Source organism: Podarcis vaucheri, assembly GCF_965113315.1.
Source record: "Podarcis vaucheri genome assembly, chromosome: 9".
NCBI classification, from domain to species: Eukaryota; Metazoa; Chordata; class Lepidosauria; order Squamata; family Lacertidae; genus Podarcis; species Podarcis vaucheri.
In genome coordinates, this window is record NC_138767.1 from 41,073,944 (window position 1) to 41,146,032 (window position 72,089).

Genomic DNA, 72,089 nt, shown 5'->3' on the forward strand with positions numbered 1-72,089 from the left:
GAAATATCCATTTCTGTGGGTGTCTTGAATAGCTTCTGAAGCCACTTGCCATGCCGGCAAATCCTTGATATATTTCATTATAATTATTGCATAATCTAAAGAATCAAACTCATTTTTTAAATATCTCAGCAATCCAAAATAAACCTCTGTTTTTATAGATGATCTTTGTCCAGGATGTATTTACCTTTAATCCAACATCTTTATTCTGTCTCCCCCACTCCCAGGAAGTTTTAGTAATCTTTCAGTATTCCTGTAACAAAGAACTACATTGTTGTGCTAATGCAGAATAGTAATTGTGCTCTTTCTGCTGTAAGCTTTTTCTTTTCCAAGACTTGCTTGTGATCTTATTATCCTATGTCTGTTATGCACAGTTGAGTAAAACCCCTGCTAATATGCCTTTTTTTGCCCAGCATGATTTTAATTTCACCATATGCCTCAAAACCACTTCTTGGACCTTGTAGTCTATAATTCATCATGTATTGAAGCTGATTTTTTAGATCTAACAAGTTACAGGATAAGGATCCTACTTCAGGTCTGTTAACTGGTTCCTGGTTACCATCAGTTTAGTAACTTGGCTCTGTGTACCTTTAGACACTGAAAAAAGCCCACTGTTGTGCATCTTTGCACAACAACACTGTTGTGTGGTGTTGTTGTTGTTTTGTAAAAAAAATTATAAAAATATTTATATACCTCTATTCATAAACATCAGACTAGGTTAGAACAATAGTGCAAAAAACCTATACAATAAAAACCATATTAAAAAAGCTAAAATCAGGAATCTGCTAACTACTGTGGAAAGATATCTTAAGTTTTCAGTATTTTATCCTAGTAGCTCATACTTGTGGAAGGAAGCACCATGTGCTAGTATAGTAAAATGTTTTTCCCCAAAGTATCAAGGGGAAGAAACTGCTTTGATAAACTTACATTTTCCCCTCTAATAAAATATTGTATGTGTGTAGTGTAGTAAACTCTGCCACTGAGTTGCAACCTAGCATATAGCAGACTTGATTTACAGATTGTGTTTTCATCTTTAAGTTAACGTAAATTGCTTTGCCCTTGCTTTAATGATAAAATTAAATGATAAAATTGGACACTAATAAAGAGAAGTATCACCATTCAATAGAATCATAGAAATGTAGAGTTGGAATGGACCACGAGGGTCATCTAGTCCAACCCCTTGCAATGCAGAAATATTTTTTGCCCAACATGGGGCTTGAATCCACAACTCTCAGATTAAGTGTCTGATGCTCTACTGACTGAGCTATCCCAATAGCTTTCTTCAAAAGAAAGGAGAAAGCATACAAGAAAAACTCTGTAGTGGTATTGTCAATCACTTAGAGACAGTCATAGCAAACATTTGCTATATGCTATATGCAGGGGGAAATGATCTAAAGTATGGCTTGCATGTTTCTAAACATCTAGTAGACATGCACCTGGATGTCCTGATTGCCACAACTGCATAGTTATGTGTCACACCATAATACTTACTATGGCACCAAAAACCTGCTGCATCAAGCATGAATGGGCCCTTATTCAGTTCACTTAGTCTCACAACAGCCATATAGATAATTACTACTCCCATTTTATGAAACTCAAAAACTGAGGCTAGGAGTGAGGTTCTTAGGTGACTTGTCCTAAGGTTATTCAACAAGTCTCATGCTCATCTAAGGTTTAAACCTGTTCTGTGTAGTTCCAAGTCCAGTACTATTGACCACAGTGTTAGTTTTCCTTGCCTGGTTTTTTTGTGTTTTTTTTTAAGTTGTACCTTTCACGCATCTTTAAAACGTGGTTCATTGGATGTATCTGAAACCTATCTAGCCATTATACGGTGACACAAGAAAGGGCATTTTCTGTAGCAGTGGAATTCCTTCTCTGTGGAACCTAGTTTGTCCTTCTCAGTGACAACTTCCCGGTATCATCCCAGGATCCACTGAAGACACAACTGGTCACTTGGGTTTGCGGGTAATGATAGCGATATTGAGCCTCAAAGTTAGTCTTTTTTTATTGCTGTGTTATGGAAATTGTTTTGGCTGATGGATATAGTTTAATACTCTTAATTGTTTTTAGAACCGGTTGTTTTATGTGTGTTTTGTCTATAAACCACCCTGGGATCCCATGGGAGGAAAGGCAGTTTAGAAATTAAGAATATGTGCCCTTTTTCTGCCATAACTGTGTCTGATATCCCATCTGCATGTTACGAAAATGAAAACATTTAGCAACTTTTGTATGTTTCTCTACACACGTTTAGGGAATGCAAGTAGGGTAATTGGTTGCTAAAATTTCTGTTCTTAGCAACTGCCTGGTTTTGCTTCCTTTCTACCAATTCTGCTACATTTGTTTTCTTGTGGGTTTTCCATTCACCTTTTTCTGTTCACTGTTTTCAAATGTTGTAGTGTTCCTGTAATGCAGTTGTGCTGTTTACCACATCCCTGGTTAAGCCCTCTTCCTTATCTGATTCTTTTGCTTCATCATTTGAATTAGATACGGTTTCACCGAAGCATTGGTAAAGACTGAGAATAAAGTAGTTGTTGTTTTAAAAAAAGAGAATGAATTTACACTTTAGGATGATTCAGATTTCAAAACCATAAAAGACTAAATTTAAAAATATGTATTTGCTTCCAATGCCGTCTTTACTTGCTGGATGACGGCAGTACAATTATATGGTTGTTGTCCCGGCTTTTAAAGTTCCCATTAAAGTCGTATGAGGCAATCTGGACATACAGGTTTGCCTATGTAAATTCTTAGCTTTGCACATATGTTGAGTTTAAGGTACACATCTTCCTCTCCACATTGGATCATTTATTTTACTGACTTTGCAGTAGCAGTCTAAGCATTGAAGTGTGTCCATGGAATTATTATTTTTTAAATCCAGTGCTGCTGAATTTCATTACGTAGTTTTGCTAACAGGTGGTTGGACTGTTGGGCTGCTCTCTTGTGGATCCTTGGTTCATCCAATATCCAGAATTTGGTCTTCAACAATTATATTAATCTTACAAAATGGTTAATACTCTTAGTGTGTGGGTTTTAAGATTAAGACCATGGCTTCTGCAATAAACTGCCTATTACATTTAGAATGAAAAATACACTAGGCATTTCTAACTAGTTTATTATTTTAAATGCTCTTGTGCCCACCAGTAAAGGGTTAGGTTGTCTAGCATGACAGAAGCGGCCTTCTCCGTGGAGGCACCACAGTTACAGAACTCTCTTCTGAATAATTGAAGTATACTGGACCCCACTATAGTGCAGGCTCTCTTTTCAATTCTCCCCTTCCCCAAGCGTACAAATTGGGTGGCTAACCTGTGGCCCTCCAGACGTTGTGATACTCCAACTTCCACCAGCACTCAGCTAGCATGCCCAATGGTAGGGAATGATGGGAGTTGTAGTCCAGCAACATCTGTAGCACCACAAATTAACCACCTCAGTGTACATGGTTTATGTCAGTGTTTCCCAAACGTTTTTGGGCAACGGCACACCTGTTTACTGAAAAAAAATCTCGTGGCACACCACCATTAAAGCCCCGCCCCGTGACGTCAGCGCGCAGCGTCACGCCGGGAGGGACGCACAAAAGTGAAAGTTTTTTCCCTCCCCCTTGCCGGGGAACCTCCAAGCTTTGGGCAGGCAGGCAGGCAGAGCTGGGAAGGGGGTTTCCAGGGGACACGGCAGCTCCTCGAAAGGCTTCTCTCAGCTGCGCTCAATCCTCCTCGGAGAGGATTTCCCCTCCGGTCCCATGCCTTCGTTTGGGGCATCGCTCCGGCTGCTCCCTCTCCCGCCGCGCAGGAGCGATGCCTCTCTCTGGCTCTCCCTCCGCGCAGGCTGAGGGAGGGAGGGAGGTGCGCGTGTGACCCGTCTTTGCTGGGAGACCAAACCCAGCGAGGCAGAGTCGCGCGGAGGCGCCCAGGCAGCGCTGCCGGCTGCGAGGAGGAGCGCCAGGCAGCAGCAGGAGGCGCGGCCTCTCCTCGCCGCCGCCGCCCCGCCTCTCGCCGCCCGACTCGCCCGCCTCCCTCCAGGCATCTCGCGGCACACGAGGCAACGTCTCACGGCACACTCGTGTGCCGCGGAACACCGGTTGGGAAACACTGGTTTATGTGATTCAGGGAAGCTTTCGCATATATAGCAATGTGTACCATTCTGATGTGTCTTAAACAGTACATCTTGTGTACATTACCTTGCGAGACCATGGCTCTGAAAAGTGCCATATAAATACTTTGAATGAATTAAAAATTAGTCCATTGTACAGAGTCTCTGTATTACATTTGGACAGTTTATTAGCATTTCCTTTTATTGCCATGGGGATAGAGGGGTAAGATCATTTTCTTTGTATACTTTGTTACATTTCAATTAAATAGCTAGTTTTAATCTTTATAATGGTAACTGGCTACACAATTAGGTGTTTTTTAATCTGTTTTGTAATAGAGAGCCATTTTCTAAGGCAGGAAAAATGGCATTTGGTTAAATAGACGTTTCAGGTCCTGCTATGTATGTGGGCAGTGGTTCGGAAAGTCAGTGTGTGACTATGGCTGTGTACAGACTTCTCCTTTAAAATCTGAATTTTAAAAATGAGGATTTTAGTTGGTAAACACCTGACTCCAGAAAGTTGACAGTTCACAAGATCTCATATTAATTTCTCAGAGTTTAAAAACTGTGGCTTCCTATATGTACATAACTTTCATAGGAAGCCTTGACTTCTGCACTCAGTTCAGGATAATTCTAAACTTGCTGTTCCATACAAATGTTACTCTGAACAAGGTGAAATGACTAAATTGCTAAACAATTCCAATGCAATTAAATAAATGTTGGGCGCATTGTTCTATTATTATTAGTCATCGAGTTCCCATGGCAAGCTTTTGTGGAGAGTCTTGCATTCTTAAGGATAACAATGTTAGATATGCAATATGTAAAGCGTGCCTTCCTACTGTAGCTTGGCATCCATACTCGTGATATTAATGATATGAAAGAAATGTAAATGATAAGCAGTGATGATGAAGTGATGAGTCCAAGGTCTACAATTAACTTTTTGTTTTTAATGCAGTTATAACAAGGTTTTAAGTGTTGGTATGATGAGTTTGAGAAGACTATCTCAATATTTTTTCCATTAAGCTAGTGTAGATCTACTTATCATAAAAGTTGCTATTAAGCGTTCGGATTACCTTTGTGTTGCATTTAAAACAAGGAAGCTGCATTTCAAGTGGAAATACGAAATAAAAGTGTTAGACAGTATCAAATTTTCACTCATTAGGTAAATGGAGATCTGTCTTAATTTTTGAAGTACAGGCTATAGCAATACAGTAAGAAGAAGAAGAAGAGGAGGAGGAGGAAGAAATTATTTCTACCCCGCCCATATGGCTGGGTTTCCCCAGCCACTCTGGGTGGCTTTCAACAGAACATTAAAAACAGAATAAAACTTAAAACATTAAAAACTTCTCTAAACAGGATTGCCTTGGATGTCTTCTAAAAGTCGGATAGTTGTTTATTCTCTTGACATCTGATGGGAGGGCATGCCACAGGGCAAGTGCCACTACCGAGAAGGCCCTCTGCCTGGTTCCCTGCAACTTTGCTTCTTGCAGTGAGGGAACCGCCAGAAAGCCCTCGAAGCTGGACCTCAGTGTCTGGGCTGGGGTGATGGGGTGGAGACGCTCCTTCAGGTATCCTGGGCCGAGGCCAAGGCTAAAATAAATTTTATATTTACTCAGTTAATGGAATGAATAATACTTGTCCTTTTGCGAAGCTGTATATGTAATTAACATCCCATATTAGCTCAGTGGTAGAGCATCTGCCTTGAATGTAAGAGGTCCCTGGTGCAATCTCTGACATCTCCAGGTAGGGCTGGAAGAGCATCCCTGCCTGAAACTCTGGAGAGCAGTTGCTAGTCAGTGTAGACCAGGCACCCCTACACTCAGCCCTCCAGATGTTTTGGGACTACAATTCCCATAATCCCTGACCACTGGTCCTGTGTTAGCTAGGGATGGTGGGAGTTGTAGTCCCAAAACATCTGGAGGGCCAAGTTTGGGGGTGCCTGCTGTAGACAGTACTGAACTAGATGGACCAATGGTCTGATTCAGTGTAAGGTAGTTTCCTATGTTTCTGAAAAATAAGTAACAATGTCCTAACACTGGTTGCATAATAAACTTATTTGAGTATCCCTGTGGATTGTCATGGCTGTCTCCTTCATTAAGGTGCCGCCTTCATTTGTAGGGTCTTGATTTCATTGCTCAATTTTACTGCCAAAGAGGCAAGGTCCTTTGGTGTTTCAACAGCACATTGACCCATTAGGAATGGAACTACTTCAGTAAAATCATGGACATCTCTCATGTGCATGACCTCCTCCTTTGGATCATAGTATGTACACTCAAAGACTAGGCTAGCAAGCCTTGGGCATGAAGGTTTAAAGCAATGGTCCTTGCCTCTGTTGTTTACAAACATGGCACTGAGGTGTCTCCTAGAGCCCAAGAGCCATAGGGTGGGGCTACTAATTGGTGTGTCTGGATTGGTCATCCTATTTGCACACAGCCTACAAATTGATGCTTCAACCATGCTACTCAGCATATCCAGTCTAATTTTGTTTCTCTCTGCTATTATTTTGTTGCAGGTTTCTGAGAAATGACTGATTTCCTGCATTCCCCGTCGCTGATGGTAAATTAACAGTTCTGGTGTGCAGATAATAAGTTGCTGCTGTGTGTTTGGTGCTCCATGCACATCTGAGGAAGTAAGTCTCTCTCTCTCTCATAGAGAGAGAGGCTGTAAAATGCACGTTATGAATTGTGTCTCTTTGGTCAATGACAAAGAAAATGGAGCTATTTCAGTTGAAGCTGGATTAATGATTGGAGATACGACAGAACCAGAAGAACAACTGCCTCCAGCACCACCACTGCCACCACCTCTACCATGTCCACCTGCAGAAGCTGGATTTTCTTCACTAGAAGTGGTGCCACCTCCTCCACCCCCTCCACCTCTAGCACTGAGCAGAGCTCCACTGCCACAGCTGGTAAATGGGCATGGCCACCAGAGCAAGAAAAAGAGACTACGTAGCTTCTTCTGGAAAACTATACCTGAAGAACAAGTCCGTGGCAAAAACAATATCTGGACTATTGGTGCTAAACAGAATTATCAGATTGACACAAAGACAGTGGAGGAGTTCTTTGGCCAGCAAGAAGAGACGCCACCCCGAGGTTCCAAAACCAAAACTTTAAGGAGGTCCTTTAAAGATACTAAACAAGAGGTAAGTGTGAGTGTACTTCCTCTTCGTTAAAGAAAACCTTATGTGTTGGAAGTTGCTATGGAACTTCTTGCCTTTGTTTCTTTCCCTTGCCCACTGTTCTTGTGCTGTAGCCTTATTCCTATCAGGAAAAATGTTTGTTTATTAAATCTGTACACTACTCTTTATCTGTAGCTAGAGCCTAAATTTGTGTGTCGCTCAAAATTGATGGTTGAAGGTGTCTGTAGATCAAGATGTAATGAGATGGGGTTAATGTATTTGTAATTTGACATTGCCTGAAGTATTTAAGGATCGTTGGGACTTTGTATATTAGTGTGTGGTTCAGATACATCTGCTCTCATGAAAAGGGCAAGCCCCTATCTCTCATGAAAAACTTGGACAGTGTCTCAGAACTTGTGCTGTCCAGAATTCCCACTAGTTTTTTATTTGTTAGAGCTTGAGTGGACTCTATGCTTTACTAACCAACCCAGTATTTGTTACCAGAACACACTCTCTTTACCGGATAAAGGCTTGCCTGAAATGCAGCTCCTGCTCCTCAAAGTCCCAACAGTCCAGAGCTGGAGTGCGCTGAGGTTCTTTGTTCCTTGGCGCCTCCACCATTCGAGCTCCAAGCTTCCAGCGTTGGAAGGGAGAGATGAACTGTTTTGCTGTGCCTCTGTGCAAACAGGTGCTCAGAGCTGGAAGGAAGAGGTAGAAGCTGGTTCTGCCTCTATGCCTGACTCGTGTTTAGGAGCCCTCATGCCTCCACCTCTTCATCCCAGCTGCCAGAGCTGAAGGTGGGAGGTAGAGGCTTGTAATGGATCTATGATAGCACCCAGTAAATCAAGAGTGGCCCTACCATTGGGCATAGTGAAGTGACACCTCAGGCGGCACATGTTGGAATGGTGGTATTGCAGGAAGCTCCCCCGGCTGTTTCTCCAAAGTCTCCCCCCTAGCCATTCCTGTCTGTTGGTGGGTGGAGACTCTTTTTTTGCAACTTGGTCTGTCCTGCCCCCTCTCCTGCCAAAAAAACCCCACACTATCCTGCTGTCTCAGGTGCAGTGGAGGATATAATATTGCCACTAGTGATGAAGTAAGATTCCAGCACCAGTCTATAGTTAGTTTCTCTGCTGGGAAGGGGTGCTTTACCCATCTTGATTCATTTAATTTTTTTAATTTGAGGCAGTGTAAAATAGATAAACTAAAGCAGGTTTGTTTTATTGCATTATTTTGCGTGTAGCATTTGCATTGTTTGACACAGAATACGTGAGAGTGGTGGAATTTTTTTTTAATGCATGGCTCTGTAGTCTGCAGCTCACTTCTTTTCTTCTGACTTTGAGGCAGTGGAGGTGACCCTAGTACCTGGAGCAACGAACCTTCCTGAGTCAGTCTGGGCACACATGTTTCTGGTGTGCTTAAGGTCTTTGTCTTGGCTACTTGTTACATCTGTTTGCACATAATTCATTTCTTCATTCAGGAAAATTGAGGTTGCTTAGTGAATGCACACTAAGGAAGTCAGATTATCCTCCACCAGGGCCAGGGCCTTCTCAGTGATGGCTCCGACCTGGTGGAATGCTCTGTCCCATGAAACAAGGGCCCTGCAGGATTTAACTTCCTTCTGCAGGGCCTGTAAAACAAAGCTATTCCACCTGGCTTTCAATCTGAACTTAGCCTGATCTTTCATTCCCCTTCCTTCCTTCCCTCCCCCTCCCCTTTTTATGAAGATTACCCGCTCTGGGATCTCACAGCTAATTCTCCCCTGGTCTCCTCGCTGGCCCAAATAGGACTAATTTAGCCAGCTAGCCCTGGTGATCATCTAATGTTTATTGGATGGCTTTCCCCCCTAAATTGATTTTTGAATTCTGAATTTATTGTTATTCACATTTTATATTGTATTTTATGCTGTTTTTTGTTGCATCAATTAAGTGTTTTGAATTTGTTGTTAGCCGCCCTGAGCCCAGTTTTCTGAACTGGGAAGGGCGGGCTATAAATATATTATTATTATTATTATTATTATTATTATTATTATTATTATTATTATTTGATCTGTACTAATGAGCTGGTGAATATTAAAGGGATAAGGAGGTTGGGCCACTAGCTATGTACAGTGGAAAGAAGTAAAAGCAGTCTAAAACCTGGAGGTTGGGCACTGCATGCATGGAGGGCTTCCATCAGCAAAGAAATATTTGTGTCAGAAGTGGCTTTCTTTTCAGGAAATGCTGTATACAAAATGGTGCATGGTGCCATTACCCTCATAAAGTTAGTTGTTTGGATTGTAGCCAGAAGAGTTGGTAGGCAGCACATTTGCTGCTATGCATCCTAAACTGTGTTCGGGTGTTAGGGTTGCAATCCTAAGCACACACATTAGTGAGTCAGCTCCTTTGAGCTCCGTGGACTTGCAATCCTAAGCATGTTTACTGAAAAGCATCACATGATAGGAACATGTTAGCTCTTCTTGAAAAATTACAAACCGATTTAACTTTTATCTCGTGGCAAATGCCTCTAAAATAACTTATGGGAGATTATTACAAATGTATAAGGAAGACTAAATCCATAAAACAACACTGCATTTTTGTGGAAATATCCTTGTGTAAATATTTTATCAAATTATGTGTTCCCGAAAAAAATAATTTGATACCTTGTGTATATCATAAGCAGTTCCCCTGCTTATTTATCATTCATGAGTGTATGTTCTATAAACTGATCATTCTCTTTTTATAATATGCTAATATGTTTGGGCTGTGCCTTTTGAAGCTTTTGCCTCTTAGCATTACTGTTGTGTTGAAAATGCAATCTAGACAGACTTTTGGAAAGCTGCTAATGTTAGGTTTTGCTAGGTTGGGTGTCTGTGTGGGGACGTCATCATGTGGTTTGCGAAAAATGTCTAAGATAGTGTGCAAGCACAATTAGAAGAAAATAATGATGCAGTCTCTGGTAGAAATTCGCAGAAAAGACAAGTTCATGCATATAGAACTGAACAAGAACCACCTGATAATTCTAGGAGCACATTTAGAAAAATCTGCTTGGAAGCATCTTTCTGTCTGACTACAGATTGTTACAAGTTGGTAAAGGAGTTTGTATACTATGACTAAACACATACACATATTTGGTAAGATTGAAAGGGAGGGTAGCAAAGTGGGTGTATATACTTAAGTGTGTTAATCATAGCTGTGTGTACATTTGAAAAGTTACTTCAAGTTCTTGTCCACCTCTTGCAGAGAGGTTGCTACCTGTAGTTTTTTTTGTTGATTTTAATAGCTGACCTCAAACCACTTTATTCCAGAGTGGTTCTATAAATGTTTAATGGTGTTGTCACACAGAAAATAGTTTGAGGTCTCAAAACAAGTTATTTCATTGCCATGGAAAAGCAATATATACATAAAAGGTAAACGTAAATGACCCCTGGATGGTTAAGTCCAGTCAAGGCGACTCTGGGGTTGCGGCACTCATCTCGCTTTCAGGCCGAGGGAGCCAGCGTTTGTCCACAGACAGCTTTCCAGGTCATGTGGCCAGCATGACTAAACCACTTCTGGTGCAACGGAACACCATGACGGAAGCCAGAGCGCACAGAAATGCCATTTTACCTTCCCGCCACAGCAGTACCTATTTATATGCTTGCAATAGTGTGCTTTTGAACTGCTAGCTTGACAGAAGCTGGGACAGAGCAACAGGAGCTCATCTAGTTGTGCAGATGTGAACTGCTGACCTTCAAGTTGGCAAGCCCAAGAGGCTCAGTGGTTTAGACCAGAAAACATACTGCACGTAAGCAAAATGTGATGATCTGAAGGAATTTAAATATTTTGCGTGAAACTGTTGGGTTAGATTAAACCCCTGCCAAGTAAAAATCTGCAGTGAAGACCAGGTTGTTCTATGGCAAAGGATGCAAAGTTGACCCATGGCACAGTTTAGCTTGCCCATCACTGTGTATCTGTAATATTTAACCAAACTATGGATTTGTATGAGTGCAGACAGAGGCTGGGGTAAAGACAGGTGTACCATTAATACTAGGGCTCCGGACTAATCCCGAATCGGACCAAACTGGATTGATCCAGGATTTGCCATGGAGCAGGCTGAGGCAGTCTCTTGAATGCCCTGGGTTGAGGCCACCTGGAGTGATCGGGGGCTGTCATAGCAGGAGGGGCAGTTGGGCAATTGGGCATGCTTCTACCCCCCAACTACATGTTCAAATAAAGTTTAAAACCCTGATTAAACATGTGGTTTGGAGGGGGATCATATATTTAATTAGGATGCATCGTAGGCATACTAACCTCCAGACACTGGTATACAATTATGATGGTAAACTAAAAGTCATTCCATGCTGTCTTCAGCATGTGGTGCAGGCATGTGTATGCCTGGTTCAGTGTGACTGGAAAGCAGCAGAAATTGATCGGAAGCTTTTGATTCCCACTATTACGATCCTGAGAACAGGCCCCTAGAGAGCAGTTGAACAGCTGAACCACAAATGACTGAATGCTTTACAGCAGGCATAGACAAACTATGCCTGCTTTCCAGTGTTGCCGTGATGAAAAAACATGGATCTGAGGCATATCTCCATATAATCCCTCATAATTTTTACAAGAGATTCCACCTATTAAACAGTAGGCCACCCAGTATATGAGTTCTGTGATTTGGTGATGGGTTTTCTTGTCAGCCTATGTGAAAATCATGAAGATCCATGTGGATCTGTGCCTTGGATTGATGTCTTTGTGGCAAGCACTGGATCTGAATATATATTTTTTTCTCTGCAATCCACCGACATAAACTTAATTTTGCTGGTGTTTTGGGGAAATCACACAAATTCAAAACAATCCAATTTAATTCCTCTGCATCTGATTTTTATCCATATCTGGTGAAAATTGAAGAATGTGTGCACACACAACCACATATTGTGTATTTCTGTTTTGGACAAGTGACAAGGTAGGGAGAGGGGAAAGGATGAACCAGAGGGACTGAGGTGCTATGACACCTTTTCAAAATTCCAGGTGTGATCATGGGGTCCAAAACAATGGTGACCCCGGCGAGAAAGGAATATACAAGTCTTTGTTGATGCCCCAATATTATTTCTTTATCTGTCTTGTGATTTTTATCTATAGCTCTAGAGCAAGGGTTATCAACCTGGTCCCTACCACCCACTAGTGGGCGTTTCAGGATTCTAGGTGGGCAGTAGGAGGTTCTACGGCACAAGCCGAATCCTTCTTTCATTGAGCGCTGGTGGGCGGTAAGGGAATTTTACCATCAAGAAAGATGCATTAGTGGGCGGTAAGTATAAAAAGGTTGACTACCCCTGCTCTAGAGGGTTTTTGTTTGATTTCAGACTTGTTCATAAAGATGAATCCAAAACAGGCATGCAAGGGTCGAAGTGCTGTGAAATCTACTCAGTGGCGTAGCGTGGGGGGTGCCAGGGGTGCCAGCCGCACCGGGCACAACATTTGGGGGGGGGCGTTTGGCTGGCCCTCCTCGAGGAAGCAGGAACCCCACTGTCCTCGGACCTCCTCTGAAGGCTGGCGGTGGGGCGGAGAGACCTCCTCCCGCTGCCAGCCTTCGCAAGGATGCTCCGAAGCCTGGCGGTGGGGCGGAGAGACCTTCTCCCCGCGCCAGCCTTCGGGTGGCTGTCCTGAAGACTTGTGGTGGGAGCAGTGGCATAGCGTGGGGGGTGCAGGGGGGCCTGCTGCACCTGGCGCAACATCTGGGGGGGCACGGAAGAGACTGGAGTGAAAAAATCCACAGGTTAGGGGGCGCAAATTACTTGCCTTGCCCCGGGTGCTGAGAACCCACGCTACGCCACTGAATCTACTTTTTCAAATTGTGGAAAAAGCAGTTTAAAAGTGAATTGCCAAATGACAATTATTGGACTATCATCTTGTGCCAGGTGAAAGAAATGGGAAGTTTTTACTCAATAAGAGTATAATAGTAAATTATTCCCATGCAGATGAGGAAAACTGAGTGCTCTTCAAATATAAGTAGAATATAGGTGTATACATACATATACACCCTGTGTATGTGTATGTGTATATGTACATATACACACACACTGTCCTAATGAATGGAGTGTAGTGTAGTGCTGAATGTGGATATTACTTTACATTGCTAGTGAGGAAGAAGGATATTGGTCAAAAGGGTTAGGGAAGGGGAGATGATTGGAAGAGAAGACATCTTGGAATTTCATTTCAAAATGCAGTGGTACCTTGAGTTACAAACGCCTCAGGTTACAAATACTTCAGGTTACAAACTCCACTAACCTCGAAGAGTTACCTCGAGTTGAGAACTTTGCCCCAGGATGAGAACAGAAATCATGTGCCGGCAACGCAGCGGCAGCAAGAGGCCCCATTAGCGAAAGCTCGCCTCTAGTTAAGAACAGTTTCAGGTTAAGAACGGACCTCCAGAACGAATTAAGTTCATAACTAGAGGTACCACTGTGTTTCTCTTGTGCAGATGACAAACTTAAGAGATTTAAAAAAATTAATGTGTGTTGGGGTAAATTATAATTCCACGTTTTTCCTATCTAGAAGAATACATAACTTTTATGCCGAATTGAAAAATCTATGTAGACTAAAGATGTTTGGGCTTGAAATAGCAGAATCTGGTTTTCTGTCTATAGATCCTTCCTTCAAAAGTCACTTTTTTCTACATTCAAATAACTCAGTTATTAGACTCCCCTGTTCTCTCGTACATTCATAAAATATGGGATAAAAGTGGGATTCACTTAATGACTCTTGAAGAATATCAGGAGATATGACGCTTAATAAATCTATGAGCAGCTGGTTATCCAAAAAGAATGGAAATGGAACACCTCAGATAAAAGATGGTGGTGAAAGAGCCTTTGAGCTCCATTTCAAGGCTGAGAAACATGATGAAAATTGTAGCTTGAGCTTTCAGTCCAATGCACGTGTCTTGCAAGTTTGGCTTCAAAGGCAGGGAAAGAACTAGTGTATTCACTTTCAGGTTGAATCAAGTTACAATCTGTTTAACATCTTTAATAGAAATGAGCTATCAACATTGCAGTGAGTGTAATTTTAGTTTATATCAAGTGCTTAATCTTGGTCATCTGTATGACTAAACTTTATATATGACTTCAGGTCAGGAGGCATGAGGTTGCAAAGATGCTCAAGTCTCAGGACTGTAGAGTAATGAAAATGTGGAAATATGCTGGCATGCCTTTTAAGTAAATGCAGAGCCAAGCCCCAGAATGAGGTGATGGTTGTCAGGAATGCCAAACAGGATTTAGGAGTGATAAAAATGTGGCATTTACATGTAAAAGCACAGATGATAATTGCCATGTGCTGAGCAACACTTTAACAGGTTTTAACTTTTGTCCTTGCTTGTCTTCCTGGATTTTTGAGCACTTCCAAAGGGTGGGTGCTTATTAGTTCCTGAGGCTTCCTGCTAAATACAGTACTTGTTTGAAACATCTGAGGGCAAGTGTTCAAGAAAGCATGTTGCATCAATCCGTAAGCAAAAGGGAGAAATTTGTTGGTAGAGTGTGGAAAAATTAATGCTTGTTGAACAGAGAGAGCTCTTTTCACCTTGCCTGTTGCATCTTCTTCAGTATCTGACTGCACAGCTCACTAAGAGGGTCTGATAGGTAGATGTTTGCAAAAGAGAGAATGTGCCTCAAGTTAGTACCCACCCAAGGAGATGGTGTACTTTTATCTCATGTGGTAACTTCAAAATTGATAGTATGATATGACTCCCCTGGGGCTTATGTTTGCTCCTCCCTTTAACATAGTGATCTGGTATCTTTTAACACATCTTATAAAAATTATAAAGGATTCCCTTGCATCTAAATATGGGTTTACCAGTTAGCCAATGAAATTGCTGTTCTGGGGTCAATGAAAGTACATTCAGGAAAACATTTGAGAACAGATTAGATAGTAGATACAGCTTCTGTAATGACAGTTCAGGCCGTACTATATGCATACGTTTTCACTTAATCATGTACTCCTTGCTTTGGCAAATATTCAGAAGGGGTTGTTCTTTGTATAAGACTGGACTTGCACTAGAAACATCTAATTAAAAAAAAAACTTAGTATTAATGTTTTAGTTATAAACAGCATATTGTAACAAGCGGGGACTATTGTAATGTTTGTACATTCTCAGATAAACACCAACAGTAATTTATCAGGAAACTTAGGGTCTTGTTATCAATAGTTATGGTGTTCAAAATTAGCAAGGTGCCAGGTACATTTTGTACCCGACTATTGCCCACTTGCAACTAAGTGAAGATACCTGGGCGCCAGAATAGTGCCTGACATCTCCACCATCTGGAAGTACGTGCCCGGGGATCAATGGATCTTGGCTATTTTCACTGCTTACTAAGAGTCAGAAACAGTGCAACTTAGCCTGTAACTACTTTCCAGACCATAGAGTCGTTTGGAGGAGAATTCTGATGTCACTTCTGTTTTCAGTCAACATTATAGCATTGGAATGACTAACTGATAACTCTGACTTTGCATGAGTCAAACAACTGTATTTTGTGAGTAAAGGTAAAGTGACCCCTGACCATTAGGTCTAGTCGCGGACGACTCTGGGGTTGCGGTGCTCATCTTGCTTTATTGGCTGAGGGAGCCGGTGTACAGCTTCCGTGTCATGTGGCCAGCATGACCAAGCCGCTTGTGGCGAACCAGAGCAGCACACGGAAATGCTGTTCACCTTCCCGCCGGAGCGGTACCTATTTATCTACTTGCACTTTGTGCTTTTGAACTGCTAGGTTGGCAGGAGCAGGGACCGAGCAATGGGAGCTCACCCCATCGCGGGGATTTGAGTACTACCACACAAAAACCACAATTCACATTTTCACCCCTGCTTCAGGGAATTGAACAATACGGTATATTTTTAGTTTTATATTAGCAAGTGTGGTATGCTATGCTATCCTAACAGGAATTTAACTGAGGGCTGCTAGACTAATCACTGTGTATGATGGAGCTATTCTTGTACAAAGACATTATGCTTTTGGGTATCTGCCTTTGCTGGCCGACAGGTGACAGTTGTCATAAAGCAGTTTTCTGCTGCTAATGAACTGCATGGGGGTTAATAGCAGCAATGAAAGCCTAGTTACCAATGTAACACTTTTACCTAATAACATAAGGTGGCATCATTCCAGGTAATTGTTTCTGGCTATTTAATATTCCAATGTGGAATGTGGTGAAGTACTGTGTCTGGAGTGTGCAAAATGGAAGCCACACACTTATTTGGGCTTTTAGCATTTCAAGACTAGCCACAGATTCAAATGGGTAGGCAGGTATATCAAAAGGAGTCAAGAAAACTTTAGAGGGTTAAGATAGTCTTCAGGTTTCATTTGTATTGCATCTCCCTCCCCCGCCCCCCAGGGTCCTACTCGAGTGTAGGACAGGCTCCGGACAACATTTTCACCTTTGTTTCTTATCATTCATTTGTGCATGTGCAACTATGCACAGCAATGTTGGTTAACCCCTGACTGGGCTACAACTCAGGGTCGTTTGCAGGAGCCGATATAGTAATTATAGTATTATAGTATTAGTGCTAAGGTAAAATGAATTTTAGTTAGCATGAATGTGAAAACCGTGGATCCAATCTATATTTGTTTTTTGTCAGATGGATATTAAACAAATAGCATCATAAAGATGCAATGCTATTTTAAAAAAGCTTAAAGTGTATTATTTATGTTCTAAGGCAGCAGTACTTAAAGTCAGCTTCATTTTGTAGAGGTGATGATGTTTGATGTGTAACAGTATGAACTGTTAACAGTATTGTGCTGGATACATGCATTGTAAAGTTTGTATAGGAAAAAAAGAGAAGTAATTTTTGGTTTACAGATAGTTGGCTCTAATGGCAACTTCTTTCATGGTGCATGAATGTTTACACAGTATTTGGGATTATCTGCATATCACAGAAGAATTATCCTTGCATTTGCTATAGGATAGAACTTTCTTCTGCTTTTCCATGCCAGGAAATGTAAGGAAAGTAATCCAGCATTATTAAAACATTCTGTTTGAACAAGCCTTTTAATGCATCACTCTCTTTTTTTCAGATTAATATTTTGGATGCCAAAAGAAGTATGAATATTGGGATCTTTCTTAAGCAGTTTAAAAAGTAAGATGTTACATGACTATTGCAACTGTCAGACATGGTGATAAAAATATGGTAGAAAATGAGAAATTCCTCCCCATAAGTAATATAGCTACAAGCCAAATCTAAATAAAAAATGGGGTACAAATGCATAAACTTTACTTGTACTGTATTTTCCTTATACATGTGCTAATATTACTGTAAAGTTGAGCAGTCTATAGTTAAATACTTCATTTTCAGTTGAGCTCAGTGTTTCTCTTCAAGGATTCAAACCCATTATAGTTTGAAGATTAATGTTTTATTTATCTAAAGTCATTTCTTTTATGTGTGAAAAAGGCTAAGAGTAAGAATTGTGGGTTTCATTGGCATTAATGCATTATTGTTCTAGACAGTTCTATTCATTTCAGTGGAACCTGCAATGAGGACACATAGGAATACCATGCATGGCCACTGAAAGTTGTATAGCAATGAAGCTGTCATAGCATATGAAGCAAAAACAGCTTGGTTGTGTTCTTGAACATGCAAGAAATCTAATGTTCTATCTTATGGAAATGCAAACTTCCTAGATCAAACTGTATGTCTTTCTTATATTTCCCCACCAAGATCAGTTGAATCCATAATTGAAGATCTCCACTCAGGAAGAAGTGATCTCTATGGTTCTGAAATACTACGTGAACTCATCAAGTTATTGCCAGAAACAGAAGAGGTAAGAGGAGGATTGTGTTGAAAAACTTCTGTAAATTGAACAGGGACTATTAGCTACATGTTCTTGAAGATGAGAAAGATATGTCTTTTTTTTGTTGGGGGGGGTATTCTAACTGACCAAGATAGTGAGTCAGATCCAGACTTGATCCTGTATGGATGGAAGGGTATCTTCCATTGGTTCTGGGAGCTAAGATCCCGCAAAAGTTTCTTATTCCATCTGCAGCCCAAGTACCACCTCAAACAATGTTCTAGGGGGTCCCCAAAATTCCCAGGGGCAGTTTTTAAGGGAGCACTGGTGGCTGTGGAGAATAGGAGGGGTGATAGATAGATAGATAGATAGATAGATAGATAGATAAATAAATAAATAAATAATTCGCCCTGCCCCCTTTCTTCAGCAGTGGTGGAACTCTGCTGAACTCAGGTCAGGATTAAACCAAAAATATAATGCTTATCCTGTGACTTGCTGACTAATGTCACAAAACCTGACATTACAGCAGCCTTGAAGCAATGTTAAATTTGAGCAAATGTTGTTTAGGAGGATGCTAAAGCTATATCTTGTAAAGGTGGTGTTATGGAACCATCAGTATACATTAGGGATCTTAATTACTCCTTTCCTGTTGTGCTCTTGAGCATTTTTTTGAAAACATTTTTTGTTACGTATTCAGTCTTGCTTAGTGGAAGGATTGTATAAGTGATGAAACAGTGCTGATGGACAAGAAAAGACAACCCTAAGGAGTAGGAAGGCAGTGGCCAGTAACAGAATAGGCCAGGAAAATCTTTCTGGGGGGAAACTGGATTGTGTGGAGGAACTAAAAGGAAGAATGGAAATTTGAAGCGCAGTAATAGAGAAGTTGTTCCAGGCATAAGAGCAGCATGGTTGAGAGAAGGTGTTCTATGTGCTAACAAAAAGAGAGAGAAAATAAATAGATTGTTGGGGACTGGAGAGTAAAAAAGTCCATGTAACTATAAGAACAGAAGTTTGTAGATATTGAGTATTTCATGGAAAACCAACTCTGACATCCAGGACCACCACAGAATGTTCATGTGGAATTGCTCCTTGGAACCTTCATACAGAATCTCTTTTCATATGGAGGACTATGTCATATACTTCCCTGAATATATAAACTGGCTTGCAGATGTTATCACTAAAGGGAAAGGTGGCTTTAGCAGAGACCAGTGTTGAGGCCCAGGATGACCCAGTCATGAAAGAGTGTCCCAACAGTAGATACAAACAGGGGAAAATGACTTCTTTTAGATATGCGGGGGGGGGGGGGAGGAACCAGAAGTTGTAAGACATCTCCTCCTCTAGCTTGTGTATAAGAAGAGAAGGAAGGAACAAAGATGAACACATGGCAAAAGTTGCATATTTAGGAACAAAGGGAAATAGGTTTCTCTAATGGTGGTTCCAAAGGAATAGGATCTGTGTATGTGTTTGGGGGGGGGTTGGGGGGGAGGGAAGGTAAGCAATGATTTCTGCATTCAGTCTCAGATGCAAGAGAAGGGAGAAACATGTATGTGCACATGTGTGAGCAAAGGCCCAAAGTTCTGGGTCTGAAAAGTGTGGAATGTCAAGGGTAGCCTTGGCAGTCTTCTAAGTATAGCTGACTCCATGAGCACGTGAGTTCCCAGGAATGAGAAGAGTGACAGTAAGCATTGTTAAAGACGAAGAGCTGCCAAATGAGATGACTTTACACAGATGGACTGGGAAAGAAGAGAGGGTGGTGTGCAAAGCCAAAGGAAGTGAGGGAATAGTAGTATTGCAATTAGGGTTGTGTTCAAGTGTATGCCATATCATGGATGCTTTTGGTAGAACTCAACATCAACATGCTTCGACTTGCACAGTTTTACTGCTACGGTGCAGAAGTAATGAAAATAGTCACACTTTGCAACATTTTGCTGGATTGCAAGCTAGCTCTTTATTGAAGTGTTAGCTTGAAGATCTGAGCAAGCTAAGAAGCTAGCATGTTAATCCCCAACTATTGTTGCACTTTAAAACAAAACAAAATAAATAAAATAAAATAAAACAATAAAAAAAATCCTTCCAGTAGCACCTTAGAGACCAACCTAATTATTGGTATGAGCTTTCATGTGCATGCACACTTCTTCACACGAAAGCTCATACCAATAACTAACTAAGTTGGTCTCTAAGGTGCTACTGGAAGGAATTTTTTTATTGTTTTGTTTTGTTTCGACTACGGCAGACCAGCATGACTACCTACCTGTAACTGTTGCACTTAAGGCAGCATTTTAACTACCCATATACCCAGTGCACTGTGTGCTACAATTCTTTTCCTTCTTCTTCTTTTTTAGGGAAGGAAGAGTGGGAATTTGTTGTTGTTGTTGATTATTTAATCTCTGTACAGCTTAATATATTTTAAATATATATCTTAAGTGGTGTACAGAAAATAGAAACAACAACAGATAACTAAAACAAAATATTACAGAAATACACAGTTACATATAAAAATGTTACATTACTACAAAGTTACTAATATAGAAAAATCAGTATCAGTTGTGTGCTACAATTCTTTAGACATTGTATTTGCTACTGGGTGTATAATAAAAAACATTCTGGCTTTTATTACGAGTTCAGAAAGTAAACAGAGTTCAGAAGGCGGCAGCAGTCACGCTACAGGATCTTCTTGCATAGCTCCCTGAACACATACAGAAGTCCACAAATGTTGTGCCCCTTTCCTAAGTCTTCCTAAGAAGACAGAAGGGCTCAGGATAGGAGTAGAGTCTCATCTCTGACTTCACGCTGTGCTTTGGAGCTGCTCAGAATGTTTCTATAAAGTGTAGCATGAAGACTGGGAAACTTCCCCCTACAAGCTTAGGTTCAGGAAAGAGGCAGGGCCTTTTGAAGCTCAGGAAGTTGAAGATGAGGGCAGGGATGATTGCCAGAGGAAGGACGGACAGTTTCCATGGTGACTAAATTTATGGACTCTTGTTTACACCGTTTCGCTTAGTTTACATTGTTAAAGAATTCAACTTTCATTGATTCAGAGTTGAACAATGTATCACCCTGTTTACAGGTCCCAGCCCTTGAAATATTTCCTTTGCATAGTATTCCCTGCCAAAGTATCTTTCTATCCATCAGTAGCAAATGGCTCATTAGGAAGCAATAGGCTACTGAAGTTCTTCTCTCGAGCAGTTATTCCTTATTGTACCTGCTCAGCTAGAAAGTTCATATTTCTTATTTGTCAGAGGCTTGTGACATTTGGAGCAAAGTGCTTAAGCAATGTTCCAATCGTTGAGTTGTCTTTTAAAAAGATGTACAAAAACTGAAATGCAAATAGGTTGGGGGAAAGAAAAATAGAAATCAAGCGTGAAGATAAAGAAGTGGCAAGTGGCTTGTGTTGTGTTAAATAATACATCATTTACTTTGTAACATTTTTTCGGGGGGGGGAGGGTATGAAATATTCACACGAGTTGCATTGTTGTATACTCACAATAACACCAAATCCTGAATGTGCGAAACTGTTTTTGGGCCAAATCTGTACTTAATAGCATAGAAGTACCTTCCCTGTAACAAGATCTTACTGTATGCAGAAACTATATAGGTAGGACTTGCTTCATTCTTTTTCATTCAGTTGCTGCCCACCTCCCAGGTTGACAACTGATAATATATGTGATGTCCAACTCATAATTCTTATACTAAGGTAATGGGTTCCATTCATCTCTTTGGAAGAGTTCCAATCTCTTAAATGGGTGGTGGACATTGCATATTTTCAAAGACCCCGTTCATAAACCACCCTTGTTTTATAGATTGCCACCAGATAGATTCTGCTCTGCATTTGGATACAGTGGTACCTTGGGTTACATACGCTTCAGGTTACAGACTACGCTAACCCAGAAATAGTGCTTCAGGTTAAGAACTTTGCTTCAGGGTGAGAACAGAAATCATGCTCCGGTGGTGCGGCGGCAGCAGGAGGCCCCATTAGCTAAAGTGGTGCTTCAGGTTAAGAACAGTTTCAGTATGGACCTCTGGAACGAATTAAGTACTTAACCCGAGGTACCACTGTATTTGCATCATCTGTTTCCATACCAATGTTCATAGTCTCAGTGGAGGGGGAAATGGCAGGAATCCACACAACCCATGTGAGCGACATCACTGTGTTACTGACTTTGTGAGGGAGCCAGAAATTTGAGTCTATAAAAAATAATGGTAATTGAACAAAGGGAAACTTTGCTGCAATGTTCTCCAAGTTTTAAAACAGGCTTGGTCAAACTCCGCCCTCCAGCTGTTTTGGGAATACAACTCCCACCATCCCTAGCTAACAGGACCAGTGGTCAGGGATGATGGGAACTGTAGTCCCAAAACATCTGGAGGGCCAAGTTTGGCCATGCCTGTTTTAAAACATTTGGATATAGGTAGGGTTTGTTTAAGTAGCTCTTGGGCACATCCCAGATCTAAAAACATTGGGGCTCAGTTTTTGAATGTGTACAATACAGAGGGTCTTTGAACATGTGCAGAATGCTTTTGCCTTCACAATACCTAATCATACCAATGTATCTCCACCCCACCCCCTTGTCCCGTTACAAATCTGGAATTTAGTTTATGGATCCATACAGTAAGGGGTGCAGCTTCTTGCCATGTTTCTCACTTCTAGTTTTAGAAATCAGAACCAGGTGTGCAAAAGGGTTAGGGTACGATGGGATGATAGAAGCTGTCCACCTCCATTTCTGCCTAAACAAGCCTATTAACTTCACGCCTTATGAAATATGCCTGCCCTGATAAAGCATAGCCAGTTAACGTTGCATTTGTATTTTGCCTACCCTTCTCTTCAGCGTGGGTGCCTTTTTTTAAAGTACCTTATGAGTACTGAAGCCATCTGTACACCCACAGCTTCCACAATCAGTGTCTATGAAGGATTCAAGGAGCACTAAATAAATACATAACAGATATTACGATCATTAATTTGCATACTAAGTAGGAGTGCTTCAATTATCTTTGCAGCAAAGCAATTATTAACTTTTTAAAGAGGTTTTTAAAATTCTTACAGGTTTGCTTTAGGTGTTGCAAGTTTAGAAGTATGTAAAAGTTTGATTTTAATTTTTTTAAGTAAACTATTTCCCTCTTCATGTTCTATTAATCTACCCACAAATTGTAAAGTATGTAGGCTCACGTTTTCCAAAAGTAATGTAGATACCATATCCTTGTCTGAGTAAAGGCCAAGAATGTGTGAAATTGTCCCCCTAAAGGAGAAAGGGAGGGAGGGAGGGAGGGAGAAATGAGACACAACTTGTTTTTGATAATTTCCACGGTAATGTGTTGGCAGGCTGTCTCGTGCTGTCTTGTAGCACACAGTACTATTAACTGCCAGGTGTGTTTGCCTTATGCCAGTTTTGTGACAACATGGAGATTGATCTCGTGGTCCTCTGCATGCCTGATACCTGTCAGACAAAACATTTCAATGATAAGCAGTCAAATGAACACATTTAATGCTTGTGGAAATCTCTGCTTTTCCTAGCAATGCACTTATTCATTGATGCTTTCTGCTGCCCCAAAGCAATATTTTGCATTCAGGCAAAGTCTGAATTGAGCCCATGTTTGAAACAGAGGCGTGTGTGAGTGACAGTTAAATTTTTTTTGGGGGGGGGGATGTACCAGGCTCCTATCATTTTTATATTTCATTACCTGCTGAAAACGTTGGTTTTGCCCAGGTTTTCTAGATAATTAACTGGATTCAGTGTTGTTCGTTTGTTCTGTATTTTATTATTTTATTATTGTTTTAATTTTTTTATTGTACATTGCCATGAGATTGATTTTGAGCTGATGGCTTAAAAATACTCTTAGAAATAAACAGTTGAACAACTCTTTGCCCCCTTGTTAATTCTAAGCACAGAGAGAACTAGGTCATTTTTCTAGAGTTTGGCTTGTTTGACAATTACATTTTCAAAAAAGTATGGTTGAAAGAAGAGCAGGTTTATCGGACACAGTTCAGCCCTGCAGACACACCAGGAGCTATGTAGGAGCAGCTGGGAAGGTTTACTGTGATACAGTTTCCCGACAAGGACTACTTGCTACACATACACCCTGCCTGGGCACACAGCAGCTCAGGGGCTCATAACTCACAATTCCATTTTTCCCTGATAAGGAGCAAATGGTGCACCACAGCTCAGCAGTTGGCATGTGGGGAGAGGGACTCTGCAAAGTTCCTGTCATCAGTTGGCAACAGTGTGGGTCCTGGGAAGCCTTTGTCCTGCCTTTTCTATATGAAGTGCAGGCATAGGCAAACTCGGCCCTCCAGATGTTTTGGGACTACAACTCCCATCACCCCTGACCACTGGTCCCGTTAGCTAGGGATGATGGGAGTTGTAGTCCCAAAACATCTGGAGGGCCAAGTTTGCCTATGCCTGGTGAAGTGCCTTGCTATGAAAGCTAGTATAAAAACATTTAAATAAATAAATGTGGGGGCAAAAGAAAGTGTAAGCTTGTTTAAGTAAATACATTTCAGGCATGGTGGCATACTTCCTGGATGTATGCTATCAAGCTTTGCCAAAAAGAAAGCAAGAAACAGAAACAAAAAACTCAACCCCACCTCTAAATGTTTGTATTAAACAAAGTGTCTTGGGCTTGAACTAGATCTTACAGCAGACAAAGGATCCTTGTTGGAAACAGCAGCCCAGTGTCCTATCTCTCTCCCCAATGAATGTTAGTGGCAGAAAATGAATGTTGTGCTGAGATATCCTGATCCTGCAATAACAGACAGGTGAATCTGGGGAAGAGAAACTTAAAGGACAATGGCAAACCCAATGTTACTTGGTAATATATGCATGGGCATTGCTTTTTGTTGTAGCTATCTGCCATAAGATCTAGTCCTAGCACCAAAAGCAATTTTTAAAATCATGGTGAGCTCTTAAATCTCAGTTCATTCTTTAACATTGGTTTGAGCAGTGACCAGTTTGATTCTTATCAACCTCTTATCAACCTCTTGTCTCTCTGTCCCTCTCTCCCATTCCTAGGTAAAGAAATTAAAGGATTTCAATGGAGACCTATCAAAACTGTGTCAAGCAGATTCTTTTATGTACCTACTAATCCAGGTGCCAAAGTAAGGAAACGCTAAGCCCTTTTCTATTCACTATAAATTCTCTCTCACTTGTATACCAGTTCTAAATCTTAATTTGTTTGTTTTTCAGCTATTCACTGCGACTCGAAGCCATGGTGTTAAAAAAAGATTTCTCCCCATCTTGTACTTCTCTTCAGAAAGACATGACAATTATAAGAATGGCTACAAAGGGTAATTAAACATGCTGCAGCATGCATTAGGCACTTGTTTTTCTTAGCAGGTTAATCAACTTAACTAGAGAGATGAGATCTGGAATTTCAGGTACCTATTAGCTATTTAAAGGAAGCTAGCCAGCTCTGACACATTCCACAAAGGTGCGTGTGTGTTATCAGTCTGATATGTGTCTCAAAATTCTTAACTTTGATCACAAGGCCACATTATTGAAGTCATTTTCCCACTTGTTTGTACTGATGATACTCCTTTCCTGTATATGAAATATCTTGCAGTATTTTCTCATTTGTGGAGTAGTGGCATCCATTCTGGTAATTTTCAGCTGGGACCCCTCATACAGCCAAAACACATGTCCATTTTTTTCACTTTATATTTCTATGGTTGTAATGCTGTCATTGTGATCCACCTTGAATCAGGTTGTGATCAAATCAAAGACCATGGTTTGATGTTGGTTTACAAATTTCAGCTTGTATTTAACCATGGTTTCTCATCACACCTGATCTTGCATTCCTGGCATAACCCTGGTTCATTTTCATGCCCTACCCTAGATGCCCACCTGGCTACAGAGCAGTTACAATTAGGCAAAATGAGCCACGGTTACGTGCTCATCTACAAGACTGATCCTGGTTTGTACTGCAAACCACAGTTAAAATAAACCATATGACTGAAGCCAATAAAGCCTTGAGAAGTTCTCCTTACCATTACTCCAGTCCCTACACTGCATTTCTCATCACCATTTCAGGTTGGCAGGTGTGTGCACTCAGGCTTGAATCTGCTTTTAAGAGCTATAAGTTCATGGATCGCTACCCACTTGCCAAGTGCACAGAGAAGTGTTCTGGCATTAAGGGGTAATGGCTTGATGGTAAGCGCTTGAAAATGAGGAGGGAAGCATCAGCATGGACTTGACTGTACATAGAAAATGTACACTATTTCAATACGTTAAGAATTGCATATAGGTTAATTATTCTGGTGGTTGTTGTTGTTTAGTCATTTAGTCGTGTCCAACTCTCCGTGACCCCATGGACCAGAGCATGCCAGGCACCCCTGTCTTCCACTGCCTCCCGCAGTTTGGTCAAACGCATGCTGGTAGCTTCGAGAACACTGTCCAACCATCTCGTCCTCTGTCGTCCCCTTCTCCTTGTGCCCTCAGTCTTTCCCAGCACCAGGGTCTTTTCCAGGGAGACTTCTCTTCTCATGATGTGGCCAAAGTATTGGAGCCTCAGATTCAGGATCTGTCCTTCCAGTGAGCACTCAGGGCTGATTTCCATCAGAATGGATAGGTTTGATCTTCTTGCAGTCCATGGGACTCTCAAGAGTCTCCTCTAGCACCATAATTCAAAAGCACCAGTTCTTTGGCAATCAGCCTTCTTTATGGTCCAGCTCTAACTTCCATACATCACTACTGGGAAAACCATAGCTTTAGCTATGCAGACCTTTGTCAGCAAGGTGATGTCTCTGCTTTTTAAGATGTTGTCTAGGTTCGTCATTGCTTTTCTTTCAAGAAGAAGGTGTCTTTTAATTTCATGACTGCTGTCACCATCTGCAGAGATCATGGAGCCCAAGAAAGTAAAAACTCTCACTGCCTCCATTTCTTTCCCTTTTATTTGCCAGGAGGTGATGGAACCAGTGGCCATGATCTTAGTTTTTTCGATGTTGAGCTTCAGACCATATTTTGTGCTCTCCTCTTTCACCTTCATTAAAAGGTTCTTTAATTCCTCCTCACTTTCTGCCATCAAGGTTGTGTCATCTGCATATCTGAGGTTGTTGATATTTCTTCCGGCAATCTTAATTCTGGCTTGGGATTCATCCAGTACTATTTCTGATACATTTTATTTCTTGCTGGTCAGTGGTTTAATTGTGGTTTTTTTAAAAACTATTTTGTAGTGTTTATTATGATGGTTAACTTTCCTAGGCTCTCCCAAGAGGAAGGGTGGGATCTAAGAAAAATAAATCATACTATATTTGTAGCTTTGTTTAAACACTTCATACATCCAAATTAGCATTTTGCAGTTCATGAACTGACCCAGAAACTGCAGCGTTTACTCAAACAGACCATTCTAAGTTCCTGTTTCATTTTCTTGCTTCCTCCCACATACTCCTTATAATGTATGAATTTAATTGTGGCCTGGGTACATAAGCATTGGTTACAGGAAAACCTTTGGCCTTTAGGTCACATCTATTGAACAAGAATAACAGTGGGCTCTTTCAGAAATGTGCAAATTAATAAGTTGAGGAATAAAAAGTGCTTGTAGGCTGACAATGATTTGTTGGCTTCCAATGCAGCACACTAGGTTAATCAGTATATTGAAAGAACGGTGACTCCCCAAGATGATGTTGGATTACATCTCTCATGCTCCCTGACTGTTGACCATGCTAGTTGGGGCTGATGGGAGTTGTAGTCCAGCAACATTTGGAGGGTTACAGGTTAGTTGGCCCTTGCCTGACAGCCTTGGTGATACTCAATAGACAAAACTGCTTGTATATTTTGCCTCTTCAGATTTCTCAGATTACTTGCCCTTCTTTTATTGGTAAGCGAGTGACTGAAAACATTTAACAATTAGGAATAGAATCATAGAACTGTAGAGCTGGAAGAGACCATGTGAGCCATCTAGCCCCAACCCCTGCAATGCTGTAATATTTTGCCCAACATGGGTCTCGAACCCACAACCTTGAGATTAAGAGTCTCATGCTCTGCTGACTTAACTATTCCATATATAATGTCAAGCACCTTATCAGGCTGTAGTGCTGGTTTGTACATCGCTGTTAAGTGAACAGGCAATCTGGTCAGACTCTCTGCAGAGTTGGTTCCAAAATACTCAGTGTGCCAGTCAGCTTGAGGCTTGGCAGTAGGGCTTTGGCTTTTCCCTTGCCTTGCTTGGGAACTTTCCTTTAATCGCCCTCCAAAAAAAATTAATAATGCCTGGTTTGACTGCAATTTTTCTGGAGCAATAAAATCTTTCTTGGATGCCATTTGAAAACAGCCCATGGATTCAGAACCTTATGTTGTTGTTGTTGTTGTTGTTTTTGCAGAGCTAATGTGCTGTGAAGAGTTACATTCCATATTGCACTTGGTCCTTCAGGCTGGGAATATTATGAATGCAGTAAGTGGACAAGCTTCAATTTGGGGGATTGGGGGAGAGGGTCAGCATTTACAGTATTGCAGATTGACATCTTGTACCTCTTCTGTCTGTCTTTTCCATCACCCCTCCCCCTCCACTCCTTAGGGAGGATATGCTGGCAATGCAGTTGGCTTTAAGCTATCCTCATTACTCAAGTTGGCAGATACAAAAGCAAACAAGCCTGGGATGAATCTGCTTCATTTTGTTGCTTTGGTATGTAAATAACAATCATTTCCAAGATAGCAGGCTGCAGAAATCTAAGGAGCAGGGGGAGGTGATTGATAGGCGGGGGGGGGGCATGCCAGCCACATAATTTAAGAGCAACATTTAATTTTAATTGTTATTGTTAAGATCTGCGCGGGTTTCATTAATTTATTATTGCAATGCTAAAATGTGCAGAGCAAGCATGCAGTTAAAAGTCTTGGAACAAGCACTTTCTGGGTATTGTATTTAAAATTCCCAATTCTAGATTGTCCTGTCTACCTAGCTATGCCAATCTTAAACTGTTGTTTGTGAAGAAGCTACCAGATCTGATGGATTACTTGCTGATAATACTTCAGGGTGTGTGCGATTCTCATAAGATTTAAGAGGAGGGCAATGCCCTCTTATTTCTTTTGAAACTGGTTGCATAGATCGAGATTTTCCTTACATGTATATAATTGTCAATTTGCAATTAGTTTAACCTTGATGGTGATTATAGTTAATCCTTGCCTAGTTTGTTCTAAGTCTTAGCATTAGTTTCTGTGACTTTGTGAATATCCCTGTGCAAATAGGTTTAACAGCTAATCTGAAGGCGCTGGGGGAGGGGGGCAGAGAAAAGAGGGGATATTAGGTGGAGATTAAGCAGGAAATATTGTATTAGATTGCATACATGGCATTAGTACACTGCTTTTGCCTAATAGCTCTCCTTAGTGCACCTGGGTTGAATTCACTGAAGGATTACTAATTCTCAGGCTCTCTAAAATAGAAAATGTCTTTTTTACCTTGTTTAATTGGATCCTTCCTAGCCTTCTAAAAGAGAGTCTTCTAAAACAAACACAGCAGGTTTAAAACAGAAAGCTCTTCGGCTGCACTTCCAAAAAGACCTCTAAGTTTATGTACTGTTTCAGCATGGGAGTGGAATTTTATGGGGTCATCTTGTTTGTTTTAGGAAGCCCAAAAGAAGGATAGAGTTCTTCTAGCCTTTTCAGACAAACTACAGCACGTTCAGGAGGCAGCCAGGTAAGCAAGAAAACTGAGAACGTTGACTGGGAACTTTTTTCTTTGTGAAGCACTTCAATACATGCACAAAGTTTTGGCGTGAAAACTGAGATCTTAACAAGTGTTTACTATAGACTCTGTGGTTTCATTTTCACTGTGGATAGAACGATGCCTGAAGCATGCCTTCATGTTTAGAGGTTTTCTGAGTTTATCTTTAAGGGCTTTTCAGAAAGACTGCTAACTCGTTCAAGGTTATTGGTCTCCACATAATTTTGTTGATAGAACAACTGATTAGAGTTAAGTATTGGTATTACAGGGGATTATTTGGTGATTTAACAGCTTTCCTCAACTGACCTAGGTAGGGTAACTCTCTTGGGGAAGAATTATCCCTGTGGTTTGGTGACAAATCCTTAAAAAATCCTGCAAGCAGAAAATCAAACTTTAGAATCAAGTTATGTAAGGTTGAGCAGAAATAGTGCAGTGGTTTATTATTTTTAAACTGAGAGCTGATAACAATTTGCAGGGAACTAATGAACTGAGAACAACAATTGGTTCTCTTTTATAATGTGGTTGTTAAGAAAACATACATGTTTCTCTCATCACCAGGTGGGAAGCTCAGTTACGGGGGTGATGAGACAAGTGACTAGAGCTTCTTAAAGCACCTGATAGGCAACCTGTGACCCTAGAGGCCACATGCAACCATGCCTACTAAGCTGTCACATTCTTCCATCCCATTAGCATTCCTTCCTTATTTTTCCTGGCTTCTTAAAGTGTTTTCTCACTTTCTGTGTAGGTTTACAACAAGGAGCAATAATCTATTTGATTAACATTTTGTTTCCGTCTTTTAATTTTTCTCTGGTTGGGGGAAAAAACACTCCTACCCTACCCCACCAGTCAAGATGTTTGAGAGCATATTGGTATGCTTCTGCCATGCGTGTGCAAAAAACGCTAATGTTAGAAAAGAATTAACTTCCACTTGCCTATCAGAACAGTAGCTGTATTGGTCTGTTACACAGTACTAAAAAAACACTCTGTAGATCCGAAATTACCCATCAAAACAAGAAGCTTGCTGCTAAATAGGGTTGGGATTCTAATCTAAGGTGAAAAGGGAAGCAAATTCTGGATTAGTTCATCCAAAACACTTTACTCTCTGTTTCTGCCTACCATTGGTCTGTGTCTCCTGACAGATTATTCCCAAGGAAATATTGCCCTCAAGAAAAAAAACATTGTGCACTCAGCCCCTGCCTTAAAACTTAGTTAAGTTTGTGTGGTGATGGACAGGGCTGCACAGAACAGGAGTTGTAACATTGCAGATGTTCCACCACTGTTATGACTCCTTGGGTGCCCAAGATCTGTGACTCGGGAATCCCAGGCTCTTTTAATTTAGTGACAGGTAGTCTGGGTAAATATTTTGCCCTTTGTTCAGAGTCCATTACTGAAACTTCTTAATGAAATTGCTTTGGCATAAAACCTTGATCACTGAAAATAATGGGAGGGGAAATTATTAGGTCATATCTTCTACTGTGGGAAGATTTGCTAAACTGGCAGGTCCAGTTTGTTCACCTCGTTGTGTTATAACACTTGCTGTCATGTGTGTGTTTTTAATTAGTTAGGTAGTCAGCACTTATTGGTGGGTAACTCTTCTCTCTAAAATTGCTTTCAATTACAACTCTTTCCTTGCAGAATATCTCTTGAAAGTATAGAAGCAGAGCTCCATTCACTCTCTGTCAAAACAAAGTCTCTTAAGGATAATATTCGGCGGGACTCTGAACTGTTTCACCAGATGGAAGGCTTCCTCCAGGTTTGTTGGGAGATTTCTGCCACCTCAGTTCCTTCTTATGCCCATATTCTGTACCCTTGGTGAATTCCACTAATGTCCTTAAAAAGGCTGTAATATTTAGTCTAGGAGTGCCCTGCCACAGTGCTTCATACTACTGGTAAGCATTTCAAGGGAGCCTTTTTACAGAGAAGAATGCTGAGTGTGGGGGCAATCAGGCTTAGGCAGCTGCCATTAATAGATAAAGTAAAGGGACCCCTCATCGTTAGGTCCAGTCGTGGCCGACTCTGGGGTTGTGGCGCTCATCTCGCTTTATTGGCCGAGGGAGCCGGCGTACAGCTTCTGGGTCATGTGGCCAGCATGACTAAGCTGCTTCTGGCGAACCAGAGCAGCACATGGAAATACCATTTACCTTCCCACTGGAGTGGTACCTATTTATCTACTTTGACGTGCTTTCGCACTGCTAGGTTGGCAGGAGCCGGGACCGAGCAACTGGAGCTCATGGGGATTCAAACTGCTGACCTTCTGATCAGCAAGCCCTAGGCTCTGTGGTTTAGACCACAGTTGCAATTTTATCTGCTACTTTGAAGAGCAAGGATACATTTCATCTTAAATTAGGTGGCCCTAAACTGTATTTCAGTAATGCTTCTGAACTAAATTATTGGTTTATCTTTTGCTTGTGAAGAAGTAAAGATTTTAAAATAATTTTTCCCTCTAGCAGACACCCCCTCCTATGTGCTGCCTTTATCCCTGGGTTTGTTGGTTGGTTTGTTGTTTTTTGGAAGGGTAGCTTTATTTTAATTTGACATGTTTGGATATCCATTGCAAACAATTCCACAGAAGCTTCAGTTTAAATACAGTGGTGCCCCGCAAGACGAATGCCTCGCAAGACGGAAAACCCGCTAGACGAAAGGGTTTTCCGTTTTTGAGCTGCTTTGCAAGACGATTTTCCCTATGAGCTTGCTTTGCAAGACGAAAACGTCTTGCGAGTGTTCCGATTTTTCCCGCTCCCCCCCTTTTTCTAAGCCGCTAAGCCTTTAATAGCCGCTAAACCGCTAATAGCGCTAATCCGCTAAGCCGTTAATAGGGTTGCTTCGCAAGACGAAAAAACCGCTAGACGAAGAGACTCGCGGAACGGATTAATTTCGTCTTGCGAGGCACCACTGTACTGGTAGTCTGCAGGAAAGATGCTGATGTCATCCAGTGAATTGCACAACTTGGCTTTCCAACTTGGCTTTCCTGGGTATGCATCCTGAGAACCCCAGCTTTTTGTAAAGAGGAACAAGTTTGTAGCTCTCCCAGTTATGTAGGGAAACTTAAAGATTCTGGCTGCTTTCTGACCCCTTTCTGACCCCTTCCCATAGACCTGTTTGCTTCTTGTGAAATGCTTGATGGAGACGTTAGAGGAGAAACAGTCTCATTTGTCTCTGTACATGAGTACAATAGTAACTGGAGAAACACTTCACCAGTGGCAATGTCTCAGAGAATATGTGCCTAGCACATCAGATTTGATTGGTTTATAGCTCCCAAATTTTTAAATAATTTGCATCTTTCTCTTTCTATGATTTCTGAATTTCAGGAAAGCAAAGTACCATGCTTTTGTTTTGGTTTTTGTTGTTGTTGTTTTTAAATCAATGAGGTTATTTTATGAGTGTCTGAAAACATCTGTAGGAAACAGCATTTGCTCGTACTGTTTTCTAGCAATAGCTGCTAAAACTGTAGAAAGGGTTGGCTTTGCACTAAACAGAAGCAACCACGTTTTTCCCCAAAATCCTTCAACTGTAGCTGAAGGTGGGGACCTGCAAATCTTGCTCTCAATGGCTGGGTGCGAGAGATAGAGCTTAATTCTGGTTTCTTGCCTTACCCCTGATTTAAGATTCTGAGTATGCAGTGAAATCATGGCTCAGCTTGCTTAGCAAAGCTCATTCCCTGGTGGCTATGCTTGGAGAGATAATAGCAAGACCTGCTTGTTGCGTTGCTTGCTGGCAGGCAGGTGGGAGAATCTGGAATGCTGCTTTAGCCCTGGTTTGCTTGGAGCAGATGTATAAGCATGGTTAGCACAAACCAGAGTCTACAAACCCAGTTCAAACAGTAATTTCATAACCTGTTTTTGTGTTCACACTTTAGATATTCAGGTGCAATTTATTTATTGCTCCGGAGAACTTTAGATTCTGTGCTGCACATTTCCTATAGTTGGCTCTATATAGGTTCCCATGCGCTGCTCAGCATATTTGTTACCATGTCTGAACAATTGCATTCTGCCCCATTGCTCCTAAATTTGCTGTATTAGGCCATGTTTGGAATCTCTTTAGCATCCATGTTTTTTGTTTTAAACATCAGGAGTAATTCCAAATGAATCGCTCTTCATTTTACAAGGTTCACCTTATATAACACTTCCTAAAAATGGTGGGTGAGTAACCTGATTTAAAATTTGGCTTCTCCCATCCTGGTGAATAAGCTACTAATATGAAAGGTGGAGCCAATTTTCCATGTCGCTCCTTTAGCTTATCTCAATAAATACCTTGTTGAGTGACACTCTTTTTTTTTTCCTTTTTGGATGGCTGACAAAGTGAAGATTATCTACCCTTCTGAAGGCAACATTTACATGCTCCCCATTTGCAAACCCTTGGGCTCCCCATTTGGTTTCTTGCTTTGTAAGGGAAACCACCGAGAAAACAAAGATTAATACATTTCTGGCACTGGCTTCATTGTTAAATAATGCTCTTTTATTAGATGAGTAAAGGTTTCTGCAAGTACCTGTGTGCATGCTTGTTATGAACAAAGGGGGATAGGAAAACAACAAGTTAATCTTCTTAAAATCCATGGCTGCAACATCTTATCTTGATGAAACAAATGTTGCTTGAACAGTGTTTGTCAAATCTCAAACTGGATTTGAGTTTCAAACTAAGTGTTCCTATAGGCAAATTCTCACGATGTTTGAAAGGCAGGTATAAGGCTGAGTTCTTGCAAGCTGTCTAAAAATGTGTTGTGCTGGAATTTTAGTGTCCATATAAAAACATAATATAAGCTTGCTGGATCAGTCTGGCATCCTGTTCTCACACTGACCAATCAAATGCTTGTGGGAAGTAGGGTTGCCACCTTTGGTTGGGCAAAATACAGGACATAAATATAATTTTCCTAAATGGATATCATAAATACAACCAGAGAGCAAGAGTTTGAGCTGACTCACCACCACCATTGCAAGGAAGGCGTTTCCAGCGTTTTATGTGCTCCGCTGCACTCCGGACGCTGTGCTGAGTATGCTCAGTAAATTCTTTTTCTTCCAATCTTTTCTACATTTCGTTTATTATTTGTTTATTCACTACTGCTTCTAATAAACTGGTCTTGAAGGTTTCAAAAAACCTGTTCGGCCAGTGGAAGAAAAGGTATATATGTTCATCTACGGCAGCAAAGCTTCAGCCAAACAGCTCCAAACACTATAGTCCTGTAGTCTCGAGCCAGTTAACATTAATAATAAATAATAATAATAATAATAATAATAATAATAATAATAATAATAATAATAATAATTTATTTATAGCCCGCCCATCTGGCTGAGTTTCCCCAGCCACTCTGGGCGGCTCCCAATCAAGTGTTAAAAACAGGACAGCGTTAAATATTAAAAACTTCCCCTTCAGATGTCTTTTAAAGATAGGATAGCTGCTTATTTCCTTCACATCTGAAGGGAGGGTGTTCCACAGGGTGGGCGCCACTACTGAGAAGGCCCTCTGTCTGGTTCCCAGTAACCTCACTTCTCACAATGAGGGAACCACCAGAATCCTAGACTTTAACAGATGCTAAAACTGGTCAGTCTCTGTTTGGATCTAATTTTTATTTCGGTTTTATTTTAAGTTTGCTGTAAAAGAGATAAAAGAGCTGGAGCGCTGGAAACGGGAACTGCTGAAGGAATCACACGCCCTTATGGACTTCTTATGCGAAGATAAAGAAACCATGAAACTGGAAGAATGTTTTCAGATATTTAGGGATTTTTGTCTTCGGTTCAGCAAAGCCGTTAAGGTAAGAAGAACGTCTCTACAAAACTGAGAGCAGTATTCAGCTAAGTTGTACTTGGCTTTTTGAAATTAACAGATCTAACTTAATCATGCCGATTGACTTTAAATAATTTATTCTGAGTAAAACTTCGTTGAATATTACCTGAAATATCCACTGACTTTTATGCAACTAAACTGCATTACTGTTGGATGATTTTAATAGTGGTAATCCTTCATATGATATGTAAGGTTACCAGATTTTTTTTCAGTGAATCCGGGGACACTTTTCAACTTTAGTGGATTTTGTATGGCGACTGATTTGTAAATCCAGGGACTGTCCCTGGGAAATGGGGACGTCTGGTAACTTTAATATAATGGAACAAAGTTGTGTGTGTTGTAGGACACCTGTTGCAACAATGGCTTCTTCCAACCTCAAACCAACATTTTGTTACAGAAAAGATTTTATTAAGCTATAGCTGTTTAAATTTCATTGTTTGCTGGGCACAGTTTAGGATTATTTTAATTTACTTACTTATTAAATTTGTATAGTGCCTTAGATCTCAGCAAGCAAATCCCCACAATGCTTTTTCTTGGTTTGTATTAATGGGTGAGGGGAAAGGGGCATTATCAGGTCCATTGTCTTGTGTAGTCCATTGTCTTGTAGCCCAGTTTTTTGGGGTGGGAGCAAAGACACCACCAGCCATTGTCTAGAGATAAAACTGCAGGTGGCCACACGATTGGCCTCTGTGCCCGAGGCATGCAAACACTGCAATCTTTCTGGTGCTTTTTTAAAATGACAATAGGCAAAGTGCCTGGAGTCATATATGTATACTGAAGAGCATTTGGCTCCTTTTGATCCAAAAGGTCATGCATCTGTGGCCTTGAACAGCAGTGTAAGCAGGTGCACTCTGTGTACGTTTTCTAGTATGCAGCAGGTGTTGCTTCTCAGAATAAAAATGTTGCTAACTGGATGAAGAGAGTGGTGTGTGCCATTTTATGTTTCAGCTCTGGGGCATCCATTAGAGAGAGAAGTGTTAAATGGAGGGGGTATCCATTAGAGTTTGGGACATCTGGCAGTAGGAAACCTGGGTTGCAATTCCTACTCCTCCATGGTCCTTCTTGTATGCCTTTGGTAAGCCTCTGGGTGGAATTGAATGCTAGTCTTTCGCAGAATACACCCATTGAAATGAATGAAGCCAGGTTAATCATGATTGTACAATTCTATGTTTATTAACTTCGGTTGGTCTACTCTGAGTCGGACCAGCATTGAACACCTCCCATTGGGCAGGAGTCACCTAACAAACCCCATCAGCAGAATCTGTGGTGGACTTTGGGCTTTAAGATTTCAGCAGCATCCTGTGTGACACCAAAATTTGGTGCCCCCCACCTCTTGCCTTCCATTGTCCATTGTTGTTGTGGCACCCTCTCATCTTGACACCCACTGCAGGCAGACTGCTCACACTCCCCTAAATCCATCTGTGGCAGAAGTCCCAGGCTGCAACAGTATTGCAACCGATCCAAGGATGCTCAGGAGGCTAAACCCAAACCTAACCATTATTCCTTGATTTATAGATTTGCATAGAAAACAGGGGAAATCCTTTATCTGTTGGGTCAATTTGCACATATGTTGTGTGAGGAAAACATATTTGGCTGTAAGCTACCCAGAGTGGCTGGGGAAACCCAGCCAGATGGGTGGGGTTTAAATAAAGTAGTAGTAGTAGTAGTAGTAGTAGTAGTAGTAGTAGTAGTAGAAGTAGTTATATTTGGTACTGAAGAACTGACCTGGATTCCTGCTTAGCCAGTCTCTGTCTTCAGAATTTTCATCAGGCAATGCCCACATGCTTTCAAACCTATTGTCACATGGCCTAGAAACCTTATACTGAATTTGACTTTCCTCACCAAATTCAACCCTTGCTCAGAAATTGAATTTAACCATAGTGGGGTGTCAGGCAGTGAGGTGGTTGCTCACGAGTAACCAGGCAGGTTTCTGACCTATCTTTAGCAGGTTTTTATTTGTGCAAACTATTTACAGTGCAGGACCAGAAAGTTCATGTCCGTCTCAATCACTTGCAGATTCCGGGAGTGGCCCCTTCCGGTCCCCCCCCCCAGCATAAGAACTTAGACACCCCAAATCTCCGCCTTCCCTCCTTGTGTTTCACCCCTCTGCATACTGGGCGACGGAAATGGCGTGCCTGTTTCCTGGCCGGCCGGGCTAGGTGAGGCGCTTGGGCTCTCAGTAGCATCTTTGAGCCCTCACCTCGCTCAGCTTTCCCATTCCCCCTCTGCTCCACTGGAGGTGTGGCTTTCGCCACTGTTGAATGAGGAGCTGCTCCTCAGAAGCGTGGGCAGCTCTCTGTATGCCCATGCCTACAAGGAGCTGCATGCCTTGTCTAAAAAGATGCACAGTCTGACCAGGTATAAGACAGCTTCACATGCTCCACTTGTAAGTGTTCCAAAACCACAAAATGTTTAGTTTGCTTTAGTGCTTTTAGGTTGCATACATTCATGTATGAGCAAAGGTTTAGAGTTTCCTGTTCAAGAAAGAGCAAGAAACATCATGTCATAGGCACCTTTGCCCTTTAAATAAACAGCAACTTCTTATTTGAGAGAACACTTTGAGAGTAGAAGTAATAAATATCTAAGAATTTATCCTTCTGTACTCAATATACTCTGTTTGTGAAAGTTTAACCTGACCAAGAATTTTATTACATTTACCTGGCTGACCTGCATTATGGTTTTCTTGTTTTGTTTTTTAATTGGCGGCTTCCTTAAGCAGTACCATTTAACTAGGGTTCAGAACAATATTCAAATTAAGTTGAATTGCAAAGAAAGCTGCAGGATAATGAACCTGAGCATGAAAAGCAAGTATGTCATAACATCTTCACCAGCCATGCCTAAATAGATGCTTTTGGGGGAGGGAGAGTTTTCCTGCTTTAACCGGTACCTAAGTAGAAAATTGTTGTCATAGTAATTTGTACTCAAGAACCAAACTCAAATGACAGGGAAGAACATGAAAAAATGTAAAAATGTTAAATTAAAAAATTTTGAATTTATTTTCCCCTCTCCTTCTCTCTTTCTAAACAGGAAAACAAGGAAAGAGAGGCACAAGAACTTCAGCAGCAACAGCGATTAAAGGAGTTGGAGCTAAAACGCCGATCCTGGGTTGCCGGGGATCTTGGAGCTTTTGGCAGGAGCAGCAGTGAAAATGATGTTGGGATGTTGACAAAGAGAGGACTTGAAGAATTTCTGCCCTTCTTGCAGCAGAGACCGCAAAGTCCTTCTTACAGAAATGTCAGCACCAGGCGTTCCCGGCATTCCCTGGGAGTCACTGCAGACAGAGAGCTGTTGAGTTTCCTGGAGACCTCAAAGGGTGAGGATCCAAACAAGTCCAACAGCCTTCCTCGTGAGCATGCAGGTCAAGCAAGACCCAGCGTGGCCTGGACTGAATCTAGAGAGCCTGGAGATCTTGGTTTAACCAACTTGCACTTGCACCAGGCACCAGAAGAAGGCGTGGAGTGCAGCTACTTCCAGTTGCCCCCATCTCATTCTGATCACATGGTAAGCCTTGAGGACGATAGCACTGCCCATGCTAATCTCTACAGCGACCAAGAGAGTGCTGACAATGACAAGTATAGATTCGATGTGCCTTGTACGAAAGCCACAGATGCAGCCCCCTGGGACTTGTCCCTTGAAGAAGATGAACATGTTCCAGGGCTGCTGAAGCTTGACCCCCATGAACCAGATGATGTGGAGGACCTATCTGCAGTACATTTTGAGGCTGATGTGAGAGGTTTGGAGACTCTGGGTGACTCAAGCTTATACACTCCTGGCATAGTAGCTCCTCCTGTACCAGCCTTCAGAAAATCAAAAGCTGACCATGCAGCCAAAGTAGCAGGTCATGCCCCTGAAGGTCTGGAACCAGGCAGTGACAGCCCCACATCCTCAGATGGTAGTGTTTCAGGAAATAAGGCACATGGACCAATGTTCTATGTATCTGAGACTTCTGACTGTTCTTTGATGTTTGATCTGCCAGAAGGAAATGATCCAAGGCTCGGGGGCAACAACAAAGTGAACAGCAAAGACGGTGCTATTGCCCCTTTTAGGAATGATCTTCAGGCTGGTGGTGATGCTGTTTTGGGCCTGAACTCGCTTTCTGCTGATAAGGATGACTCCAGCATCAAGTCAGGTCTCCCAAAGGAAAAACCTGTGAGAAGCAAAGATGCCGTGGGGCCAAAGAGGAATTCTCTGAAAGATAAATCTTCAAGTGCTGCAAAACCCGGCAGTGGTCCACTCAACCCCCCCAGACCGTCAGTCAGAACGCTGAATTCTTCGGAGAACGCGAGCATGAGAAAAGTAGTGCCCATTTCCAGATCAACTAAAGCAGCACCCCCGAGCTGTACCAAAAAGCCAGATCCTAAGCCTGCGCCCCGAGACACCGGTGCACCTGAAGCACGACTCACGCGTCGCAACTCCATCCGGGGCAACTCCGCAGAGGCAGCGCCAAAACCTCAGTACAGGCAGAGCACATCTGTAGAGGAGCCGAAATTCCAGAGGGGGACGGCAGCTTCAAGTAGCGGCCATTTTGAGAGGGAGCCACTCCAGCACAAGGGCTCCTTCAAAAAGCCAAGCTCCAAACCAGTCAGGTATGTCCCCAAGTCGAAGAATGATGAAACCAAGATGTGCCGCTCTTTGACCAAACCCCCATCCCCTACAGAAGCCAGCAAAAGCACAACGGCCCCTGTCCCCAAGACACCAGCTCCAGTTCCGAGCTTTGCAAGGAATACAGTGGCCTCTTCCTCAAAATGCGCCAAGGTGGATTTGCCAGTCCCTTCCAAAGCTCCGGCCCTCACAAGGTCTCTGTCTCAGAGGCTTCCTAGGATGAAGATGACAACAGCCTCTGACGATTCTTATCCAAGGGAAAGTGGTGGAGGCACGCTCAAGCGAGCCAACAGTGCTCGGTTTATCAAAAGGAACACTGACAATGGTGACCTTCTAAGTGTTAAAGCGGAGCCCGTGCTAAAGGAACAAATGATAATGGAAAGGTCAACATCCCTCAAATGTAAAGATGGAAATCAGACTACAATAGGGAAACTGCTGAATCACTTTTGAAAATAAAGGGTGTGTGTAGTGTTTGGCAATACAGAATGTGAAAACCAGCTCTTTTAAACACTGCATTTTCCTGCTGTGTGAAATAACCCCAAATGTTAACGTATTAATAATACCAAATGCAAACTAAAGGTACATTGTGTGGATCCTGCTGTATGTCTGAACTGAATGTATTGACCATTACTGTGATGGAATTGCTGTAACAAAGTTCCTTTGCTTTTGGGAGATAGTACCTCTACATGAATTTTACACGCTAAAGGAATGCATCTGTTTAATGAAAAGGAAAGGAAAACAGAGCTAGGGATTATGGCCAGTTGTATGAACACTGCTTTTCTGAAAATGCCGTCCTGAATTCTTTTTGGGGGAAGTATGGAAAGCAGATGTGGATCGCTTTAATTCATTGGGTCCAAGAAAAAAAAAGTGTCTGTTGCTGGGTCCATTGCTGGCAATTGGACACAAAGAACCTCTGGCCTATAATAGGATCAAACAGGATATTGCTGTGTTGCGGTGGGGAGGGATGTTGGTTGTAATATCATCTGAGGGATTTGCAGCATGTCTTAAATTGTATGTGTGTCTGTAGGAAGGAGGGGAAACTCTGCTGGGCAGAAGGTTTATTCTCCAAGAGTGTGACAAAACTGCCTTGCATGTACAAATAGAATAGCCAATGGAATGACTGGTGCTGGAATTAGTAGGATTAGCCTGAAGGTTGTGACTTTCAGAAACCACAAGTAGTAGCTGGGGGGAAATGACTACAGGTGACTTGCCTTTGTGTCAGTTAACATGCAAACTTGCCAGCTTTTGGTATATACAAAAGTGCCATATTTATATTACACATCACAGATACTACGAGGGCTACAACCTCTAGCAGAGCACTTTTCCTGCCAATTCTCATTTCCATTCGTTTTTAACTACTGTCAGGTGACTTTAAAATGCTGCTATGGCTCTTATGGGGAAGAGCCTTTGATTTCCCTGCTGCCTATTTTCTTTTATCAAAATGACCAGCTGGCCCAAAACATGCAAGTTCCTTCTTTGCGTGACAAAAAGCTCCCCCCCCCCAATTTTTGGTAAATTAAGCTTATTTTGCTCCTGGTGCAGATTTTAACACTACTTTTTAAACTTCACTTTTTTGATAAGCTTTGTTTTTATATATAAAAAAGACTCTAGTTCACTGCAAAAAAAATGACATCAGGTCAGACTAAGATACAGAGAATGAGGAAAAACTTGTCACTATGAGTTCTGCCTTCCCTTTGGTCCCTTTCCAGATACATATATGTAGGTGGGGAAACTGGCTGTTGCTGCTCAGCCTATGTACTTAAATAGTTGCTATCCAAGTCATCTATGAAAACCCTTTTTATTAAAAATACCCATGCAATGGAAATAGTTGGACAGATGACTTTGAGCTGGTCGTCCCTCCCCATTAACACTTCCCACTTTTTCTTCCTTCCTTCACCTAATACTAAGTGTAACCAGTCACAACAAGACACTTGCACTGATGTGACAATTGAATCTTGAGAGTTGAGTCCCTCCATTGATGGGAAAATCTTTGATCTAGCAGATGCTTCTACTAGCAGAAGTAAGACAATTCTCCCTTCCTTCTGCAGCCCCCTGTCCGACTCCCATCTGCTCAAGGGAGTGGAGGAACTTCAGGAGTGATGTGGTAGATGTCTGCAGGAGAAAGGAGAGATTTGCTAAAATAAACTCCCTCAATTTCAGTTCATGGAGCCTCCATTGGCTCAGACTCTTTTGTCAGCAGAGAGGCACCATGCTGAACTTGACTCAACCAACCAATTCTACTATTTCAGTTCATGGCCTTACATTTTTATTTCTTTGTCCCATTATAGAAATAGTTTTCAGGAACTCCTCAGAAAGTATGCCAGAATGTCACCAAGTGTGCTATTGGGCCCTCTCAGACAAGACACCATCTCAGTGTGATAGTTGACTTGGGCTCCCTCTTTATAGTAAAGGTGCTTGGAAGGAATCCTTGTTGTTGGTTTTATAAGCTTCTTGGGTACTCCTCCCTCCATGGTTTGAATGCAGTAATCTGTCCATTTGGCGCTACCTGTATCTTTTTGTGTGCTCATCTGCAAAAGCAGGTGTTGGATTTTTTTTATTACCTTTTGATGGTAGTAAGCTTGAAAAGAGAAAATAATTTAAATGTTACATGTTCGGAAACTGTAAGTAAATTTCTATATAAGAAGTATCTGTAAAAATGAACTGGATGTATTTAATGGACCATTTATACATTTCTGAGTTTATCTTGCTAGTTTAATAAAGTTCCCATTTATGGGGGTTTGTGCTATATGTTTCCATTATTCCATTGTAATTTTGATTAATGTTTGAGGCTCACATTGGAGCAGATCATGCTTAATTTGGTGTCCCTGAAAGGAAATGAATCCATTTTGAATAAGGTCTCAAATGATGGGTTGAGAACATGTTTCTTTTCAATGGTTAAGCCTTTCTGAAACTAAATGAGGCGTGCTGGAAATGGATCTTGAATGCCTATCACCCTCATCCTAGGAACATAGAAGGAACCCTGTTGCTTTAGATCCTAGTCCATGCCTCAGCCAACCAGCTGCATATAGGAGGCCCACAAACTCAACATGAGGGCATTAGTCCTCCCATGTTGTTGCTCCCCAGCAACAGGTATTCAGAGTCCTGAAGCCTCTGGTCCTAGAAGTAGCATATAGATATCATGAGTTCTGGCAAAGGCTTATGGGAGTTGTAGGCTATAATCTGGGGGACACCAGATTGGGGAATGCTGCTTTAGAATACAAAGATCTAAGATCAGATAGCAACTGTGGTCAAATGAGGCCTTTTTGAATGTGAATGCAGATCCTTTGACTCTTTCAGTGCACACACTTCTAATAAGATATATTCTTTAATACGTGTCCTTGTTTTGCTGTCAAGGATTGGCAGTGGAGGGTAGAAAAAATGGGTCTGTTTGTGTTGTAGCAGCCTAGTAAGATTCAAGGTCAGAGTGGAGAGGTGTGATTTTTGCACACACACCCTGGGCCTGAGCCCTTGATGGGTGCCAACCTAGCTAACACCCAGGTATACCCCAAAGCTCTCCATTTGTTGGGGGCAGCACTTAGACCCCGAGGATCAGGGAATGTGTCTCTTATTTCCACCTTCCCAAATGGGGAAAGAATGTTTGAATGAGGTTAACAAAACAGTCAATGGAGCCACAAAAACTCTTCTTTTTTTAAGAGTGTAGCCTTTGGCTGTTTATTTCCACAGCATAAAGCACATGGCTTCCTCCAAAGAATCATGTGAACTGCAGTTTGTTAAGGGTGCTGGGAACTGCAGTTCTACAGAATTCTTTGGGGGAAGCCATATGCTTTAAATGTATGGTGTGCATGTGAGGTAGAGACTTAGCAATGATACTAGAAGCAGCTGGGCCTTGCTGGATAACTCTTTAAAGGCATGGCACTATTTATTTCAATTAAAAGACACTGCTGCAAAAGCGTGATATGTTAACTGCCAATTGTCATTTAAAAAGGGGGTGGATGGATTTAAAATAACGTTAGGTGGAAAGCCTCCTCCCTGTTGATAGTGCCTGTATGCCAAGAGACTCAAAGTTATTCTATATTAAACAGCAAGAAAACAAACCTGCAACAAAGGGCTTGAGGTGAAAGGTCTACATGTGGAGGGACTCCCGCATCCTGCCGTGATACAGAAAGCACAACAATGAAAGATCACGAACCCTGGACATGCAGCCAAAGTTAAAACCTTTCCCAGCCAACCAAGAGAATATTAACCATGTCTATCACACCTAGTGCTATTTTTATTTGGTCTCGTATTCTTTCTCTCATATCTGGGGTTAGCCAATATTGAGGGTTTCTATAAAGCGGATACTCGTTGCCAGTTCCTTTTCTCAGGAGATGTATATGTGTTTGAGCGGCTATATGGCCCGAATATCTTCAAACATCCCTGTCATGTGGACCTATTCAATTCTGGATTTTGTATTCCTATGTGATTCTATTGGCTTATATTCTACAACTGGATGAATTGCCTAAGAACAATTCCCACTTGGGGCATTTCACTGCTATTTTTTTCAGACACTGTGGGCCTGGCTATGACTCTAGCAGGGCTGTTGCTGAAAAAGGCATGCCACAGTTTTAATAGAAAATGCCAGTTGTGTACAGATGAGCGGGTGTGCTTTAAACAAAAATTGGCCCTTCCCTAACCATGGCCAATCTTCTGTGAAATTAAGGCATGCTTTAAAAATACATCCCCCAAACAGCTGCAGCACTTTAACATTTCATTATCAAACTGCTATCCCATTCCCTGTTGCACTTGCTGACAGTGACTCAAAGAAAATTTCAAACACAACATCCATTGACCCTGAGAAACTAGCAAAGGAACTGCAAGCTGCAAAAACCCTCCCCCCACAACAGGATCACTTCCTTCTCTTTGTTACTCCTTCCATGTGATTTGGATTGTGGATTTCAATGCAAAGATGACTATTAGCATAGTGAATTCATGTTGGGAGGGTTCTTGCAGATGCAGAATCAGTCTGAACAGGGGGGTGGGGTGTTCAGAAGAGGGTAGGAATTGCATAAGTTGTCAGCTGAGACGCCATAGTAAAGAGTGTGGGAAAATTCCATCTTGATGTCGCTGCTTTGTTAGGAGCAGGAGCAGCATTGCATATTCGACCTCGGTGTTTTTTCACAAGCTTCACACATTTCCCTTCCTTTCCTAAAGTTATGTGTTAAATACTCTGACCCATAAGCTAAGTCAAGAGGATCTTTTAAATTCAAATACCTCTGTCCAGCTGCAGCAGATTGGAAACACAAGCAAAACTGTAGACCACCTGAAGCAGATTACTGTAATTGCAGCTAAGAGTTGACCATGTCAAAAAAAAAAAAAAAAACTGCTGGTAGAATAGCTGTAACTTTGGCCAAAATGGGTTTGGTTCTCTACTCCCCATGGCTGTGGAGTTTTATCACAGAAAGCAGCAGAAATAAGCTTTCAAGGTGAGTGTGTAGTATTCTATTAAAATAAAATAAAATTGTCACGTGTGCTGTATGTTGGCCCACCTGTTTGCTAACACAAGCGCACGTTTAGTTTGTTCTTAAATCCAGTTGCAGAATACGGCTCTTGTGTTCACCCCATGCTGAGGAAATGGGGAAATTTGCATAGAGATTTCCTCTTCATAGTGAGAACTATTGAAGCTACTCCTATGTTGCAGGGGAAATATGGGTAAGGAGTGGGAAAGAGCACTAACGTTAGCAGATATACGGTTTATATCACAGTATATGGGTGGATCACAGTATTAAAAATACCATATTAAAATAAGTTTAAAACAAATTGCAGTCAATAGGGTGGGTCCTAAAATACGTATTGCTAGTGTCAAAGACCAAAGAGGTATGTCTTCAGCATACCTGAAGATGGAAACTGACTACATGATAAAGGTGCCAGACGCACCTCTGTGGGGAGGAAATTTCTGCCACAAATTCCTCTCCTGGATCACCACTACCCATGAACTTCTGAGAGCAGTGGAACAACTAAGAGGGCCCCTCTGCTAATCTTAAGACCTAAGAGACTTTGTGGGGAAGGATGAAGTCCATCAGATATTGGGGTCCTTTTGGGTTTTAAACACTAATGTGAGCATTTTGAATTTGGCCTAGAAGCCAGTGCAGCTGTTTAGAAAGGGGGTAATATGAGTTATAAATGGAAACCCAGTCATTAATTTAGCTACTGCATTTTGGACTAGTTGAAGCTTCTGAGTTCTCTGTCCAAAAGGAACCTGTCCAAAATTGATTTGGGCTGAAGGATCTGGATTTTACTCATTTTACATATAGACTAATCTGTGTGTAGCGAAAATTATAAAATATTATTCAATAAAAAGTATAAATTAAAAAAGGCCATTTTGTGATGGGAGGGAATGCTTCCATCTCCTATGCTGGGTTTTTTTTTTGGGGGGGGGAATTGCATTCAGACATAATTATGCATAAGTGCTAGTTAGTGCATGAAGGGGTTAAAATTACAGAGTTGTGTTCCTAGACTCAGTTCAACTCCCCACTTTCTCCAACAAGGGAGAAAGTGAAGCTTTTTCCTCTTGTTCTCCATTCATCTTTTCCCTGTGCCAGTAACTGATCAAGGAGGACTTGCCTAAGCAACCTCCAAGCTAAGAGCATGCGTTTGAATCTATCTTTCTGTATGTTCTATCCTGTCTGTGTTCTCCTTGCTGCTGCTTGTATAAACGCATGAATCTGACCTTTGGAATGTTTTTTAAGTAGCAGTGTGTGGTCTGCTCTTTGCAAGAGGGGCAGACTAAGTGGGATATGCAAAAGGTTTAACAGCATACATTCCTAATGCTTCACCTTGCTGCTTGACTTCGTGAATTTAAACTCTGCTACTAGGGCTCTCTCCTGCTGAAAGGTGCATTTAGCTCTGTGTTTTGAATCCAGGCACTCAGCCAATTATTTTATTTATGCCCCCCACGTGTGTCACAGAGATTTCTATTTCTCCCACACACAAATTTGAGATTGTAATAATTTTATTATTCTCCCTACAAGGTTACTGCACTGAGATCCAACATGGCTATGTGATCGGTTCATGACATAGCTAATGCAGCATGGTTTTAGTTCATTGCATACTCTCATCTGAATCCCAAGAACCAAAATCCACATAAGTGCCCCCCCCCTCCCCTGGAATAACAAAGATTAAATCTAATGCTTTACCTGGTACAACTTGTTTAGCCAGCTGGCTGTATGCAAATGGGATTAAGATGTCACAGAACAGATTCAGGTTCAATATTAGGAGCAACTTCCTAAAGCATTAGAGCCCGTGAGCAGTGAGAAAATTTGCATAGGGATGTTGAGGAATTTATTCCTGTGTCGGGCCTTTGAGAAGGGTCTAGATGGTCATCTTTCAGAAGTGCTGTACGTTTTAAGTTTTCTGCTTCAAGGTAACAATGGCCTCTTCCCTCTGTTCCTGCCGCTGACTTGAGGCTCTAAGAAGTGCTTCAAATGTCTTACCAGGAGCTGAAACAACATTACAAATGAGTGATGAGAATTCATTCCAGTGCATGCACTATCAAGGCCTTTTAAACAAAATTTATTGTAGCTTTGCTTACTCATATGTACAGCACTTGTAAATAACTTTTTTTGCAGCCCCATTTAAGGTTCTGCACTTAAAAAAAAAATGGTGCGAAAATGCTTCACCTACCGCAGGGCTTGTTTATTATAATTATTATTTTCTATACCACCCTCCATCTGAAGATCACAGGGCGCTTTACAGTATAGAAACATAAAAATACATACCATAATAACAAACAAAAACAACAGACCATCCCCAGTTTAAAAGTCCATGGACTGTTTAATTAACCAAGGCCTGAGAGAAGAGGAATTAACCTGGGTGCCCAGGTTTAGGTTTCTTTTGTGTGTGTTTGATTACAGAATTTCCTCAATGCAGAGGTTGTTAATGATTCTATATAAAGTTGTGGTTTTAAAAAATAATAATAAAAAAAATCTTAAAAGTTGCAGTATTTTAAAAATATTTGCACGTGCGCTTTATGTTTCCCTTACCAGTCTGATATTTTGGTTTTTCTCTAATTCCGACCCTCCCTTTAACTATGTTCAGGACAATTTCCTCCCACTCCCATCCCCTTTATTGTCTCTTTTTTCCATCCTTCTCTAATAAGCCCTGCTGTAACTTATATTTTCTTTATTCAGGTTGCAAAGGGTTTTTTGCTCCAATGGCTTCTTTCTTCCTTCCAACCAAAAAACAAAACATCACAATAATGCAGTTCTGTAATTTTAAATTCTGAACATAACTGTCATCCAGACCACATCTCTAGATAGTAATGTTTATTACTTCATTCATTTCAAAATGTGGTTACGCCAGTGTGGCTGCCTTTTCATATCCTCATTCTCATTTTTCTGCCCCAAAGCCAAGCCACCTGATGGTATCAAAGCTGGTACACTTGAGCTTTTAACCTGGAACACCCCATCCTCCAGTTTCAAATATATGATACCGACCTTAGCCTTCTAAACTTATGAGGGAAGAGAAGCTGGGGGAAATACCAGACTACCTTATGGAACAGTGTCTAAACTTAAAGCTGCCACTTCATTGCTTTTCTGCCATCATGCTGAACAATGGTTACTGACCCCAAATAGAGAAACTGGACTTATTGTACAGAAAATGGATAAAGGTTACTAATAAGATATTTCAAGGGCAGTTATAGGCATGAAAATATTTTCTGCCTGGCCAGAGATTCCGCTGATACAACTTTTCCCATCACTGCATCTTTGATGCAAAAAAGTTGTACTGTATCAGCTATCAATACATCCCACAAAACATATTGATACACAACACCCCAATCTCCACTGAGTGGATGCACAAGATTCCAGACACTCACCCAGTTGGGCAAACAAGGCACAGCAGAGACTAGTGACTTTAAGAAATATGGTTTATCTACACCAGGCACCCCCAACCTTCAGCCCTCCAGATGTTTTGGACTACAATTCCCATCATCCCTGACTACTGGTCCTGTTAGCTAGGAATCGTGGGAGTTGTAGGCCAAAACATCTGGAGGGCCGCAGGTTGGGGATGCCTGATCCAGACGTATTTACACTTGGATCTACTGTGGAGGGAGTTCAGAACATTACATCTCAAAATGCCATCTAGATCCAGTGACTGTTCATTTTTAAATTTGCCATTAAGAGCTAGAACTTAGGGTTTTGTCCCCACTTTTCACCTCAGTTCTTCAGGCCGCCTTCCTGAAAAGCTTAGTTCAGCCACAAAGATCTGCCCTATATTTCCTGCTGTGAACAAAGAGACAAAGACTTCATTCAGCTTCTCTGCAATCTCCTTTTCCTTCACTTGCACACCTTTGACTTCTTTGTTGTTCAAAGATCTTATTGCCTTCCTGTTTCCCTACTTGTTATTGTTATATATATATATATATATAAAAATTATGGGACCTAATATTTTAAGTGATGGGGCGCATATGTGTGTGTGTGATCTCTTATTATCTGGTTGCATATATTTTGTCTGAGTTTGTGTCCCTCTTTGTTCCCCGCATTTGGACAAGGCTCCCATTTTCTAAAGAAAGCCTTCTTTCCCCTCATAACTTATTTGACTCTGCTCCTTAACCTTGCTGGCATCCTCTTGGCCCTGGGGGTACCTTTCCTAATTTGTGGCATAAATTCTAGATGAGCTGCTATTATTGAAGTTTTGAATAATTCCCAAGCATTCTGGAAAGATTTTACCCTCTTGATTTGCCTTTTCAACTCCTTTTTTTAAAACAAAAAACAAAAAACAACAACCAATCCCCTCGTGGTGAGGAAGCTTCCTCATCTGAGCACCAGAGATGAGGAACCACCAGCTACTGAAGCCATCCTACTTTGTCTGGCTTCACCCCTGGCTCCTCCCAGCATCCCTGCATCACACACACATCATGCATATGTCATAACTTCCCTGCCCCCCAATCTTCTGCTCAGGGTGGCACCTCTGAACCTAGCAAAAACTGTGAGGGAAGGTGCAAAGCAGGGTTGGTGGGGGAGAGACCTGGAGGGCTGCATTTGATTGGCTCTTGAGCCTGAGGTGCCTCATCCCTGACATGTATTGCAGGGAGGTATTATAAAAGACACTGCTGGGAAAACAAGTTAACGGCTGCGGGGGGGGGGGAGTAGTAAAAGAAGCAAGAAAATAGGAAACCTCCATATGACCATATGAGGAGGAGTGGTTACAAAATGTTATTAGATAATATAATCATACAATGTGCCAGGAGAGGAGAACATAAATTGACAAGGGATTTTTGTGCCAGAGCGCTGAATGCCTGGGGTGACCATTATGCAACACCATGGGTTCTGTGAGCTAAAAATCTTTTAAATAAAATCATGTAAGTAATAACATAAAGAGAAAAGTGGCTGCCTGTCTTTTCCACCCTCTGCAGCTGCTATTAGGGAAGGAGTTATAATGGTAAAAGAGAAGGAGGGGTCTCCCCAGGCTGCAGTTCCCGTCCAGTTGGATGTCGGCCACTCCTTTCATGGTTGCTTTTAATTATAAAAAAGGAGAAAGGTCTGGTGATGGATCTCCCCCATCTCGTGTAATCTGGCTCTTCTTAGCTGAACATCTTAGCAAATCAGGGATTCCTCATCCAGCCTTAAGGTTATTCACCTACAAGACCATGAGGAGATCCTGCAGGATCAGGCCAAAGGCTTAGCTAGTCCAGCATCCTCTTCTCCAGTGACCAACCAGCTGCCTATGGGAAGCCCATCGTCAGGACTGGGATGCAACTGCACTCTCTCCACTTCTGATGCCCAGCAACCAACATTCAGAGGCATATTGCTTCTGCTGATAGATTGCATTTGTATTCCACCTTTTCCTCTAAAGAGCTGAAGGTGATGCACTGATGCTCTGCTCCCTCCTTGAACCCTGCAGTAGACAAGGCTGTGAGACAGTGATGGAGCCAAGGTCACGCAGTGAGCTTCATGGATTTGAACCCTGGCCTCCCAGATCCAAGTCCAACACTCTAAACCCAGTATTTCCCAAACTTGGGTCTCCAGCTGTTTCTGGACTACAGTTCCCATCGTCCCTGACCACTGCTCCTGCTAACTAGGGGTGGTGAGAGTTGTAATCCAAAAACAGCTGGAGACCAAGTTTGGGGAACACTGCTCTAACCACTGCACCACACTGACTCCCTATGGAAATAGAGCAAAGCCATGCATTGATTGCCTTATTTTCCATTAATTTGTAGAACCCTCTTTTAAAGCCATTCAAGTTGGCGTACATCACACCTTACTCCATTCCTGAACAGATCTTTGCAACAGCTCCTGAATGCAAGTAGCTTTTGCTTCCTGATATGATTGGCCATGAAACTTGCAGGATGATCTGGACTAGCCAGCTTATTGTCTCCCACATTCCTTCACCTCCCTTGCTCTACTCTTACAGAGTAGGTGTGGTGACCCAAGACGGACATATGTTGCATCAACAGTGCGAGAGTACATGTATTCAGTGTTCAAAGATTCACTTTAAAGGGCACTTTTGCTGCTTGCATGGCCTAATGGGTTTGCTGCATTAGAACCATGGGTAAAAGTGTGTGCGTGTGTGTGTGTGTGTGTGTGTGTGTGATATAAATATAAGTGGGTGGCGCTGTGGTCTAAACCACTGAGCCTTGGGTTGGCTGTTCGAATCCCTCTGTGTGATGGGGTTAATTCTTGTTGCTCAGTCCCAGCTCCTGCCAACCTAGCAGTTCGAAAGCACGCCCCCCCCCAAAAAAAAAGTGCAAGTAGATTAATAGGTACCACTCCGATGAGAAGGTAAATGGATCTGGTGTCGGTGTTCCGTTGTGCTGGACACATGACCCGGATCAACTGTCTGCGGACAAACATCGGCTCCCTCAGCTTTAAAGCGATATAAACGCTGCAACCCCAGAGTAGTTCACGACTGGACTTAACTGTCAGGGGTCCCTTTACCTTTAAGGAAGAGTATGGATTTCCCTACCCCTGCATAATATTGCCTGCAGCAAGGTTATTTCCTTCCATCTTCAGGTGCTCAAAGGCTAATTAGCACATGAGGCTGGTGTCAATCTGTCCACTTAGGCACAATGCATGCATCTTACATCTCACCTGCTCTGGGAGTTTCTCAAGCAATCCACATATCCCTTCAAGCAGCTATCCATAGTATGTGGTTGTCGAATCTTGCAAACAGTACCATTAAAAAAAATGTCATCTGATTCCAACCAATACAGCAGAATCTGGAATAAGTGGAACATAACAGCTGTCCGATTGGGATCCTGAGATGTGGCTGTTTATCATTCTAGATAGCTAAGTCCTCTATTTCTCTCCCCCCCCCTTTCTCTGCAGAGAGCAAACATGCTCTGTACACACTCTCACTATCCTTCTGACTTTGTCTTTTTGACATTATGGGGAATTATTTTTCTCTCTTCAGAAGTCACAGCCGGGAGTTCTATAATTAGTAGGTATTGACCAAAGCATTAATGCATAGCTTTGTTTTTTAAATGAGCAAGCTTTGATTTTCCCTTCCCCTCATTAAGAATGTGGTTAACACACGTAGCCTTGAGCTATCCTGATCAATCTCGAGTGAAAGGACTTGGAAGGCCATCAGTTATGAACTGTAATTTCTCAGCACTGTTCCCCCCACTTTGAATCAATCTTGCTCTCTGATGTCTATATTATAAGCATGAAGTAGTTTAATTGTTCTGCTCCCTGGAATCTTGGGAGCTTGCCTTTTTGTGAATGAAATGAATCGAAGGACCTCAGCACACACACATTGCTGCAAGGCTGAGAGTTCCTTGTAGTGATAGTAATGGATAAGTCCCTTTATCTTTATTACATAATCAATTGATAGAATTCACTGCCACAGGGTGTGGTACAAAGCTTGAAAAAGCGATAGACAAAAAATTCATGGAGGATAAATGTGTCAATGGCTGCTTGGCCATGATGGCCACACTGTGTTCAGATGTCATTGAATGTCAATTACTTGGGTTGGGGGGGGGCACAACAGTGAGAGAGGCCAGTTGCCTTCATGCTCTGTTTGTGAGATTCCTGGACGCACCTGGTTGGAAATTGCAGGAAGCAGGGTGCCAGCCTAGAAGATGAATCTTTGGCTGTATCCAATGGGGCTTTCCCGATGCCCTTCTATGTGGAGAATGTGCCTGAAGTCAATCTCTATTTGTTACTTCTTCAAGGATGCCCTTGTTTTGTAGGTGAAGGCAGCTTCACAATTTATCTTCAACACCTCTCTGGAGCAGCTGACGTGGCACTAATTAGGACTTCCGCTGCAATCGTGCCTTAGACGAGGTGCCATGGTGCAATTTCCAACTGTGGTCATTTGCCAGTGTTTCCTCCATCCAAAGTGATGGGCTCACCAAAGCTGGGAGGTTCGGAGTAGGTTGGTGAGGAGGCAGGAGTGGGGCACTTTGCTAATTGCTGTTTGTGGGTGCTCTGGGTGCTCTGGTAAACACCACTGTGCCCCAGCCCGTTTCACTGCCAACCTGATCTTCAATCCATTTGTTTACTCAACAGTGGGGTGAGTAATAGGGTGGTTTGCTTCGCCAGAGCCACACCAGGCAGATTCAGAGTGACTCACCGCAGCTTGAGAAGACTTGCATTGCTTCCTGGGCTACCAGAAAGATGCAATAATTATCACTTGGTGATGGAACATGTGCGGGATCACATGTAGAGCTGGGTGAGCAGCCAGGCAAAGCGCTATTCCAGAAGGAAATGCTGCACGTAAGGCACCAGGAATGCATTAATCATAGGGACAAAAGTCAAGTTGGGACACTTTCCCTCGCAGTCAAGCCTCAAGATGCTCAAAGAGACACCTGAGACTCCAGCACTGGGTCAGGGGACCTGCAGCCCTCCAGATGCTTGGGACTTCAACCCGCAACAGCAACAGCTCCAGCCAGTGGCCCCAGAGTTCAGGGATGATGGGAGTTGTATTCCAGCAATATCTGGAGGGCCATAGGTTCCCCACCCTACCACAGTGGGCTTTCAATAGTGGGAAAGCTGGAGTGCAATAGACAGGAATGTCCATGAATGAAACACTTCACTCACATCCGCTGTAAAATGCAGAGGTCATGGCACTCCAGCACTTGCAATCCACCGTATGGCACTGTGTTTCTCCAGCTGTTTTTGGACAACAGTTCCCATCATCCCTGACCGCTGGTCCTGCAAGCTAGGGATGATAGGAGTTGTAGTAGTCCAAAAAACAGCTGGAGACCCAAGTCTGGGAAACACTGGTATGGAAGGTCATGACTTTGAGAATTAGTACAATGGGCAGGCCTTGAATGTGTGATGTGTAGTGACTGATTTATATGTACAGTGGTACCTCAGGTTACATACGCTTCAGGTTACAGACTCTGCTAACCCAGAAATAGTGCTTCAGGTTAAGAACTTTGCTTCAGGATGAGAACAGAAATCGTGCTCCTGCTGTGCGGTGGCAGCAGGAGGCCCCATTAGCTAAAGTGGTGCTTCAGGTTAAGAACATTTTCAGGTTAAGAATGGAGCTCCGGAACAAATTAAGTACTTAACCCAAGGTACCACTGTATACAAGAAGGGCAGCTTTACACTTATCTGACATTTCCAGTATTATTATTTGGGGTGGGGGAATGGATAGAGTTTCCACCTTTATGCTAACTGCTGGATGCAACAACTCAGAAAAGGTTTGATTTTGAAAACACACAGGCGAATCCACATAATTCCATAATATGTGTGTGAGCTTGCGTGTGTGTTAAATATGTGAACATGGGTGAGGGGATTATTTGCTTGTTAACATTTGGATTTGGCAATCGTGGAGAAGTGGTTTCCTAGCCACGGCTGTATTAATTTATATAATGCAACTGACTGACTTCCTAATCGGTCCGTGCTTTACCCAGCCAATGAAGCTGCAAGTGATGTCATGCTTGTAACTTGATATCCTTGCTGGAGCGCCTGTGTTTGCAAATTGGGATTAGCTCAGTGCCACTAGGAGAGAAATCCTCCCACTTTGTTCATCTGATTTGCAGGCAATGTTTATTCCTCCAAGGGCCACCAAACCCTGTCCCTAGACGCTGCCCTTAAGGCTTCTGAGACTGGCAGCAGCTGTTGCCCCAGCTGCAGGCTCCTGGCTCCACTGTTTCAGCGTTGCCGTGTCTGAAAAACTTGCTAGTCTTGCCTTCACACTCTTCTCTTCCTTTTTATAGCTGAGCACGAAGAAGAAGCCTTCCAGAAAGTGTGACTGTTCAATCTCATTGTTGCAGAGGTGGAACAATCTCACTTCCATCACTAAATAAGGAACAAATAGCACAAGGTGAAAGAATTTGCTTCTGTTCTTTTCCATGGTCTGTAATGTAATATATATAGAGAGCAAAAAATACGGGGTGTGTGTGTGTACACACACACACACACACACACACACACCGTATTTTTTGCTCTATAAGACTCACTTTTTCCCTCCTAAAAAGTAAGGGGAAATGTGTGTGTGTCTTATGGAGTGAATGCAGGCTGCGCAGCTATCCCAGAAGCCAGAACAGCAAGAGGGATTGCTGCTTTCACTTGCTGTTCTGGCTTCTGAGATTCAGAATATTTTTTTTCTTGTTTTCTTCCTCCAAAAACTAGGTGCGTCTTGTGGTCTGGTGCATCTTATAGAGTGAAAAATACGGTGTGTGTGTGTGTGTGTGTGTGTGTGTGTGTGTGTGTATGAGAATAAAATGGGTGTCCCATTTATGGCAGGATTGGGATTGGGGACAATGGTACGAGTGGGTTTACACTGCAGGATCTTTGTGCTCCTACTATTAACTGTAACAAAAAGAAGTGGAAGATATGATGTACACAAGCTCTAGTTTGCAGTGCAGAATGATGCAGAGCTGGGATACCATGCATAAATCTCCCTGGTCTCATGTCTTTTGAAAGGCATCCAAATAATGGACCATGATAGGAGTTTTCCTCCCCCATCGGGGTCCCCCTCATGGTGTTAGGCTTAACCTTCACTAAATCAAGAGGCAAGGTCCTGGAAGCAAGGCCAGGTGAGTTGCAGGCAGCAGGCATCAATAGAGCGGGGTGGGGCAGATCAAGGCAGAGGTGAAGACCAAGAAGAATCATTGAATTGTAGAGTTGGAAGGGACCACAAGAACCATCTAGTCCACCCCCTGAATTGTAGGGATCTTCCATGCAACGTGAGGCTCGAAACCCATGACCCTGAGTTTAAGAATCTCATGCTCTACGGAGTCCTGTTATTGCTCAAAATGGAGAGGAAGACTGGCCAGGAAGTTTTTGTAGGAGTCAAGGAGACTCTTCTGTCATGTCTGGCTCTTTGGGTTTGTAGTTCCCTGCTTGGCCAGAACTTGGCAGTTGCACATAGGCTGAATTTTTGTTCTATGCATCTTCCAAGTCCTATATTTAGCGGGCTTGAGTCCTCCTAGCAACAGGTTGTTGTGGCCGTGCACAGGATGAAAACTATCATCAGCCAGCAATATTGTTTAGGGCAATTGTATTTGGAAAACAAGTTTGATATAGTTTTGAGGAGCACAACACTATGTGTGGAAAAGATAAATAGCAGTTAAGTGCACTGTGACTTCCTCATTACACTATATTAAACCATGTGGTCTAGTCGGAATGTGCTGGGCAACCAAAGGATGGAGCAACAGCCCTGTAAGGAAAGGTTGTAGCATTTGGGACTTTTTAGTTTTGACAAAAGGTGAGTAAGACATCGTAGGAGTTTGTGAAGTTATGCATGGCATGGAGATAGAACCAAGTTTTTGTCCTGCTGTCATAACACTAGAATGGGTGGACCTCCAGTGAGGCTGAATGTTGGAAGATTCAGGATGCATAAAAGAAGGCACATAGCGCATAGAAGCAATGATGGCCACCAGTTTTGATGGTTGAAAAGAGGATTAGACAAGCTCATGCAAGATATGGCTGTCAGTGGCTTCTAGCGATAATGGCTATGCTCTGCCTACATGGTCAGAGACTGAATACCTCTGAATCCCCCTTGCTGGAAACTGCAGGAGAGAAGAGTGCTCTTCTGCTCAGGTCCTGCTTGCAGGTTTCCCACAGGCATCTGGCTGGTCACCATGGGGGCAGGACATCAGACTAGATGGACTATTGGCCTGATCTGGCCGGCTCTTCTGATGTTCGGGAATAGACCCAAATTGATTGAAATCCTTGGGAAATGTTTCCCATGACTAACTTACTGAAACTGATGGAACTTAAGCACAACTAAACTGCTCTGAGGTTTACAGTACAGTGGTTCCTCAGGTTAAGAACTTAATTTGTTCTGGAGGTCCGTTCTTAACCTGAAACTGTTCTTAACCTGAAGCACCACTTTAGCTAATGGGGCTTCCCGCTGCTGCCACGCTGCCACCACACAATTTCTGTTCTCATCCTGAAGCAAAGTTCTTAACCTGAGGTACTATTTCTGGGTTAGCAGAGTCTGTAACCTGAAGCGTCTGTAAACCGAGGTACCACTGTATCTCTGAAAATGGAGAGTTCATTTCAGAATATTCATATTGCAATAGAAAAATCCTAATTCTTCTTCAAAAGAAGGGCAGTTGTTTTCCTGTCCTTGCCTTGGAAAACATACAGAACAATTACCCTAAGAATAGATTAACAAAAGAGGGTCTATAAAGTCAGCAACCAATTCTATGGCAACCTCTCAATGACGCTTTACGCTTAACTATCTAGGATTATTTGAGTTTTCAAATGGATGAGACCAGGCCTGCGATTACTTAATTCAAGTATGCTTAAGTCCATGAAAGCTGGTTATGAAACTTAAAATTATGTGCTTTGCAAATTCCTATTTTCACCACAATTTTCAAAAATGCATTTTTTATGTTGCAAGATTTGGCCATTTGGGGGTCTTGTTTGTTTTCACCATTTCTTGTGCTCCCTATAGTATAAGCCATATTTTCTGTCCAGAAGGAAGAGCTCTTGGGGTCTCCAGAGCTCCCTTCCAAGCAGTTTGTTGGATAGCATGCATGGCCTGAGCCATTACGACACCTTTCTGCTACATTCTTCCTTTATTCCTGGACTTGACAAATGTTAGCACAAGAAGCCTGCCTTTCTTCAAGCTATATTTGTTTAAACCACACGTCCATGATTCATTGTACCACACTTTAGCATGAAGATGTTGGAAGCCTCCTCTAATTAGCACTTAGCTTGGATTATAAAAGGGGTGATTTAAGGTAATTCATGCTCAAAGCTGGAGGCTAGGGGCAGGTTTGCACATTTGGGTGTGGGCACCACCTACATTTGGGTTTAGGCAATTATGGTTTGAATTCAGTGCAGGTAATGTAACAGACATAAGTTTCTGACCTCTCCTGAAATGCATGCTGTACACAAACCCATCAACTGGCAATTATCTTACAGTACTACTTCCGCTGGCAAAAGGGATCATTAGGATTAATTGATGCATCATTTTTGGTCTTAGGTTATTTTTCTGTTCACTTTTTAGCTGATCCAGACTAGCACCAGGGGATGCGGAGAGGGACAGGAAGCTTCAAGCCATGCCCCCAATATGGATGAGCTAATATTTACTCTTAAAACAAAAAAGCCACTCATTTAGTAATTACATGAATGCCATATTTCATTTGGCTTCAAAACTGAGGAGTGCAATGAATTTTCTTAGGATTCATGCAAATGCTAAACTCTGAAGGGTAATCTTTGACAGTCATGGGCATCTTAAACATCAAGGCTCATTCATTAGGCTTGTTCAAAGCTATACTAAGAACCCTTTGTTTGTCCCTAATACAAGGACTCAGTTGAAAGGGATCCACTTCCTTTTGTGCTGGATCAACAGTGAGCTAGTTAATGTTTTAGTTTGATGATTATTGAAATGAGTGTGGTTTCTGCACATTATTATTGGCTATTGGCCAGATGTAAATTCAGTTTGGCTAGTCAAGAGAGGATTAGCCCATTTTTAGGTTGCCTCTCCAATAACTTTGAGCTGCTGTACATTCGGCTGGCAGTTGAACAACACAGTGCGTGATATTGTGCTTTAGGAGACCCTGTTCTCCTAGCAAAGCCAAACAGCTTCTGTAGATGCAGCTGGAAAAGAATCCAGTGGTAAACATTCACTCACTAAATAATCGTTTTGAAATTACTCATACTTAAATTTTCTAAGACAATGTATCTAAGGTGCCCGATGTATCTCCCAGTTACCTGGGAGAAAGTTTCACCGAGTCCAGTGGGATTTAACTCTGAATAAGGATTACCCTGTAAATTATTTTTAATCATCTACAGATAAATATCCTACAAACATGCACCTGTTGCTGTTGGTTGTTCTAGTCTTCTGTGATCTCATATCCTTTATATCCAAAATGGAGAACCTGTGGACATCCCCTCCCAGCATCTCTAGCCAGGGCTTTTTTCAGCCCGAACTTGCTGGAACGTAGTCTGGCACCTCTCAGGTGGGCACCACTGGCATTATAAGAGAACAAGGGAGGCATTCATGGTGAGTTCCGGAACCTCTTTATCTAGAAAAATAGCACTGTCTCTAACCATTGGCTATTGTGGCTGGGCTGATGGGAATCCAAGAATATATGGATGGACACAAGTTCCCCACCTTTGCTTTATATTTGCATTAAATGAAAAACGTTACAACCCGGACAGGTTGGCAGGGAATCGCCCTACATAATAGATAAGCAAGACGGCTAACCTAAAAGTAATTACATTAAATGTGAGGGGATTGGGAAACCCCATCAAAAGAAAACACATCACCTCATGCAAAAAATACCGTAAATGAAAAATGTTCAATTAAACTGTGTGTGTATCTGAAACCCCAGCTTTCATTTTTAACTAATTTGTATAGTGCAGATGCTGGTCTCTCCGTGAACTCTCCCTTATGTTACAAGATGTCTTGTAAATTCTTTCTTTCTTCCCTTTTTTAGCTGAAATGACAATCTTTTCCACCAGGCCGCAGAGTCTTGGTGAGCTCAGTCTCACCTGCGGCTGAGAAGCAAGAAGATAAAATGCCATGAGCCGGTGTTTGCAGAGGGTGAGTGACAAAGAGACCATGACGCAAAACTCCTATGGTTGTTTAATCAAGATCTCCCTGTTTCATGTAGATTCTTGACATGCTTGTACTCTTTTCAGTTTGTACTGCACGCAATATTACTTCACCCTGTTCACTTATCTTAAGTGACTTAGACCGAAGTGGGGGAATAGAGAAACGGTAGTTTGAAGAGAGAACAAGAGTTTTGAGAGAGAAGGAGAGGGTTTTCGTTTTAGGCTGCTGAATATATTTAGCCTTTAGCCCCGATTCAGTTTGAGCCATTGCTTGGAAAGCTTACTTTATTATTTATTTTAAAGGTATTTACATACCAACATATCAAAAGTTGAAATTGTAGCATGGCTTTTCAGATAGGTAAAATGGTGACTATAATGGCCACAAATCAAACACAGAGTTAAGTGTGAGGAGATATCCTGTATACACACACACACAAACACACACACTGTTCCCCAGAAAATTATAGCACCTACTTTCAGGTGTAATGCAGAGGATTACTTTTTTTTTTTTAATCAGTGAGTTTAGTTAATCTGAACTAGTTTGTTCTATGCACTGGTTTGACCATTGTACAAAGGTTGTGTAGAAGGAAGGAGATGTGTTTTGCTATGTGAAGAAAAGTAGAATTCCTAATTGCATCTTCTTCCCAAAGTCCCAAACAATTCACTGGAGTGGTGAAATTGTGCAGACAAGATTGGAAGCCTCTGTCAGCCTCATGAACTTCATTCTTAATGAACACTGCATCTCCTTTTCCTTTTAGAAAAGCTACATACATGGGTCCATATGTGGTTGTGTTAGGATGGACAGATGAAAAAGAGGGCAGGGGTGCCTCACCTTTTAATTGTAATATTTCAGAGCCAAATACATACAGAGAGAGAGAGAGAGAGAGAGAGAGAGAGAGAGAGAGAGAGAGAGAAATATGAATGTGAGTACCAGGGTCATTGGCAGCTGTACTCAAAGGTATTACTCCATCCTATTTTCCTAGTAAAAGAAAGAGTACTAGCTGTGATACTTAGGCTGGATTCCTGGGCACTTTTTTCCATCTAAGCAATTGCCTGATTGTGGTGCGGTGCAAATCCAGAGTGCATGTGAATTGCACTCAAAGATCCACCAGGATGGAGGCTGCTCCTTAAACCACCACTACTCCTGTTTCAGCAGTGTCTACGCAGGAACTCATTATTCATGATTTCATCTTGCTACTTAAAATGTGTAATAGCTCAAAGGTTCCGTTGATGGATTTCTTCCAGCTCTTTGATGAGCCAAAGATAATTTCTCCATGTTCTCCCCTAACCAGTCCCCACTCCCTGTTTGTTGTTTAATGTTTACACTTGTGCTACATGTCTCTACTAGACTGGAAGATCCCCAGGGCAGGGATCTTATCATATTTGTCTAAGTAGCATGCACACCCATGAAGTGATAGATAGTATTTGCAGCTGCAAAGCATGGTGGAAATTGCTACAGCGGAGTAAGCATATATGTTGGCTTTGTGTGTAATACCCCAGACTTTCAGTCCCTGTCAACTGAATACTCCATGGAAGCAAACAGAAATCTCTGCACAGCAATCTGGCACTCAGCAATCTTTTCCCACGTTATTTGATTGACATGGACAGAAAATTGCCTTTCCAAGCTCTTTGTACCTGCTTCATGTTTCAGAAATCAAGCCCAAGCATAGGAGTAAGGACACCTGACTATATAAAGTGCCTTCACTTTCCCAGTCTTTTACAGCTTCCTCTTCCCCAGAACACCTTCAACAAAATTATATCTTCTGCAGACCAACATATTTGAGTAACTTACTATTACTACTACCATACACAGCATTTTAATTTGCAAAGATTACTACTGCTGCTTTTGCCATCCAAGTACATGGCACTTTGCAGTGCAATGTGGGCACAAACAAAAACAGGTTCCTGCCCTTTTACAGTCTTTGTGTTGAACCCTACAAAGTATATAATTGCCACTTCTATTGTACAGGTGGGGAATTGTGACAGCATGGTTTGCTGAAGGCCACACTACAAACCTCTGATGAAGTTGGGACTTCAGCCAAGGTCTTCCATGACTAAGACTAATTCCCTCGTTCTCCCCTCTCTAAGCCTAAGGGCAGGGTAGCCAACACAGTGCTGGACTACAAGCTCCAGATATTATTGGGCTACAACTCCCATAATCCTCTGACCATTGGTCATCCTGGCTGAGGCTGGCAACATCTGGGAGAGTAGCCATTGGCTACTCCTGCTTATACCCCTTCTCCATGCATAAGAGGAGCCCTGCTCCACTGGACCTAATATACAACTTTTCATGAGTAAGCAAACAGACCCTTCTCTGAAAATCCCACACACAGCTTACGGAATGCAATGGTCCTTCCCAGCCGTTTCTCCCCAGTGAGTTGTATTCAGTGGCATGTAGTAACTATAAGAACTTAGGCAAATTTGGTGTTTCCTCTTCCGCTTCCCCTCCCCCCTTTTCCCTTTTGTGTCTTCTCTTTCAGATTGTAAGCCTGAGGGCAAGGACTGCCCTGTTTCTTATTGATCTGTAAGCTGCTCTGGGAGCTTTTTTGGCTGAGGTGCAACCGTGTAAATAGATAATAAAGAAACATGAAGGCTCCATGTAGCTATCATAATTAATAGCCAGCCATTGTTAGACGGGTATCCTTATTCTCTTCAGTGGAGACAATGAACACACCCTTTTCATACCTTGAGCTGCTTCCTCCTTGGATGCAGTTGGTGGGAGATGGCAGTGTGCACAGTACTTCTGTAGACCAAAGTGATGCTGATCTACAGTTCACCCAAGAACCAAAGGATACATGAAGATCTTTCCTTTCACGCAGATTGTCAAGGCCACTTCAACTTCATATTGACATTAGTTGATGCTGGAAGGACCTATTCTGGAGAGTTATTTAACTCTCCACTTCAGATTACCTGAGTCAAAGCATTTTTTAAAAAAGGCACAGCAAGTGAGATGTTTCTGCAGTATGGCAGCCCCTCCCCCTCCCTAGATGCCTCTTGTGTATTTAGAGCAGGAGTGGGGAACTTTTGGTCCTCCAGATGCTGCTGAACTACAACTCCCATCAGCCCCAGCAAGCATGGCCAATGTCCATAGATGATGGAAACTGTAGTTCAGCAACAAAATGACAAGCACAAATTCAATCATGACAAGAAAAAAACAGCCTATTGGTCTAGGAGGGGTGTATTGGGCATTAGAGGTAGTACCTCCAGTGGGGGAACATGCCAAGCTCCTTCTTTGGCATTATCCTGCACTCAGCTCTCACCTGTGGCTCCTAGAAGCTGTCAGCATGTGACAGCAGCCACACCCCGGGAAAAAGATTTGACTGGCTGGCTAAACCAGGTGAGGGTAGCCAATGGATCTCAATCCTTCAGTGAGTTAGGGACTTTCCCTGCCTACAAAGTGAGTTAGGGACTTTCCCCGCCTACAAAGACAGGCTGCAGCATATTGAGGGGATGAGAGCAATAGTGTGTCCAACAGGGAAGAAGGCAGTTTCTCACTAGCATAGCTGGGGGGACGGGGTGCACTGGGCGGCCACTTACTGCAGGGGCGGCACTTACCACGGGGGGCCTGCAGTGTGCCCAAGCCACGCGTCTCTCCTGGGAGTAAATCAGTGGCTTGGGTGCCTGTAGGCACCATGCCACCCAAAAAGGTGATGGGGGCTCGCGTCCGCCTGCCACCTTCCTCTTAGCAGCTCCCCAGCTGAGGGGGAGGCGGCGGGCAGCTGTGAGCTCCACACCACCTTTTTGGGTGGTGTGGCCTCCATGCAGACTCTGCCCTGGCTCACCCCACCCCATGGGCTTCTCACCCTGTCCCCATCCCTGGGCGGCTAGCTACGCTGCTGAGTTTCTCCATGTGCTTAGAGGGAAATGAGGGCCAGATGGGGCTCATCAACCTAGGAAGGTAGCCCACCTAGGAGAAGGAGAACTCTGATCCTAAACCTCCACTGCCTTGCAGGATATCTTCGGGAGAAGAAAGGGGGTAAGGAGTAAACCCTACACAAATCCCCAAGACAGTCAGATGGTGCCTTGAAGGCCTTCTCCTGGCAACTCCTGCAGCCAAGCTGGTGCCAAATGTATTGCTCTGCTTTCCTTTGGACCACATCAACAAGGCGGTTGTCTGGGCAGCCCAAGACCTCCATACACACTGCCCAGCCTTGTGCTCCAGGCAGGTCACTTCGGTGCTGCTAGTGCAGCAGTATGACTTCAGCCCCGGAGGTATACTTCATTGTCTCTCAAGACAGATGGATGCCCACAAAATAGTCTAGGAGCCCTGTCCCCCCCCCAAAAAAAGTTAAAAACTGACATTGCTGCCCTACAGCTTGTTTGGTAAACCACTGTATTGGAGTTGGCTGAGCCTGTGCCAGCAGCAGTAGATGTTTAGAAGGGATCCCTTGCCTGGACTGTCCCTGGCCAAAAAGACTTGAAGATTGTGGTTTCCATCCAGATGATGCACATCTGTGCTAATCACTTTTAAATCACTTTCTCAATGCCAACAGGGTTGATTTTTCCAGCCCTGCATACAGCATATATTTCACGAATAATTGGCTGCTCAGGGTAAAGTTGGATGAGTTTGAAGCAGCAAGAGAGAGAGATTGGCATTAATTGCTTTGTGGTGTTCGCTCATACACTTGTTCCCTCCAGTGCAGGTTACAACAGAGCCTCCGCTTTCTCGCATTTGTTCTTTTTGCTGCCTCAGCTACCTTTGGTAATGAACTACGAGATAGATGGCCTTTAAGAGCACATGCAACAATAAAACATAAAAACCCCACTGCCAACATAATCTAATAAGCTTTCTAATTTGCTCAGGTTGAAGAGCTTCACAGATGTTGGGAATTTAATAAAATCTATCTTGCTTCTGCATCTTTGCCAACAGCTGAATCCTTCTGGAGTTTTTACTGCTGCAGAAACAGGTCTAAAGCAGTACATGGAAAGTAAGGATCCCACTAATGGGCTACTACTAAAGGTGCAGCTCATGAGAAGTGGGCTGTAGAAAGAAGGGAGATCAGTCTCATAAGAGAAGAAAGTAACCAGCTGATTGTCAGGGCTTGTAAAGCACCATGCCTGCATACGTTTCTTTCAAACCAGATGGGTGAAAATGGGCCACTTGATGTCAGGTGATTGATAGGTGTCAAACCAGGTGTGCAGGGGAGGTAAGACTCGAGCCTACCAGCTGAATCCAGTTTCAAAATCCTGGGGTAGATCAGGGTTTCCCAAACTCCAGCTGTTGTTGGAGTACAACTCTCATCATCTAGCAGGTCCAGCAATCAAGGATGGTGGGGATTGTAGTCGAAAAGCAGCTGGAGACCCAAGTTTGGGAAAGCCTAGTATAGGTGAAATCAAGCTGGAGCAGTGCGACTCAGTAAAAAGCAGCTCCCTATGCTACTCTCTTACTTCCTTACACCTGACTTTCTAACTTCCTTGCCTGCTCCCCCCCCTTACTATAGATTAGAAGGTGACCTGTACTACTGTGAGTACAACTCACAGAATCTGCCTGACTCCCAGTTGGACTTGGTTAATAGATCTTACTAATGAAATAATCTTAAGCAGCCAAGCCATGTGTCCCCAGTTGGATTCAGAAATACAGGACCATCTGCTGAGGTCCTGAAACAGCATTTTCTGGCGTAAGCCAAGACTCCAAGACAACTGCAAAGCATTTAAAAGCCAGCAGTAAAACAAGATCGAAAAGGAAGGCTGCATGTATCAAACAAGAAGAGCAACTAAGAGTGGGCTAGAGGAGGAAAGAAGGAGGTGTTTAAGATCTAGACACGAAAGGGCTGTGGCAAAACCAGGCAGTTACCCTGCCCTTCCTGTGCACATCTTATTTGGGTTAGGAGGAGGAGGAGTGTTTGCTGCAATGGGCAGCTCAGTAGTGATTCAATTGCAAAGGCTGGTGGATCCTCTTCCATTTTTGTTGCTGCTGTTTTGGCAAAAGGTTCTTGTTTACTTCTTCTTCATTTTACTTTATTTTACTTCTGGGATGGGAATTCACATAGTGCTGCGCACGCCATTTAATAGTGAATCCTCTTGCCCCTGACTAGATCAAGGATGAATCACTAGATTAAGCTGTCATATATTTTTTTTGGTCCCTTAGTACCTGAGGTTTTCAGCAAGCTTGGACAAGATGACCCTTTGAGTCCCTTACGACTCTGAAATTCTGCTATTCTAAGTGTATTTCCCTCCTTTGGATTTCCTGCTTGGAGACCAGTTTTTGAGAGCCCTTTCCTAAGACTAACCCTTGTCCTGGCTGTTTACGTAATCCATGGCGTATGGACACTGCAGTTGAGCATAGTGGTTGCTGGTATCCCACCCTCTCCATTAATGCCTGTATTCATTAGCAAGAGAGCTAGCTTTCAGTGGTAATTTGGGCAATATTCTCAGCAACTTGTCACTCTACGTAAGTCTGGAGGGCTTCTTAAACCTTTCAGCCGCCGCCGTCTTGGCGAGTCACAATGACCCTTTTCTGCAAAGCTTCAAACACCTGCATCTTATGAAAGAATACATTGTGTCCTCAAGTGGGGAGACAGCCCATGTAGTGTCTGGTGCCTCCCCAGCAAAGGAGGGGAGAGGGTGTCTTCCCATTGATTCATCCCACTCCCCCACCATTGCATAGGGGCCTTGCCATTTCCGCTCATCTGCAACCAGCTCCGGGCTTTTCTCTGGATTTATTAACGGGATATGCATGATGTGCCCATGTCTTTAAAGGTTGCTTTAAGTGTTGCTCTGAGAAAATCCCCGAGAATGAAATGGTTCATTTTTCTCCCATTGTTGCTATAAAACAAAACGGGTCATGAGTTCAGAACGTTATAACAGGCAAACGCTAAACCTGACATCTGCTAAAAAAAATACACAATGATAGCCGGAAAATAACATGGATTCTTTTATATACTTTTGGAAGCAAACCTTTGTTACGCCTTTCACTGTGATGGTTTCTTTCCTTCGTGCTTATTCAGACACAATGTGATTCTAAATTGCATTCCGCGTAAGAAGTGCTGTATTTATTTAGTCTAATGTGTAATGAAAAAATTATTTCATAGGCTACGTGCACAGATTTTATTTTAGAATAAGTGTAGCCTGAGCACTCCCCCCCTCTCATGTAGTCAACATGCTCTAGATCTGTTGCATTTATTTTTTTTTTTTTGTCTCTGAAAAGAGCTTATTGAGAAACTGGTTTCACTGCAAAAACAAAAGTGCATTTCAGATTAATTCTGCATCGCCCTGCAGTGCATCCATTTGAAAACAGACGTAGGCAGTCCAAGCTACAGATCCACACCTGCTCAATGATGTTGTGGGCAGGCCTATACCAAGATCCCAATCTCCTCTTCATTCATGCAACTGGGGCATATGAAGAGAGGAAAAGACATGGCTAGCCTAATCAAGGGTTTTCAAATGAATATCAGGTAACCACATCCACCCTTGTGGATGACAGGATCTAGACTCAATCCAGATTAAAAGCAGGATGTTTGTGGACAAGCAAGAATGATTCTAGATTGAGAAAATCTACATTTTTTGTACTTCAAATAGGTCTCACACAGCCATAGACACCTCATCCCCAAAGCTCCAGAACTTTACCTTCCTCATTGTTGCTCTTAAGGCTGTATGCACATAGTTTGAATGGAGAGGCACCATTTTAGCTGCACGTTTATAAATGTGACTTTTTAAAATGTTAGAATGTAAAGCTTTGTATTTGATAAGGATCTGACAGATGACTGCAGCTATATCAGGAGTAGTTGTTGTGAAGTGATTTAAGGTAGTCATTATTCCTTTTCTACCTAGTCTATATTTATGCCCAGTGCCTAATTAGTAATCTAGACAAATGGTGAAGTGATTCAACGTCTTATCTTCAGTAATTACATAAGAGAAGATGGAGTTCTCCTATACAATCTCCATCGGTTCCATATCTGTTAATGGTTTGATGGAATAATAGCCCATGCGTGAGTCAGAGGACTGTCCCATTTGGCACACCTCTTTCTACACCTGCTGCCCTTGTTGGAACAGAGGGAGCTGTCTACATCCAGCGCTAGCTTTTTCTGTTTGTCTAGCTTGACATCATATTCTTCCCAGCAGTGTTATCGCAATGCTATGTGTGCAATTGCTTCATTAACACTTCGCCTGTTTGTCAGCCTAGGGTAGATCCACGCTGTACATTTAAAGCACATTCAACACATATTTAAAGCACATGGCTTCCCCCAAAGAGAATTCTGGGCACTGTAGTCTCATCCTCATGGAGCTACAGTTCCCAGCATTCTTAACAAACTAAGCTTGTGGAAGTGTTGTGCGTATTGGGGACTGAGTAACATCAGTGATTCATTCACCTGCCCATCATATGCCATCATTTGTATGCAGTGCCCTTCTGTTTTCTACAAGGGTCAAACAGACCAGATGCAAGAAAATTAATGCAATGTGATCTGGCATCAGAAATAGCAATATTCATAAACCAGTAGGAGAACATTTTGATCTACTAGGACACTGCTACTGATCTTAAGGTGGTTACACCTGAATAAAGGGATTTTGGATTTTGCTATGACAGACTAATATCTGGAAATCAGGTAAGTGAGTTGGCAATGCATGAGATGATAAAGAGAGATTATCTGGAATGCTCAGATTAGTTTGGGAAACAGATGGTTTGCTATCTTGAGCCTGTCACTATGGGTGTTTCCAGACTGTCACTAGTTCCAGGTGACAGAACTAATTACATACCGGCCAATTTCAGGATGCACAGTTAAAGCCGATTTGGAACTCTTGCACAAGGAACCTGTTTCCCCCACAGAGCAGACTTTTGCGATAAGGAAAGTGATGGGGGAAGTCCAGTGGAAGTGCAACATATTCTAGCCTCCCTGCAAACAAATCGGAAGGAATGCTCATTCAGTAGCGCATCTTTTATGGATGCTCAATAAACAGGTCACCTGGAAGACACTGAAGAAGCAGTTGAAATAACCTGCCACTTTCAGATCAGCAAAAGGATGGAATATAGCCTAAACAAATGTTTTTGGAAAGCATTTTCTTGGACTCTTGGACTAGTTATACAAAATTCACACCCCTACCAGTATACGGTTAGCTAACTTACAAGACTACTCACACACCAGACAAACAGAGCTCTACCCTTGAAAGTTTATGCTGCAATGAATGATAACCTTCAAGTCTCTTCTATTTAATAGAAATGAACAAGGAATAAGTGTCTGGCCACATACTTCCTTCTTTCTTTCTTTCTTTCTTTCTTTCTTTCTTTCTTTCTTTCTTTCTTTCTTTCTTTCCCAGATTTGTTGAGTGGGAATCATGAATGTGGCACAGACAGTAGGAGAGCCAGAATGAGCACCTGCATTCATATCTTCTCTAATCCAACCATAGCTTATGTATATGTGTTATTTGTATTTGTTAAATCTCGGCAACAATTATTATATATGTGCCCAGTGATACACAAAATTTTGTTCAGTTGTAATGGAAAATGCATTGTGCTATTTAGCTGGCTTAATTATCTTAATTTATCTTAAAGAAGGCTTGGAGTTGTATTTTTATGTGGATGTTACAGTGTTGAGTGTTGTAGATTTTCACTGAGGATCTTCAGCTTTCACAGTATGGGGGGGGGCTGTTTAAGCTATTCTTTAAGCTCTACGAATGTATCCTAAAATGCCTAAATGAACCAGATTTCTCAAGTGACTTTAGAGTTCATCCTGCTTACTGGTGTTTCTTAGGTGATGACAGGGCAAGTATCAGATCTGAGAATGCCAAGCTAGAATTACCCAGGAGGCTAACTGTTTAAAGTATCAAATCAGTTTGTATCCTGACATTAATGTTATGGTTAGGCTGTTTGGCAACCCTGGGCATTTCTGTCTTATGTGCAATGTATGCATGGATGATGATGATGAGGTCATAATCAATGTGATTGGTGCTTGACAGGGTACGAGAGTACATGCCTGTGCCCAGAAGGCAAGTTACTTATAATCTGTGATTATGTGCAAGAGAACTATAGAGGAAAGAAAGGGAAAGGTGAGCAGATGAGCAACTATTTTGCATCCAGAAGGTCCCCAGGTTCACTCCCTGGCATCTCCAGGCAGGACAGTAAAAAGACTCCAGTCTGAAAACCTGAAAAGCTACTAGCAGTCAGTGGAGACAAACAAGGCTGAGCTAGGTGGACCAATGGCTCTGCATAAGGCAGCTTCGTAAATTTCTGTGATGCGGAGGCAGGGGTAAATAGGAGAAGAATATGTGCTGTTTCAATAGGGCATGAAAACAAAGGTGAGCTGCAGGTTAATCTGTAATGTATTTATTTATTTAGGCTATTTTAAGGCTGTTGTAGCCTTCATGTCAATGCATCCCAGGGTGGGAATGCAAGACACAAAAACACAAAGACAACAAAACGCACAACCGTAATATGTAAAGGCCTCTTTGAACAACAGGATCAGCAAAACCACAACTGGGTGAATCACGTTTATCAAGTGACTGTTATAGAGTTCATCAGCTGAAACCACAAAGCAGGCTACCTGCCCCGAACTAACTGACAACTCTGAAACACTGAAAATGCCTGGGCAAACAAGTATGTCTTCCCTTGGTGCCAAAGTGTCTGGTCAATGCCAAGTGTGCTTCTAAGGGAAGGGCATTCCTCAAACAGGATGGCACTGCAGAGAAGGATCTTTCCTGCAGCACTACCTAATGCAATTCTGGCACACACAATAGTGGTGTGCAGAGAATAGCCTCCTCTGAGCACTTGTCATTGGCAGCATAGTTTAGGGGAAATCACTTCTTTAGGTTTTTGGGTCCTAAGCTGTTTGTCAGCCATATCAGTGTTCGGCCTGGAAAGTGCAAGTTTGATCTTTAAAGGGAGACATTGTGTTTTACCTCTGAAAAAGAGAGAGATGCTTTTGGATTCCTGCTTTTCTAGAAATGTCACACTTTGATCTTCTACTCCTCATCCCTAATGTGGGAAAACTCTTTGCAGTTACTCGGTGGGAAGGAGAAATGTATTCTACCTTTGTCAGGACTGCTTTCTGGATATTCAAATGTTTTCAAATGTTCCAGGGTTCAGTTTCTCACATTGAAAACAATTGTGAGGGCTCAGCCCTGGCACAAATTGAACCCTAGAAGGCTAGGGAATGGCTTATAGACCTGGCATCATAGCCAAAGATTAGACTAGATGAATTATCTGGTCCACTCTATGATCCTACAGGTGAATGCAGTGTTGCAGAAGAAGCACATTCATGCATTCACTTGGCCTCTGCTATGCCATGAGACGTCTGACAACCATCCCACACAGGCAAGTTCTGCCAGGGTCACACAATAAATTAAACAGTTTTGCAAACAGCTACAACCCCACAGCCTGGAAAGCTGTTGTCTTTGTGGTTAGCAAGGTTCCTGCTGGTTGTGTAACCATACAGACAGAGTTACTAGTTCAAAGGGCAATAAATTTTCTCTTTTATAAAGGATCACCTGTATTTCATCTGCCTGTTGATATAGCAGAGTCCATTTGCACAACGGAATGATGAATAGTACGTGCCACATGCTTTAAGTTGCTTTATTTACAGTTCATTGTAGAGAAATTACAATCATGCATCTTGCCTCTGAGGGAGCAGAGAAGCAACCGTCCTTCTCCTCGGACTAACGAACACCGAGAGAGAACAGAGAAAAACAGGAAACCAGTGTACGTCACATCCAGTTTCCCTTTCCCGTGGGAAAACCCAACAGTGCTCTGACTGTGGAATGTAAACATTGTCTTGTGACAGGCACTTCGCTGCACAGTGAAGAGAGCAGAAACTAACATCCTCCCCCTTTCTGTGAACATCACTGGGCAGCGTGTTCGTACAATATCAGTACAAACCCAACTTCTGTACATAGGTACAGTGTTGATCCCTTGATACAATCTTGGACAATACATCAGCAGGAATTTCATTACCTGGCATATAGGACACCGTTACGAGTCCCTTCTGAATATGTTCCCTAGCATGTTGCACCTTCAATTGCAAGTGCTTCGTGCTTTGCTTGCAACCTTCTGAATTCAGCAAAGCCAAACATGCCTTGTTGTCCTGGTAAACCTGGATTGGACATTTGACAGGAATTTTCATGTCTTTGCACAATTGTAACAACCATTCACAATCCTTAAGTGAATAAGACAGTGCATTCAGTTCAGCTTCACAAGTACTTAAGCTAATTGTTGTTTGCTTCTTGCATGACCAATCAAATAGACCCTGATTGTACATGTAGCAAACTCCAGACGTACTTTTCCTGTCTGTAGTGTCACTTCCAAAACTTGCATCTGCAAAAATCTCAA

At 42.3% G+C, this 72,089-nt stretch overlaps 1 protein-coding gene across 1 annotated transcript; it reads left to right on the forward strand.

Annotated features, from left to right (window-relative positions):
* Window positions 1-6,586: 6,586 nt before the first annotated feature.
* On the forward strand, window positions 6,587-42,675 carry FHDC1 (FH2 domain containing 1). The gene is made up of 11 exons (XM_082237551.1): window positions 6,587-7,216; window positions 17,199-17,260; window positions 17,840-17,942; window positions 24,908-24,993; window positions 25,082-25,182; window positions 28,213-28,283; window positions 28,407-28,514; window positions 29,452-29,522; window positions 31,185-31,302; window positions 35,131-35,295; window positions 38,355-42,675. The coding sequence occupies exons 1-11, from the start codon at window positions 6,743-6,745 to the stop codon at window positions 40,377-40,379; spliced, it is 3,384 nt and encodes a 1,127-aa protein (XP_082093677.1). The 5' UTR covers window positions 6,587-6,742; the 3' UTR covers window positions 40,380-42,675.
* The last annotated feature ends 29,414 nt before the right edge of the window (window positions 42,676-72,089 follow it).

What these genes read in the sequence shown, in the direction of transcription:
- FHDC1 (XM_082237551.1), top strand. Translation starts at nt 6,743, where the DNA reads ATGCACGTTATGAATTGTGTCTCTTTGGTCAATGACAAAGAAAATGGA. An exon ending in TTAAAGATACTAAACAAGAG is followed by an intron (nt 7,217 to 17,198) that starts GTAAGTGTGAGT and finishes TCTTTTTTTCAG; the next exon opens with ATTAATATTTTGGATGCCAA. An exon ending in AGATGGAAGGCTTCCTCCAG is followed by an intron (nt 31,303 to 35,130) that starts GTTTGTTGGGAG and finishes TTTTATTTTAAG; the next exon opens with TTTGCTGTAAAAGAGATAAA.